Source organism: Lactuca serriola, chromosome 8 (assembly GCF_051521515.1).
Source record: "Lactuca serriola cultivar US96UC23 chromosome 8, Lser_US96UC23_V15, whole genome shotgun sequence".
Lineage (NCBI taxonomy): Eukaryota > Viridiplantae > Streptophyta > Magnoliopsida > Asterales > Asteraceae > Lactuca > Lactuca serriola.
In genome coordinates, this window is record NC_136415.1 from 19629045 (window position 1) to 19701133 (window position 72089).

Sequence of the window (72089 nt, forward strand, 5' to 3'; positions counted from 1 at the left end):
AGAAACAATTTAATTAGAACTCAATATAATTAAATAATAAGATGACAGTTTTTTTGAGCTAACATATATCTTTACCATTAAAGATGTTCTTATTTCTCATACAATAAGATAAAAAACAATACAATAAGATAAAAAAAACAATACCGAGATTCCAAAAGAATGAATAACCTAAATGAATCATGTAACCTTGCATAATTAAACATTGTGATACTTCCATGGGATGCATTGTAGCTTAGAGCAAGATCCTTCCCATATGCTTTTGCACTTTTTATCACTTAATTCTCCATCACAACATCTACATTCCACTCCAAGTGTAGCAAATACCTTTGCATACCCTATACATTACATACACATACATGTATCAATAGCATAATTGAATAGTAAGATTTTCTTGAAAACATCAATACACTCTCTATTCTAGTCCTAAACTACATCACTGTTCTTGACGACTCGAAACATCAACCATTTGGACTCAGAGGCACTATGTCAACATCTCAGGTAATAGTTGCGTTACAACCCCCTTTGATTAGTAGTCAAGTTTAAACATGGATCATATTATGCTTATCAAAGGAAAACATAAATTCAAACACCTTTGTATATTTGAATTTAAACATACATAAATGGAGACAACGTCATTATTTCAACGAAGTCTAATATGTGATTGTTTAACATGTTCGACTATACATAAACAGTAACCATGTTAAAATTTTCTGAGATAGTAGAATTTTGAGACATGAGCTTTGTACGAGTTTAAGTGTTACCTACAATACGAGTCATATCAAGCTTTAAGAACACAAGTGTTTCTTGAGTTCAGTTGTATATAAATACAAACAAATTATAAAGAAAATGATATAAAAATTTCTTACTTTGAGGGTAAAGAGACTGTGGTCGAAAACCAAAATCTCTTGTACATTGTGATGACTCAAAAATCATCAAAAGCAATAGCAAGATTCCTAGATTCCTGAAGCTATGCATACCCATTTCTTTGTGCAAAAATAATTTCACTTTGATAAAAGATTTGCGTTAATTTAAATTTGAGCTTGTGGCTTCTTCTATTTAAATGACACCGGTGTTTCTTCTAGAAAGAAGGGTCAATCATCTGCAACGTGTTCACAGGTCCATCAGAATATGGATACTACAAAAAGGAAAGTCGATACAATATGTCTCTTTTATTGTATTTAACTAAATATTTAAGTGTTAATTATGCATATAAATTATTTATTAATAAGGATGAGATAAAGAAACCTATAATTGAATCAATCATATGATTGTAATTTAGAATCATGGTCAATATGGTTATGGAAAAAAAAAACACTAACTTATGGTGAGTGTTGTGTGTATGATAAAAAAAAATGGTGTATATAAAAAATAGTGTTAATAAAAAGTTGTATTAATTTGATAAAAAAATTGTTAAAGTTATTATTTAGTTGTTAGTATATTTAAATAATCATTTTATCTAAAAACCAAACTTGAAAAAACGGTATACAACGATAGTTACTATATATGTTTAACTTTATTATTGAACTATTTTTTAGATTATATTGTATTCTATTTTCAATACTATATTATATTTTTTCGTAAGGTAGAAATATGGTAGGTTTCATCGGTACTCATTTTTATTTTTTAAATATCTTTTAAATAAATTTATTTGTCTATTTTTATTTAATTATCATATTATATTAATCTTGCACGGATATAAAGTATAATTCTAGAACAATTAATTAAACTGAAATTCATGACTTTCCCATTTATTTCATGATCCCGTTCACATTATTTGACGATTTTGTGACTAATTCATAAACCCCGCGGGATTTAAGAAACCTATTCGTAAAAATTGGGTTGAAAGACAAAAATTAACGTGGATTTCAACAATTCTTTATATAGTAGATATGGAATTTCTTCATTCAAAGAAAGGAAAAAAATTAATTTTGAATTAACTACAAACCGGAAAAAGAATAGACTATGATGCATATTTTATTAAATTTATTCTTTTTTTACTTTGGCTCTTCATCTCCTTTAGTCACCACCAATCCACTAGAAAAAAAGGTTCCCAATTCAACGTCACGTAGGCTCCACTACATGTTCATTATCAAACTATTAATCTACGTCAACTCTACTACATGTTCACTATCAAATCATTAGCCTTTGGAAATGATTATCATTCCACATTAGTTATCTTTTTTTTTTTTTTGACATTATATTAAATGAAAAACATAATTATTAAACATAAAAAAATATTTTATTAATAAAAAAGTACACTAAATTGAAAAAAAAACATAATTTATAAAATTAAATAACATTTATAAATAGTATGGTTACCACTCCAATTATTTATACCTATTTTTTACTTAAATTAAATAAACAAAACATAATTTTTAAAATTAAATAAATATTTTATTAGTTTTTAAAATTATATAAACACACACATATATATATACTCTAGGGATGAGCAAAATGACCGAACCGGCCCCGGAACCGGTTTCGGCCAAAATCAAGAACCGAACCGGCCTGACGGTTCTATCGGTGCCCGGTTCCTACCGGTTCTTGTCGTGTCTTCAAATGTTGGAACCGGTCTTTGAAAAATAGCATCATATGGTTCCGGTTTTTGCCGGTTCTACCGGTTTCGGTTATATCGGTTTCGGTTCCTACCGGTTCCAAAAATCCTTAAAAATAACGTCCCGGTCTCGGCCCGACCGGTTCCGGTATCGGTTTCAGCCGGTTCCCCGGTCCATATGCTCATCCCTAATATACTCCATATTATTCTATATTACCAAATCAATTAAACCCTCAAAAAATTACTTCATATTATCAAACCAAGTTTAATCGACAAAAATGTTAGTCCACTAAAAATATATTTAGCCCACTTAAATTTAATTAATCTCAATCTTTTTAATTTAAACCCTATTTCCTAATTGCCTCTTTTTTTCTTCTTCAGCTATCGCCTCTTTTCTTCTTCTTCTTCTTCTTCAGCCATCGCCTATTTTCTTCATCTTCTTCTTTATGGTTTTTGCAACACCCTTTATTCATGTAATTCTTTTTCCGACGAGCCTCATTCAAGAATTTTTGGCGCCTTCCTTCGTGAACAACGACCATTTGACCGTTTGGAATAAACGAATCCCATTGGTCGTTTGCAAAGTTATTCCATCATTGGTTGTCTTCCCGCGTGGAACCGGTCACGCCACAACACACTCACGCTCCTTGGGGGCGGTGTTCGCGCGTGGACAGAGTTGCCACATCAGCCTTGACACATGGTTTCCTCTCCCATGTCGAATGGCCTTAAGTAACATGTCCAAAATTTCGATCCCTGCGGATGGATTTTAGGTATTAAAGAATCACAAAAACAACATATTTATATATTAAAAAATGTTAATATATGTATATATTAAAAATAAATGTTTTAACAAATATTATTTTATTCGAAATTACTAACATTGTACTTATACTTCTTGTAAAAAATGAATGAAGGAAAATATTTTATTTTTAAATATCCATAGGAACTCTCTCTCTCTCTCTCTCTCTCTCTATATATATATATATATAATGCATTGATCTTGAGGTACTTTATTTATAATTAGAATTATCATTTTGAGGATTGCCACGATGTGGTGGAGGCACCACCACGATACGGCGAGGCGAAAAGGGTTCGTGTGTTTTATTTAAGCCCCCACGACGTGTCAGTATTGGCCACTGTGTGGTGGATGGCTGACATGAAAACCCTATTTTCCCCGGTTTGCTCCCTATTTAAAGGAATAAGGAGGCTAGGGTTTGTTCATCCTCAACTTCCCTCAGCCCCCTTAAACCCTATTGAAAAACCTAAACCATTTCCTCCATTATTTAGCTAGTTTTGGTGTTCCTTGAAGCTAAAGAAGGAAGAATGAGGAAAAAGGAAGCAAAGATCAAGCAAGCAAATCTCCATTCTTCACCTTAGCACTCTTCTAGACCTTTGTAAGTGTGCAAGACTCGATTTTTATCATGCTAGGTTGCTAGATCTTAAGTTTTGTCTCATTAACTTCTTGTTCTTGTTTGTTGGGGTGGTGAGATCTCTTAAAGTTTGCAACTTTATGAATCTTTGGGGCATTTCGTGTATTTTGTGATTTGGATCTGGAGTTTGGTTGGATTTTCAGTCCATGCATGTGATTTAGGTCATAACCCCTCATTTTGACCTAATATGGGTTCAAGACATGCATTAGACATGCATGTCTATAAAACAATAACTTTTAGGTTAGTTTTGTTGTTAGAATCACTTTTGAAAAGGACGGACTTTAGAGCTTATGGAATAAGTGCTTATTGGTTAAGTTCTTGCATTATTAAGACTTTTGGGACTTAGGGATTTGGGTTTTGGACCTTTTGGGTGGTCCTAATGGATAAAGTTAGAAACTATATCCTTCTAGATCACATTTTGGACCAGATCTGAGATTTAGATTTTAGAGCTCTTGGAATCGAAGAAAACAAATTAATGCGTTAAGCTGTTGGAACCCCCGGTTACCACAACGTGGCGACTGATATTTTCCTGACTGTTTGGTCGTATGCGGGCCACGAAGTACCCAAGGAAGACCACATCGTGGTGGTCGGCTGGAGTCAACATTGATTAATGACTTTGACCATTGACCTTGAGGGTTGACTTTTGACTTGTGGACTTTTGTTCAGCTGTTAATAGGTAGATTAAGGTCTTGTCTTGTGTGATTAGGTGGTGTTTAGCACCTATTGTGGGATTTTGAGGGCATATTGACTTTTGAGATGTTTTGCGAGCTGAGTCTTCTCACAATACTTGCGGGTCGAAGGCACCAATGCGAGTCCGTTGGATGATGTTATAGTATGCTAGCTTTCTTTGCGACTCCTACATGTATTGTATGTGTTTGTATGTATACCAGGCGGGGCTCGATGTCAGACGGGGTCTAATGAGTGTGTTAGGTAGGGCCTATCGCATTTTACTGACAGATCTGTTCCGAGCGGGGCCTGATGGTTGTGGGGCACAACCCATTATATTTATGGTATGTGGTGTTTTGGGAACTTACTAAACTTCATGCTAACGGTTTTCAGTTTATGTTTCAGGTACCTCCAGTTTGAAAAGGAATGGCTCGAGATGATAGCATTGCACACACACCATGTCTTTCCGTTTTATTCACTCTAATGGATTTTGAATGATTATTGATACACTATGATTTCCTTATGGGTTTGATAAACACGTTTGGTTGATTTTTTTATTATTTATGAAAACAATTTTTTGTTTTTGGTTCGGGGTTTTATGACGTTACTATATATATATATATATATATATATATATATATATATATATATATATATATATATATATATATATATATATATCAGTGTTGTAAATATCGGCCTAGGCGGTGCGCAACTGATTACGATTAGGTATGTTTGGCGGAAATTGATCAATATCGGTCAAACTCAAACTAGACGGTCCTTGGCAGGAAGATTTTAAAATTTTCAAAATTTCAAAATTTCAAATATTACACCAAAATTTTCAAAACTTCAAAATTTTAAATTTTTAAATATTCAAATTTTCAAATATTATACCAAATATTTCAAATTTTCAAAATTTTAAATTTTCAAATACTATTTTTTCTTAGGATATATTAAGTTTTTAAATAGTTTTATTAGTACTTTATGGTCCCAATTAATCCTCCGATTAATCCCCGTCAAACCGATTAATCGCTTGACCCCAGTCGACCGCCGAACAATTTTTACGACTTTGATATATATATATATATATATATATATATATATATATATATATATATATATATATATATATATATATATATATATACACACACACACACATAAAAGTTAAACAATGAACCATTTTAAACCATATAACCAAGAAAATATTTTTTTTTCAAGTGTTTTATAGTTTATTCTTTATAGAAAAAAAAATCTAAAAATATTTAATTCATAACTTCCCATTGTGAATGTTAAAAAATAAATCATATATTATTCAGAATTTAGATTGTAGATTCACACTGTGAATCTGCACAAATTCATAGTGGAAATTTGAACAACACAAAAAAGTAATATATATATATATATATATATATATATATATATATATATATATATATATATATATATATATATATATATATATATATATATAAAAGACCGGAGGGTGTGGGAGGGACTCTTCCCTCACTTTTGGTGGGCCATACCCCTCTTTCCTCACTTTCCTTTCCCTCACCTAAAAGCCAAGGAATGGGTGAGAAGCTTTTCCCTCACTTTTTTTCTAATATATTTCATACATATATTATACTCATTTTATAGGGAATTAAAAACCATGAATTTTGATATATTTTTTATATTTTTATAGTAGGTATATAATTTTATAAATATTAAAAAAAAATAAAAAGAAAAAAAAAATTGGCCAATAGCATGAGGAAAGAGAGAGTGCGGCACCCCCTCCCCCACCTCTTTTCCCACGGTTCTTTCCCTCACCCACGGAGTGGTGTGCAGGAGTGAGGGAAGCTTCTCTCACCTCTTTCCCGCACCTACTTCGTCTAGCCTAATAGGGACCAAGCACGTAACAAAAACAAACAGTAAAGACCTCCAAGATCAAAAGAATTAGTTATGGATCAAACGTACAAATTACACTAAACCATAGGGATCATTCGTGTAATTTACTCCTACACAAAAACTTTAACTGCAAGTCAAATTTAAAACGTATCCATGGGTTTTTTGTTATTCATTTCACTTTTTTCTCGCAATTGGAAAAATCGTAGCACATCGTACACTCAAGTTATGAAATACAGAAAAATACAAATTTATTTTGGCAATTTCTATATATACCTTCCAATCCCCCTCCATATGTATCTGATAGTATTTGTATATCTTGTGTGACTATTTATGTGAGTGAAAAGGAGATATTTATAAAAAGCCTGTAATTTTATATACATTTTGAAAGAGCCTTTCAATTAACTTTTTGGCAATCAAAATATCTATATTGATTTTTATAGGATGATTATATCCACATAATGATCGGTTAATTCCAAAAACAAAGCCCTTACATTACGAAATGTTTTCTAAGCATCCCTAATTATTTCATTTATTTTTTGTGATAATTTTCAAAGTAACTTTTTTTTTTTTTCTAATAACTTTTTTACCTATTAAATCAATTATTCGGATCACATACAAATTTATGAAAGTGTTAATTTCTTATCGGGTCTAGTAGTAAAAGATTGTGTATGAATTAGTTATAATTGATTTGATACTTCTAACTTGGTCATATAATTTTTCATATGTTTTTTATTGGATGTGATAAAAAGCTTATTTCAGATCTTATCAAATAGTTTAAATAAACCATAAAAAATAAGAAAATAAAGTTTTGCTTTTTTATTAAAAATTATTTTAAGAAAACTAATTTATGAATGAAATCATTGTTTTGCGATGAACATGCATAAATTTCTTTGTTAAAATTTTAATTTATACACATGCAAACGTATCATAAAAAACCGATTTATAAATAATTTTAAGTTAATTAGTTCATGTCTTTCTCTTAAAAAATGTAAGAATTTTTGGAAAATTACGCTTTTATGAAATTTCAAGTTAGCCAAATAACCGGTTCCATGAACAAAAACAATATCTTTGCATAGAGCATTGACAAAACGTTCCGTTTTGAAGAAAAAGTTTCGTTTAACATTATAAGCTTTTAACATTTAGTTTAAACAAAATGTTTTAAATCTAAAAATTATCTCACGTAATGTTTAATAAAACGTTACTAGTTAATTTTGTCAAACACGTAATAAAACAAAAAACCATTATGAGAATTATGAGGTTTATCGCAAATAATAATAATAATAATTATTATTATTATTATTATTATTATTATTATTATTATTATTATTATTATTATTATTATTATTATTATTATTAAATCGTCTCTAAAAAATTGGATAAGAAAACCTAAACCCAATAGAGCTTGTGTCGTCTTTGTGACATGTTCTCTTTGTGAGAACACTCTTTCTAAGTGAAATCATCTTTTTGATCATACTGTTCTTTTTTATTTGTTTGTTCCTTATTGTTTATACGTGAGTGTATTCGATTGATACAAACCCTCATATATCAAATTAAAGACTCCAACATTAATATTTCTAATCACTGAAAGTATACTAAAAAAGGTACATACTACAAATATACAGAAAAAATATATAGGATATTTTTTTAGAAGTCAAACAAATAATACATTTATTTTGTTATCCTTCTCAGTAAAACAAACGTAAACCAAACACAGGACAAAGACTTTTCATCAATAGATATCCTCATATAGATTCTACAATTAGCCAATATCTAACCATTCTTCTTGCATAATCTAGCTCTAGTAACATGTAATATATATGAATTCGAGCAACCTATTGTTTCCAAAGGTAGTTAGTGGCTTCTTCAAGAGCTGAATCCGGATTGGCGAAGACAAATTCATAAAGAAAATTTTCATTTGTTTTAGGACAAGCCCTCTTAAGTGTATTTGGCAAGAAAATATTATAACTTGGTGGTTCCGATCAATGAACATGTAAACTATATTATTTCAATACTCATGGAAAATCCTTCTCTTAAAAATTTGAATGTTAGACTCAGTGTGTAGTGGTATGAGACCGTAATCCAATGTCTGACCACATATGAGTGAGCACCAGTTTACCATTGTTTTAATCTCAAGTTCATGTGCAATGCCTTGTAGTGTTTGAGGATTCAACTTATGAATGTAGAATAACTCCATATAAGTCACTCGTTCTCTTTCATACTTCCTCTCAAACCGGCCTATGAAAAACCCATGATGATGCACCCTCATCGTGATATACATGACATTATAATATCCATAAATATCAGAAGGAGCCCCTGTAGATCACGATCCTATGATCACCCAAGGGACATTGTAGTTGGCCATTCTTATAAAATGGGATTTTAGAAAAAGGATATCAAATAGCATAATAAAAATAGGTTAAAATGTTGAGACTAATTTAAAACATTTATAAGAGCTACACACTAAATGAAAGGTCAATAAGCTTAAAGGGGAAGTTATGTTGGAATAGTGTCTAAGTCCATAACTATAATTGGTATGACTTGACCCGACTCGGCATGGTCCATTTAGGTTACTTCACCGGAACAATTTGTATGGATAGACTTATGAGAAAAGGATATTTATGATTATTAATATATTATAAGTTATAATATATTAATATGAAATCATATTATTTAATTAGTATTGATCAAGAATTAATTTGGAATTAATTTAGTGATCAAAAGAGGCTAATTAAATATGGACTTGTATATATATATATATATATATATATATATATATATATATATATATATATATGGAATGGGCCAAGGTTTATTTAGGATGGGCTAAGAGTGTATGGAAGTCCATGGAGCTTTTAACCCTGGATCATATGTAAATGAAAGGTCATGGGTATTAGGGTTTACATGGATGTAACCCTAATTCTCCATAATATATAAAGGGGTCCTTGGCTCACAAAATTGGCACTAGTGTGTGTGAAAGAAAAGGTGGCCGATTTTAGTGAGCTCCATATTCTCTCAAAGTTCTTCCAAGTTGTTTTGGTGATTTGTGATTCCACTTGAGGCATTCACATTATTGGTGCTAGGCTCTTAAAGCTCCAATGAATCAACCACAAGAAAAAAAGGTATGTAATTATATCTAGTTTTATTATGCAAGTAACATATGATTATATGCTAGTTATACGGTAATACCTTGGAATATTCAAGTTTGCATGTATAATAGAGAAAACATAGATCCAAGGTATTTAGGGTTGCATGTACACCTTAGGAGTGTTAGAATGCTTAAAACCCAACAGTGGTATTAAAGCCTAGGGCTGTTTTCAATTATACTTGATGCTACTTGCTGTTTAAAGTTGAAAAAATTTAGTTTTCTGTGTTCTGGGTGATGAACTCGCCGAGTCCACTGATGGACTCGACGAGTCCATGTACAAAATGTGCTACTCAATGAGTCATGTTCATGGACTCGCCGAGTTGGCTGGATAGAGTGCAGAAAAACGTTTTTCCCCTAAATGGATAGGATCATTATTCCAAACTGTTTTGAATCATAATTTTTTTTAAGATATGATAATGATCATAATAATCCATTTGAAAGGCGATTGTCAAAATTTCATGTTTTCTATTAGTTTATATTATTAAGTCTAATTGCATGGAATTTGTTTGACTTGAATTACCTAGTTCATTTGCGTTTAATCTAGAACTTGTAACATTCTTGGTTGAATTGTTGTTTTTGATGATTTTAATAGACTCCGTAACTTGTCCTCAAGTTATGGAATTCCAAAGGTTTTTTTTAAATGGATCATTAAAAGTCATAAGTTATAAAACTTGAAGAATCTCTTTTCCATAAATTGTTTTATGATCTCCATAATTTGTCCTCAAGCTATGGATTTTCAAGAGTCTTGCCATTAAAGAGACATTAAACTCATATGTTATGAATATGAAAGGTTTTGAATAGTTTCAAAACTTGCTCTCAAGTTTTGGAATTTGTAAAGTCTCACACACATTAATGCTTTAATTCCAAACCCTATAATTTTAAAAGTTAAAATTCAAACTTTATGGACTTCATTAAATTAATTAAAGTGTTTAATGAAACGAGTTAGTAGTTCTATAATGACATGGTTTAAGTTTAATTAAATTAAGAGTATAATTTAATTAATAAGATAAAACCACCAAGTATTTTAAAAGTGTAAAATACACACTTATACTATTATAATATTAAAAGTTAATACTTATATATATGTATAAGGACAAAGTCAGTCTTACCGTTAGTAGGCCTCATTCACGAAGCCAGTCTATAAGGGGGGGGGGGGGGGTATAAGGTTACTGCCTATAAAATGGCAGTTTAATGGGTGTCCACTCTCACCCACTGCTTCCTTGACTGGTGGAGGGTCGTTAGTCGAACGGGTAGGAAAGGACTATAATTCTCCCTTCATTAAAAGTATAATGATAAATACTAAGTAACTAAACACATATAAATTCCCAAGCTTAGTTACTTAGGAAAATGTGAAATGGGGCTAACCCATGAAATTACACTTTGCACCCTTATTAAGTCGTTAGTGGAGCGTGTGTGCTTAACCAACACATTAACATGGGGATGACATTGTGTGGCAAAGGGTGACTTAAGTTTTATCATAGATCGGTGGAGCGCGTGTGGTGAACCGGCACATCGATTGGGTGATAAAATTAAGGGTACCAAGTCTATTTGTATGGTTATTCACACCTTGTTTGTGATCCTTGGCATCCCAGTCACAAACTTGAGAGGGCACAATCGAGATTTAAACATGTCATTGAAAGTTCAATGAATCTCAAAAGATATAGGAGTTTCAAATCCAATTAAAACTTAATAATTTATTTTGTTTTTCATGGTGGAAGTTGGTAAATCGTCATTTACATACCTTCAAATATTTTGTAGCTTGGATTACGGCATCCCTCTTCCAAGTTATAAAATAGTTTGTTGGGTTCTAGCCTTAATATTTCATATTAGGTGTTATGTTAAGGACTTAAATCAATTGAAACTTGAATTTCTCCCTCATAGATGTCTAAGTTCAGACAACTATGGTCTTCCTCATCCTTTTGGATAGAGATTTCCTAAAGAAGATGATATCCTAAATGGAAATCAAGGTGAAAGATCAATCCCTTTGTTGTGCATTAATAGGACTAGACATCATACTTCACTTCCTCCACCTCATCCAATAATTCTCCTTGACCCACCAGTTCAAGGTCACTCAATCCCTATTTGGCAAGCAAAGTCTGTATGTGCTTACATCTTGGAGATTAAGTCACATATTGGCAAGCCGGGAGAGTTGGGTGTCAAAGTCTTATGGAAGTTGACTGTTAACTGGGTTCTTCAATTACTTCCCAAGTCATATAGTGAGTTCTTTAAGGACCGCTATGTGACAGACCATGACATGACCCTTAATAATCTTACATATTTGCTTGATGCTATTGAATCAACAATGATTTGGAGCAATGATAAAGCAAATTTGATTGGAAGATCTACTTCCCATGCTTCCATGGACATTGGTAATGGTAACACTGAAAGTCTAGAAAAGCTTTCTCTTCCCAATGGAAAGGGATCGGCCATGGTCAAGTCATTTGACCTAATGGTAAAGAGAAAGGCTAATTCTGAGATAGTCTCATGCCCCATTTCCAAAGAGTCCATATGTTTCTATTTCCAAGAGAAGGGACATTGGTTGCGAAGCTGCCCATTTCACCTAAAAGATCATAAGGATGGTAAAGTCAAAAAAGATTTTACTCTACTTCAGGTAAAGTCCACTATCTAACTCTATTAAGTTCTTATTTGGAGATTCTTAATACATGATGTAATGTAATTACATTTTGATGTTTTGTAGAAACAAAGAAAATTAAGGAAGCTTAAAGAAAGAGTAAGCTGATTCTGATCGCGAATAGATGGATTTCGATCGCATGGTTCGATGATCAGAATTTTGAGTTGCTGCTTAAGAGTTATGATATATTGCTTAGGAATAGATAACAACATGTTTTCATATGTATTTGCATTGTAAGGATAAGTTTATCCGCAAGTTTTAAAATAAAATAAAAGTTGTGATTTTATTTATTTTAAGTATCCTTACAATGACATTTGTGAAAAAAAACGTCGTATATTTGATTTCGTTGATAGCAATATTGGAAAATGGATTTAATTCTTTCATTTGTGGTAGTGTTATAATTTACCAAATAAGGAAAGATTCTCATCATCCAAGTTTCAATTGGATAGAAACTTGAAATCATGCAACTTGTATTGTATGATGAATAAGAAATTTTCATCTTTGGGAAATTAAGACTAACTCCTTGCTCACATGCATGTGTGAGTCAAGTGAGGGACTAAAGGATTGGGTACACTTGGTTGTACGTTGGTCAGGTCCACCACAAAGATCAATAAGATTATTCATTATGATTTACTAAAGTTTAGTAAATATGGTTATACTTACAAGTTTAAGTATAATTCTGAAACATTGGAAAAGTTTCAATGTATGGCAGGACGGATAAGAAGAATCAAATAAGGCGGAAAGATAAAAGTTTCTCCAATCTGAAGAGATGGGAGAGTACTTGAGTATCTTATTTTATGATTTTCTTAGTGATTATGGAACCATATCACAATTGATCCTCTAAGAAAACCTTAGTACGTTTGTTTGGCTAAGGAGAGGAATCGTGAAATGTGGAAATGGTCAAATCAAAAGATAAATCATACTTTGTTCTAAAACAAGTCTTAGAGTCATACTCTACGATTGTAACTTGAGTGACACAATTTTAAGAAAGGTTTATAACACTTATCAAATGTAGAGTAACATGTTTCTTACTCTTGTACATTTGAGTTTGGTAAGTTGTGATGTTTTGGATAAGACAAAAACCAACTAAGACCAATTATGAGAAGTGTTTATCTTGATAAGAATCCACACTAATTCTTGAAAATTTGTTTTGTCAAGGAATGGTTCTTGACAAGAGAATCTTATATGTCAAGAGGTCAGTGGGAGTCTTAAAAGATCTTGAGATAGTTTCAAGAACTGATCAAGATTATTGTTAATCACTAGCCCACGACTTGAGGTTTGTAACCTATCGTGTTGACATATTCTTATTTATGTGTCTATTCCAGTTAAAAATTGACTATGCTTGTGAGTTTTATGAGTTCTCAGTTGTTTTCATAACAACCTGAAAGCAATGGTAGGCCCCGTGCTGTCAGGTGGCAAGAAATTAAGATTAAAACAAGTTCAGTCCATATGAGTTTGGTTTTGTCACTAACCTTGTCTTATGATTATGGTTATGACAAATTCACATGGATAGGAACATATACACCAGAAAATCTAAGTGTCTTAAGGTTTCTCTTCGATTCATGAAAATGATGGTGAGGAAACGCTTTCACTAGGTAGATTTTAAGTAGACAGTAATTGTGATATTTGCATTCTCAAAGGCGTTAGTGGGTAACTGACACACTAACATAGACTTGTGAGAAATGACAAATGTCTAAACAATTGAGACTATGATTACGGCATCCCTCTTCATAGTTTTCTAAGATTGTTTAGACACACGTGTAAGCTATCTAAGGAAAGGTGTATGATTTTCATAAAGTCTTATCAAAGCATCTCGTATCAGAAAACTAAACTTTGGTAAGAAAGTCAATAAAGTATTGATTTCTAGAAGTCTAACTGATTTCTGGGTACATGTCAAAGCTAGCGGGAGCATAAAGTGTTATGCTAGTTAAATTATAATTATCATGTTAGTAAGAGAATGATTATTATGTTACATGTTTCAGGTTAGCAATGTTAATTATAGAAAACAAAAGTTTCAATTCGCTTTGAAAAGTTGTTTTGCTATAATTAAGGGAGAGGATTTTATACTTCATTCCAATTCTACAAGCTTAGATTGAGATTTTAATCAACTTTAGTCAAAGATATATATATATATATATATATATATATATATATATATATATATATATATATATATATATATATATATATATATATATATATATGAATGTTATGTTGGAATGGTTCAACATAAGGAAATTCTACATATGTTGCGTTTCAAAATTCGATTATGATTACGACATCTCTCTTCATAGTTCAAATTATGAGAACATGGCAAATAAAATATTTTATAGCATGAATCGTGTCCTATATGCTTCGGGTATAGGATCGATTACATCCATTCTAAATTTTCCAAATGCTTAGGGCATTAAGAGGGAAAAAGGAATAGAACCGGATATGAATAAAATGATTAAGCAATTGCTGAGGACAATCTGAGGTTCACCAAAGATTGGTAGCTCATGGAAAATTGGAAGTATAGTGTAAACTTTAGAAAAGACCATATTGACATATTCTGAAAAGAGGCAACTCTTATTCAAAAGTGATAGTCAAAATGGTAATATGGAATTGTTTTCATAGGTGGAAGTTATTCTCTGAATCTGTGTAAAATTAGAAAATTGAATGCTAAGAATGATGTTAAAATGAATGTACTTTGAATATGAGACTTTGTTTCCATGGAATTGATCTCCATTGGAATACTTTGTAATGTCTGTTGCCAAGTCTTTGTAACTTTTGTGCATAGTCATTACAAGAAAATCATTGCATATAAGTTTAGAATCTAACAGATTACAGTAAATGGCAAGAGTTTGGTATTCTTACATTTACAAAAGGGATTGGGATTGTGACATGAGCATCATTGGAGTCGTGTTCAATTGATCTATTTCACAAAAGAAAGGACCATAGGTAAACATAGTGTGCATGCTTGGAGCATGGCATGACTATTGTTTTAATTTAAGTATTAAGTTGATAAATCGAAACATTATACAATGAATAATGAGTAATCAATATGGTGCTTAGATAAAAGGGTTTTTTATTTACACTCAAGAGTTTGGGGCCATATAGGATTAGTATTATTCTTGTGTTTCACTTTGCATGTTTTGACTTCCCGAATAACTAGGTTATTCAAACCATCCACAGTCGATCATACTTTGGAAGTAGGTATTGAGGCAAGATTGTCATGAATTGGTCTATAGTCTGTCTAGGTGGCTAGACTTAGCTGCAGTATTCATGAGTGCTTTTGGAATAAGACTCGAGTATTGGATTCAACCCACGCTCATTTGAATCACATCATCGATTTTATCACGAGTGACTCATGAGACGATAATATCTTATATTCTTCAAGTTGAGAGATATGAGTTGTAGTCTACAAGTCGGTTGCATATTGATTATGTGAAAACGCACCAGTAACTTGGTGTTATAAAACGCATCTTTGTGTGTGATTTGATGAGTAGATAGATCAAGCATATGAGTCGAAGTTTATCCATTCCTTTTACCCTTAAAGGGATAAAAGCGATATCTGTGGTCCAGTCGATGATTTAGTGATGACACCTTAAGTGCTTGGCCAAGCCTGGACTGATTTGATTTGTTCAATTAGTCAATCATCATAAATCGGAAATCGGGAAACAACAAACGGACAGAGAGAATGATTATAATCCATTTCTCAGTCCATATGATATCTAGAATGGAGGAATATATGATCACTTATCTAATGGACGCGTCATTTGATTTGTTCAGAGTTCGACAACGGCTTTAAGAGCTACGATTGCTAGTCAGGTTATGAAGTCGTACTTGCAATAATAGTTATTAAACTTATCCAAGTGGGAGACTGTTGGATTAGTGTCTAAGTCCATAACTATAATTGGTATGACTTGACTCGACCTGACATGGTCCATTTGGGTTGCACTTCACCGGACCAATTTGTATGGATAGACTTATGAGAAAAGGATATTTATGATTATTAATATATTATAAGTTATAATATATTAATATGAAATCATATTATTTAATTAGTATTGATCAAGAATTAATTTGGAATTAATTTAGTGATCAAAAGAGGCTAATTAAATATGGACTTATATATATATATATATATATATATATATATATATATATATATATATATAATGGGCCAAGGTTTATTTAGGATGGGCTAAGAGTGTATGGAAGTCCATGGATAGTCCATGGAGCTTTTAATCCATGGATCCTATGTAAATGAAAGGTCATGGGTATTAGGGTTTACATGGATGTAACCCTAATCCTCCATAATATATAAAGGGGTCCTTGGCTCACAAAATTGGCACTAGTGTGTGTGAAAGAAAAGGTGGCCGATTTTAGTGAGCTCCATATTCTCTCAAAGTTCTTCCAAGTTGTTTTGGTGATTTGTGGTTCCACTTGAGGCATTCACATTATTGGTGCTAGGCTCTTAAAGCTCCAAGGAATCAACCACAAGAAAAAAAGGTATGTAATTCTATCTAGTTTTATTATGCAAGTAACATATGATTATATGCTAGTTATACGGTAATACCTTGGAATATTCAAGTTTGCATGTATAATAGAGAAAATATAGATCCAAGATATTTAGGGTTGCATGTACACCTTAGGAGTGTTAGAATGCTCAAAACCCAACAAGTTAAAGGTCATGTAATTGAAGGATATTTTATGACTTTGCAGATTTGTTTGTTTAAATTGATATTTGATGTCATCAAGCCCCAATCTTCTTCAAATTACCTCATAGCTGCAACAACAAATCAAACCAAATTAGGAACAACAGAAGAAGAAAGAAAATAAAAAATAATGACAAGGGGGTTAGAGGCCTTTCTTATATTCCTTCATGAAAAAAACTTTCAGGCTTGTATCAAGCAATCATGGGAAAGTAAGAATATGGGGGAAGGGTAACAGAATTCTATAACTGATAGAAGGTAGGAAAGGAGTTACCGTTCGTGATGGAGGCTGAAGGAGGTTAAAGGAAGGATGTAGGGAAGGAGTTGAACTTCGAATGAGGAAGATACCTGACTTCTCTCAACGATCGCTTATATGGATCTAATTGATTTCCTCCTTACTACTCTAGAAGTGGTGTATGTCCTGAGAATCCCCCTTCCTGAATACACTGAGGATGAAACCTTGGAAGTGTGAAAGAGGAGATCGAAGTGATAGAAAGATGAAAACATATGTGGTGGCCACATCTTAAATGATATGTCTACAAATGAATTAGTTACAGGTACACCAAAATCCACACCAGTGTTGAAACAAAATAGAAAAAAACAGTAATGAATAAAATATACATCACAAAAAAGCCCTCGGTACACAATAACAAATTTAATTACCACTTATCGACGTACTTATCAACATTCCATAAACTTTTATAGGTACACATGATGTTGGTGATAAATCACTATGAACCATCTGCCATTGAAGTCCTATTTAAGAATTTATTTTGAATAAATCATGTTTAAGTCAAATTACGAAAGCACCAAAATCATCAGTCGATCTATACACAAAATGACATTAACAAAACCATTGTCTCAAGAAAACAATTAGAATTAGTATAAAATTGTGTAGGTCAAGAATCTTACCACGAGGAAGACGATGTGGAACTAATAAACGAAGGACAAAAAGCACCAAAATCATCAGCCGATCTAACACAAAATGAAATTGACAAAACCATCGACTCAACACAACGATTAGAGTCAATATAGAATTGTGTAGGTGAAAAATGTTACCGCAAGGAAGATGATGCAGAACCGAGAACAAATGACATTTTACGACCTTGCAGATTTGTTTATTTAAGTGGATATTTGATGTCATTGAGCAATAAACTTCTTTAAATTACCTGCGACATGCAACGACAAATCAAATCAAATTAGGAACAGTAAAAGAAGAAAGAAATAAAAACATAATGAAACGGGGGCTAAAGGCCTTTTCTTATACTCCTTCACTAAAAAACTTCCGGTCACAATCAAGTAATCATGGGAAAGTAAGAACGTGGGGGGAGGAGTAAGAAGTTTGTAACATTGATAGAAGGTAGGGAAGGAGTTACCAATCTAATTGATTTTAACCGGGTTTTATGCATAAAAAATGTAACATCCGGATTCCTTGAGGTATTCTTATTATATTTATTTAATATAAAATGTTAAGTCTGAGTTGCATCCCGAGAACATACTCTACAATTTTGTTACGACATTTCTCACTAACTTAATATGGGTCTTAATCTATTAAGTCACAAATTTTGCCCAAAAAACATAAAACACTCATTTTACTCTTTGGCAAAAATACATCTTCTTTTGCATTCTTTCTCTTAAACTTACTCATCTAACCTCATCTTAGGGACTTAAACTCATTTTGGCCATTTTCATAAAGTCACAAATTCGTAATCTCATCTTTTTCTTATAAATGATCATTTTGCCATTTTGGTCAATAGTTGACTCAAAATCAACTCTCTCTAAATTTAAGGTGCTTAGAATTTATCCTCATTAAAGAGATTGCGTCCTCAAAATCTTTTCTTACTCTCTTTGTCATTTTCGCACTTAATGAGCCATTTCTAAGGTTATTCTTTTTTTAAAAAAAACCTTTTAACCCGAATACTTTCTATTTCTTTGCATTTTCAATGCAATGGACAAACTCTACTAATCTATCTACTCACAATGGCTGTTAAGGGACATCTACTAGTGTATCCACCCTTATGCAATCATATTGCATACTTAACACCCTTTCTCATCTTTTTGTCCCACTTTTCACAACCTTATGCATAAACTTACCATTTTTCATTCTTTTTCTACTAGTGTATCCACCCTTATGCAATCGTATTGCATACTTAGCACCCTTTCTCATCTTTTTGTCCCACTTTTCACAACCTTATGCATAAACTTACCATTTTTCATTCTTTTTCTCACAAATGATGAGTAATCACCTGTTGTAGAGTGATATATATATATATATATATATATATATATATATATATATATATATATATATATATAATACGAATATTTCATGCTAGTATAAATTGAAATGATTTACAGAAGTTAAATTATAGCAACAAAAAGAAATACATATTCAATACTCTTTAGTCTATTCTCTATACCCTATCAAAACTCAAAAGAAATAAAAGGAAAAAACATATATATAACACCAATCTCCTACCATTTCCTTCTCATTTTCTTTTTCTTTGACCTTTTACCGAAATAAGTATCCTACATTCATAGGTCCTTCACTTCACTTGTAAGTCTTGAACAAACATGTACAAGTACAATCTTTTTTCCTCTTTTATGTCCCCTCTAATTAGAACAACATCCTTTCCTTTGGTTATTATTCCCATAATCACCAACATTTATGGTTGTTCCTTGTGTAGGAACAACCGCTTTGGCTGCTTCTTGAGCAGCCAAAGCTTTCTTACTAACTATCTGATATATATCCAACAAAATCATCTGAAAGGCTTTTTCAACATTTTGTGCTTCGAGTGCAGAAGTCTCCAAAAACGACAACCCTTCTTGTTCTGCTAACTTTTGACCATTGGTTTCTTGAACAGCTCTAAGATGGCTCAAATCCGACTTGTTTCCAGCCAACATGATCACAATGTTGGAGTCTGCATGGTCCCTTAGCTCCCTTAGCCACCTTGTCACGTTTTCAAATGATTGTGCTTTTGTTATGTCGTACACCAACAGAGCACCTACAGCTCCTCTGTAATAAGCACTTGTGATTGCTCGATACCTTTCTTGACCAGCTGTGTCCCATATTTGTGCCTTCACTGTCTTCCCCTCCACCTGCATTACAATTTACAATTTACACCCACCTAGTACAAGTTATGACAGACTAATCTCTGTGGGTAATTTCAACAAACACCTTATGGGCATTACTAAGTCTCCGTCGATATGTTGCTATTTTCAAGAAACAAACTATTATATATGGATATGATTGACGTAAAAAGTGATATCTATAGAAAATTGTAGGCATAACCCACAAAAAAACTGCCAGAGGTTACTCAACCTGAAGAGTTCTTGTCGCGAATTCGACACCGATGGTGGATTTAGACTCCAGACAGAACTCATTCCGGGTAAACCGAGAAAGAATGTTAGATTTACCGACTCCAGAATCCCCAATTAATACAATCTTGAATAAGTAATCATACTCGTGATCCACCTTATATGCCATTCCTTCTCTCAGACCTATAGAAAATGGAAGAAAAACACGATTAGAAAAACGAAATAAAGTTTTGATAAACGACTATTCATAACGACCAATTTGGGATCTTTTCTTTTCTTCTAATCAATTTCGATGAACAAACTCTTTTTTTCGATAGAGTTTCACCCACTTTTATTGTTTCAAACCACCATTTTCTTATCTTCAGACGTCTACACAAAACTAGAAAGTGAAAACGAATCCCAAATGTGATTCTTTTATGTAATGGAAAATGATAGAAGATTAAGAATCTAACCATGCAGAAATGGCTGATGAAGAACAAGACTGTAATGGAAAGATTAGACGGAAGGAGTTGCAGAGGATTGTAGAGAGAGAAAGGGGAGGAGGGAGAGAGGACCAATCGGAAGAAACAGAAATTTCGAATAAACAGGAACTTTCATCGGTAATTCCGAAGGAGAATCAGAAAAACCTGGAATTGTTTCAAGTTCACCAAGTTTTCATTACTATCCCTATACTATATTTTAATGACACTAAACACCCCATACTTTGCGTCGCCTACCACTTAGAGTCTTAGACTATCTTCATTACTAACAAAATATAACCTAATTGTCAATTAAAAAAAATAATTTATCTCTCCTACATCAATTCTACACAATCCAACCCTATCCAAAATTTTCATCATCCTTATCAACCCTACCAAATCTAACTTTCAATTAAAAAAACACACTTAAAAGAGTATCCATATATTTATTTAGATAATTTATTTTATTTTTTTTATGTATAAAATAGGATTATTTGTATAATTAGTTTTTGATTATAAATAATAATATAATACCATCATTAAATGGTGGAGACGTGTAAAGAAATGGGTCATGAAGTATATGGACATACATTCTTTGATGCCCCAATGATATATTTAGGGCGTGTTTGGTAAAAATATCTGTTAGCTGGAAGCGGATAGCGGTTAGTTGGTAGCAAGTAGCTGGTAGCGGGAAGATGTAACTTTTATTTGTTATATGAATGTTTGGAAAAAGTAGCTGGAAGCTTTTGAAATATATAAAATTATATAAAAGGACAACTAATTAAAAATAAAAAATATATATAAATATATTTTTAAGGGTAATTATGGAAATTGATTTCAAAAGCTCCGGAGCATTTTGTTAAAAGCTACATGAAGTAGCTTTTAGAATCGGAGCGTTTTGTTAAAACTAAAAGCTAAACGCTCGTGCTGTCAAACGAAGCTTTTTGTTTAAACTAGAGCGTTTTGTCAAAAGCTAAAAGCTAGAAGCTCCCAAACGCTTCCAAAAGCTCCGTGCCAAACACGCCCTTATCCGAATTACGTCAAATGAAAATTTTTCAAGACAACATAATAATCAGGAAAAAAGAAGTGGAACAGGCTTTTGGCATCCTAAAAAGTTGGTGTATACTTGAACTTCCTGCACGAGCAATGAGAATATTAGAAAAATAATATACACTTGCATTATTTTACACAATATAATTTAAAAATGAAGATACGGCCATATGTCCTAGTTATGTTGTCGATGCTCCAAACAATCGAGAAGTAAATGAATGTATTCTTAAGGAATGGCATTACCAAGAAGCCTACCACAAGTTTTTGTTTATTTTAATAGAAAGAATAAAAAAGATGTGACCATATCGTGGAACATATTGCAAACACCAACATACCAAACCTGTACAACAATTTTTTTTCTTTATGTTATTTACCCTTCTATTTATATAATCAAATACTATTTAATTTCTTATTTTATATTTTTGGATTAGTTTTTATTTGTTTGAATTAATTTTTGTTTATTTTAATAATAAAATGGTTTAGGGAATAGATGTATGTTAGGAATGATCATTTCTATATGTTTTAGAGAAGTTACGTATGAAATGAGAAGATAGAGGAAAAGAAAGAAAAACTGATATGAGGCTTATGTTATTTATGTATAGGATGGGTACCCATTACTAGGATAAGGAATGGACATCACCTTATCACCTTATGTGTTTGAATTTTTAAAATTTTAGGTAGTTATGTGAAGATGGGTCACTTAACCCACCTAAAAATTAAAAAAATTTAACAAGTTATATATAAAATATATTTAGGACCTACCTTAAGTAATTATTAATGACCTACCTTATTGTGTTTGTAAAAGAAAAAAGGTATAAATTAATGATAATAGAAGACATATCATATTTTGTGGTATGAAGAAGTCTCACATCGACTCTAAGAAGAAAATGACAAGGGGTTTTCATTATACATTGATGTTCCATCTTTCATATTTCTACATCATAAAATAGCCTTTGGTGCCACATCACCAACCCAAAAAGCTTTTCAAACAACCACTACAGCAAGTTTCTTCACATAGTATTATTATGATCCCACAATAACAATTATATAAGTATATGTAATAGATAAATGAATAAAATAATATTAATTTGTGAAAGAACTCCATGTAAAGAACTTTGGGGTGTAACACTATGTTGTGTCATGATATTGTCTCTCTTAATCACCATTCATCGTAGAAATCTCAAGTGAAACAGAACCATTGAATTAAAAGGGAACAAAGAATAGCATATTCAATTAAAGAATTCAAAGAACTTCAAAAGAAAAAAAAAAATTGATCCTAATAAATCACAAAAGTTCACAAACAATTTCAAAACAGAAACCCACAATACCAATTACAGAAATAAATCCTTTTAAGGTTTATAAAAAAAAAGTAATCAAGACCAACTTTCCTCATATTCTTCCACATTTATCTCCAAAATGACCCCATAAATAGTTAAAAACTTGGTGTCATTCGATCACTTTGATCCTCAAGAGCTACTTGTGCAAAGAAAAAAAAAGCAGATTAAAAATAAATAATAATTTATTTATAAAACAAAACTCAGAGAGGGAAGTTTCCAGTAAGGCGAATATGATCCAGTGTTCTTCGTAAGCCATATGTATTAACAGCTGCATTTGCAGCTCTAAACCCTCCTCCATATGCTGGTGATGCATCATGAGCTATTTGATGCATGAAAAATTCACCTAATTTGTTCTCGTTTCTTGATTTCCCACCTTTCTTTGATGTTGATGATGATGATGATGATGATGATGATGGCATGTTTTTTAATCCAGGCATGATCTCTGATTCGAGCCACATATATGAAAGCACTTGACAAATACCTTCTTCAACCTCAGGATTTAGGTTCCTGTAACCTGTCAAATTTTCAAAAACTTTTAACACAACTTTACTATTACCAAAAAAAACATAATCTTAAAAAAGATTAAATTTAAGATTCAAGAAACTTCATGTAAGTTGTTACCTTTAAGACGTAACCAGCCATGCATCAACTCATGAGCAAGAATGGCTCCAGTTAGTAATCTGCATACAATATACTCAAGTGTTACATACAAAATTCGGGTCATAGTTTTTTATTTTTTATTTTCTTAACTTAAATTATTTATAGAAGAATGGAGGAAAAAAAATGTGACCTTGGAAGACCATACAAAGCAAGAATGGCAGTAACTTCACATCTTCGAGTCAGCTTCTGATGATGAGTTCTCATTCCCACCAATCGATGACCACCAACTCTCGGCCTTTTTAATATCTGCAACAAAATAATTAATATCAAGTAAATTACATTTTTGGAACCTAAATTGAAAAAAAACAGTTATACTCAGGGACCAAAACTGTAATTTACTCAGAAAAAATATATTAAGTATTTGCAAAATTACAAGTATCATATTCTTTTAAGGCATACATACACTTGGAACAGTCTGTTCTTCAGAAAGACACACACCCCTTGTCTCAGGCAAATGATGGAACCCCTGAAAGATAAAAGAATTGTAAAAATCACAAGAATTTAAGTAGCAAAAACTTTATAAAAAAAGGGAAGATTGATAAATTACGTTTTTCTCCCCTACGATAGCATCATTAAGGGCGTGTCTTTCAACAAGAAGCATTGGAATTTGTTGATCAAGTCTCATGTTCATTCCTTCATAATAGTCTCTAATGGAATGATAAAGTGGTTGACAATCTCCTGTATCCATTATTGCAGATTCCATGCACTCCAAACATAAACTCCTTCCATCTCCCAATGAGATGTATCTTACATTCACACACTTCAATATATATATACATCCAAACAACATGATTATAAAAAATGTTATAAAAAAGGTATAAAGATTGAAACTTTATGTCCATACCTCAAGTCTTTCACAACTACAACATCGAGCTGTATTATCATGTTCATGTGCTGGACAATATTTCTGTGACCAAAATGGGTGGCATCGATACTCGATTAATCCAGCTCCATTTGTGGGAATCTAAAAAGTAAAAAAGATGATATTACACTTTTTGTAAAGGAATATATCATCGTATATGCAATTCTTTTGTATCTTTTAGCATCCAAAATCAAATCTTGTTTTAAGAATCAATACAACTAAGCAGGTTTTTCTTTTTGACTGACGGGCTTAATGGGTTAGAACTTAATGTGGACAGATATATATAAGTTGTTTCTTTTTGCCTTGATCCATACAACATGTCTTAATACATTACGCCCAAAATGCTGGCTTAATACATTCAGACCCAAATCATCACATAAATGTTGGATTTTATTAGGGTAATTTCGAGTCTGATGTGGGTATGGTGAAAATTGTTTGTGGAGTGTAAGGGTAAAATGGTCATTTACTTATGTTCATGCGGTTTATTCGGACCAAATAGAAACAGACGTTGTGTATACAGCACTTTATCCATACATACATCTTTACCCATTTGGCCACTTTATCAGGACTTAAAAAAAGAAACACATTTAAGGTAAAGTTTCCCTTACAAATTGAAAGCAGACTTCACACTTGGGATGAGTCAACTCTTTGAAGCAGGACTTATGGTATGCATCTTTCCCTGATAAAGAGAACTTGAATCAACAGAAAAAAAAACTAATAAGGTCTTGAAAAAACAAAATGCATTGTAATAATGATTAAAAAAAAGAACAAATTACCTCGTGTTCAGTGATTGGGTAACTACAAGCACGACAACAAAAGCACTCTGGATGAAAAAATGTCCCCATGCAACCCAGGTAATTGCTGTAACCAATATCACGGTTGCATCCACCACATACCCTGAAATTAAGAGATGAATACAAAGATTAAATCAAGGTTATATCATGTTTTTAGTAATAAAAAGATATAATAAGTACCTATATCCCATGGGTACATATGGAGGGTATGATGGATGAAAGTCATCTTGATGTGATTTTGCAAGATCATTATTATCATTGCCTGGTTGCCACCCATATCCTAAAGTAATTCAAACACACAAAATGTTCATCTGTGATCTTGATAAAGATTTAAAATGAGGGTGATGAGTTGATGACTTTTGATTTAGTTAAAGTTTACCATTTGGTTTCCTTAAACCTTCAGCCAAAGAAAGTGCAATTGCTCGATCTAATTCTTCCTTTTCTTTATCACTTCTTGTGCGGTTGTCCTATATGAATTTCTTGCATTAATAGCTATAATAAATACATATATATATAGAATGTAAAATGAAAAAAAAAAAAAAAGGAAATATGGTTTTACCAAGGATCTAACAGGAGCACGTAATACCATACTTTCATCTCCAATAAACTGAGGAGGATTTCCACCACTGACTGAACCACGACTTGATCCACCTTTAAGAAGCTTATTCAGCCATTTCATGAAACCGGACTTCCTCTCTGCGTGTGGAGAAACAAAGTCCCCTGTTTCAGAAAAGTTTCATAAGTATAGTTCGTTCAAGCATTTCATCAAACAGTTTCCTGATGCACTCACAAAACCCATAAATCAAACAATAGTCAATGATGAAAAGTGTTCTTGTTTGTTCGTACCATAGATACAAGGCTGAGAGAGGTGAGTGACGTTCCCTGAAGAAGACATGACTGGTGGGTTGTGGGATGTATGTATAGTTTGGCCACCGGGATTTCAAGAAGGAGAAAAGACGAATGGTGAAACTGGAAAAGGAGTAAGATGGCGATAGAGACCGAAAGGGTGGTTTGAAAAAGAAAAAAAAAGAAGATTAGCAGAGCGAGATGGGGAGAAGAACAATGGCATCATTGTAGATAAAAAGCTAATTTGTTTGAGGAAGAAAAGAAAGGGGGAATCTCTGAAAGGGTAACGAAAGGTACAGTTTTTCTGATAGAGAAATAGATAGATTCTTGGCTTGTGTAAAGCAAAGAAGAGAAAGTGGGATAGATCGAAGAAAGAAAGATAAGCAGAGAATCTTAGATGAAGATAAAATAAACGGTTTCTGGACAGCCCATAAAAGAAGATCAACAATTGAAATATAGAAAGCTAGGGTTGAAGATAAGCGTCTAGAAGAACAAAATTTGATCGGACTTTGTATAAGGAAACCAACTTTTGAAAGAGAATTTTGCCGGCAAAAAGGAACGGCATACAGATCACAACGGCCCCTTCATATTTGACAAACGCCATAGGTTTAGTTTGAAATCTGTTTCTCCATTGGAAACAAAATTAATCAAACGGGTGGGTCCAACCGGGTACCAACTAAAACGGGCGGGTCGGATAGACTCGAACGTTTTTTATTTATAAAGGGTTTGGGAATATGATAAATATTTTTTTAACTTATTAGTTTTTATTAGTTTATATGGTGTTAAAGTTGATAAATATTTTACATGACCAAAGAAAAAGAAGTTTCTTAAAGATTTAGGTGTTGTTTGTTTTTTTGGAAACACATCTTCAAACCTTTTATTGCTGCACGGCGTAGCACGCGCGCAACACTTTTCATCTTACAGTTGTTTGTTTTATAGAAGTTTTCGGATTAAAAAACATTTGTGCGTGTTCTTCTTGGCGCAACACTTGTTTGACCTCTTCCGACCTTTTTTTTTTTTTTTTTTTTGCTAAAATATTGATTATATATTTCTGAAATCTTATTTCATGTTTTATTGTTTATTCTTGTTGATTTTTTTTTAATATTGAATAATAATAATCTGTTGATGAAATATCATTATTTTATGCTAAAATATTATTATTTTTTTTGTTAAAATATCATTATTTTTTTTGAAATATCATAAATTTTTACCGAAATGTTATACATTATTAAATTTTCGGTATTAAAAAACTATTTTCAAATTATAAAATCAATCTATTTTAATTTTTTTTAATATCTGCAACAGCATGCATATATTAAAAAAACAAACACGCTTTTTATTACAGTTTGCAGCTGTTTGGTCCACCTCTTCTACTGCAGAGGTGATCTGCAGACTTTATGGATTTTTGCTTCAAAAAAACAAACAACATCTTAGACGAACTATAAGTTATAATGAATTTTTAGTAAGTTGTCGGGAACTAATTCATTAAAAATTACTTATTATAAATATGGGACAACTATAATATATATATATATATATATATATATATATATATATATATATATATATATATATATATATATATATATATTCAAATATTTTTATTATCTTCTACTGATGTGAAATTGTAATAAAACTAAAAACTTTTTTTAAGCTCTCCCAAACACCCAATACTTTTAAATATATGAATATTTACAAAGAGAGAATAACTTTGGTAATTATATATAAATAAAAATGATTAAAGTTGTGTTTGGCGCACCACAGCTAACTAATAAGCTAGCTTATTTTTCGAGCTTTTGTATGTTGTCGTGTTTGGTAAACCAAAAAGTAGCTTATAAGCTAGCTTTTTGAAAAACTACTTAGACTAGTTTTCTAGGAGCTTCTATAAAAAAAATTTCAAATACACCCCTTAATTAATTATAGAAACACATACTCTTACATGTTCTTTTATGTAATTTTATATATTTCAGCTAGCTTTTCAGCTAGTTTTGCCAAATGTTATTTTTTCTCAGCTAGCTTTTTATTTAACAGCTAGCTTTCCAGCCATCAGCTAGCTTTTCAGCTAATCCGTCAAACATAGCCTAACTTTAGTGACTTTAAATATAATGACACCATATATTTGTTGGTTTAGTAGGTTATATACATACCTCATGGTATATGTCCCATATGACAACTTTTCAGAAGGATAACTAGTGCATGTGGTTGAGCCTTGAAGATTTACTTTAAATTGTGGTGTTGTGGATTGTATCATTCAATATTGTTAGTGGAGAGCTAACCACACCTGACCAAAGAACTTGATGGTTCAAACATCAAGATGCTCGTAAGGAATGAAGTTACATCATCTCGTTAATCCTTATTACTTTTTCACTATTGCATAAAGAGAATGAACAGTAACCTAATTAAGTTTAATACGATTGGCCGGAAGCCAACCACATCGGACTAATTAAGGGGAATTGATGACTTTACCACCTCTTACAAAGAGATAGTCACCTTTTGTCCCCATCCACTAAGAGAGAATGTAGTAAGAGCGTGTTGTATCTCCCTTCTCTCTTATTGTCCTCTCATTTAGTCATATTCCATCTGCCATTTGAAAAGGATCCCAAAAACATCCACCTGACTCTCTCCTCCAACACATATATTATCATATCTACACATAGATATGGTTGATCCTTATCAAGAGAAACCATCTCCAATAATATCGTAAGATGCCTCTTCCAGGGCACATGCTCTAGGACGATCCTAAATATTTTTTTATGTGATGGTAGATAGGAACCAAGTCAAAAATCCATTAACCACTTATAAATCCAAGACACTCGTTCCACATCCAACCCCTAAATTAGTTGCACTGATTTTATTATGTTGCATCATTACCATGTGGGTAAATGAAATGTTATTTTAGAAAATTGGAAGTTATTTTAGGGTGTACATATAATGACATGTAAGTTAATGAGAATCCATGTCAGGTTTTAGTTTTTAGAAAATGTTAAATCATAAATATGTAATCGTGGTGGAAATTTCTTTCAAAAATCAGTTGTTTTCATCAATTGAAATACAATATATTGGTTTAACAGCAAAAACAAAACAAAGTATCTAATTTGTATAGAAAGATCCCAGAATAGATGACGAATGCGGAATAGTAATGATCAATGTGAATCAAACATAATGAAGAACACACAATGTAAATAATTCTTTGTTTAAACTCAATTACTCTAGAACGATGATTACAAGGTGGGTCACGTAAAAATTTTCTCATTAAACCAAATCTCTTATGCTACACAAATAGGAGCATATCACTTCTTATTTATAAGAAAGTTAAACTAATTACACATCTAAAAAAGGTCTAAAATAGATAAGCCTACAAAAACATTTAAAAAAAACTTTGCACCTCAACAAAACTATATTGATATTTAGGTATATTTCCTTAGAATTAATATAAAGGATCTAATTTTATGTATTTTTTGGAATAACCAATATCGAATGAGACCACTTTTGGATTTTGGGATTTTTTTATATATTTTATAAAACAATTCAAAATAAATAATATGTCTACCACCTCAGATTTCAGGATTTTTTTATATATATTTCATGGACTATTCTCATATGTTTGAAAATAAATATTTATTTTGGGTCATATTAATTTGATTTTATTATATATTAAATTTCTATTATTTCAACGTTAATAGTAAATTTCAAATTCTAACATAATATACATAATTTATTTTTTTTGAACGGCGGAGATTTTATTTAAATTAGCAAGACGCTAGAAATGAAACATTACAAAAAAATACAAGCAGAAGCAAAGTTGTGTAACCACATTGTCCAACCTAACTTAGCTTTGCTACACCTATTAAAAATCCAAAAAATAAGACCTAGGAACAACATCATCTAAAAGTAAGGATTTCCTAGGGACGACTGTTCCAAAAACTATGGAATTATGAAAATTCCATAAGCACCAAAAAAGTAGTCGTAATCCCTGTATCAAAAACCTTCTTTTGGCCACGTCTCAAGTTAACCGAGTATGGCCACTCGATAAAAGAACAAATTGAAAACTGAGTCGGGCACTGAACATTCCACCACATAGCAATTCACAACCACACTTCAAGTAACTCGGTGCACCCAACAAAATTATGATCAACAGACTTAACAAATAGAGAATAAACAACACACAAAATGAAATCAACCATAATGCCTCTATGAGACAGTCTCTCCCTAGTGGGTATGTTGAAAACTGTAATCCTCCATATAAGAATATTAATCTTAAAAGGGACTAGATTATTCCACAGAGTCTTCACACCTCCTAAGAAAAGTGTACCACCATCAAGAAAACCATGAGAAGACGGAACTGAAAAGACATATGAAGTGTCAAGAATCCATCCCATTCTAGTAAGAGGCTGAGCTAGCTAGAAATCCTGCAACAAAAGAGTGAAACCAACCCACTAGGTGTGTTTAATACCTCCTTTAGGGTTGCACCTAAAATTCTCCAAATCCCACCCAGTTTAAATTTGTTCTATGATAGTAACATATCTAAAGGCATCCAACGTATAAATATGATGAAAAGACATAGCCAGGGGCAAGTCTCCCATCCATACGTCATGCCAAAAAGAAGTAAGGCTCTCATCTCCCACCCTGATTGGGCATAAAGACCAAAGATCATAGCCCTTACCATGAAGCTGACCCAACATACGTGTAACACCAATAAAAATCATGATAATTTTAAAATTTTTAAATCCAACCCAAAACCATAAAGTGTTTACAAAAATAGTTTTCAAACATTTCCAACATCAGGGTTTTCCCAAAATAATAAATCATAACAATAGGATGTGTACGGTCATGCCTTCGCCTTCCCGTGGTCATCTGAAGTACCTGAAACATAACTCAAAACTGTAAGCCAAGGCTTAGTGAGTTCCCTCAAAGTACCAACACATAACCAACTAACATATACAATAACATCATGCAATAGGTCCACAACTAGAAGACTGGATTACCCCTGAGCCCTCATCATAAGTATGGCTTGCCCTCGGGGCCCACAACTTATCTTTGGCTTGCTCACTGACCAAATCGGTCATCAGACTAAAATACCATCAAGCCCTCGGTACAAGTCTAGCATATCGCCCGGTCCTTAACTTGTATCAGGAAATGCTCATGAGCCCTCAATATGAATCTAGCTTGCCCTACCCGACCCTCAGCTCATATCTGGAATGCTCCAGGGTTTGTTGGCTACCGCACGGAGCAGTACAACCTCAATCTAACACAATACGTCGACATACACTAGACAATAAACACATACTAGATAATCATGCAAACAGAATCACAAGTAGTCCTATAGATCTACCAGAATAGCATATTAGTAACTAGCATAATCATGCATAAATATTCCACACTCAATATATGAGTGAATATCAACTAATGGGTCGGCCTTGGTGCCTTCGACCCGCATGTACAGTAAGGAAAGCTCACCTCACAGACTGAACAGTAGCTGATGAGGTCCCGACTCCGAATCTCAGCTTAAACTGTCACCTATTCCAACTAAATGACCAATCTCAATCAAAATCCCAAAATACCCTTAAGGTCAAACTTGGTTAAACTCAAAGTCAAACTGGTCAAACCAACTAAGTCAACTGAGTTAACCCAATCGAGTTAACTAAGCCAAATTGACTCAGAGTGAGTAAGCGGGGAGTACATCGAAGGTACGTTGTCGTACTCGAGTCCTTTCATGTTGACCATCATCGGGGTGGTTGACTTCGTAGGCAAGGCGTAATCCGAGTATGCGGGGTGTACTCCCAGGAACTTCAAAACTCATTAAGTGCTTAATGGCTTAAGCACTTCCGTCCATATGTCAGATCCATGGCTAAAATACACTCAAGAGTCATAAAGTTTCCAACTTTATGACTTTGCATTCCCATTAAGTTCTTAACACAACTTCTTAATCCATTAAGGCATTCTACAAGATGCATGGAGCAAAACCAATCATTTAAAACCCATTTTTATGACTCAAGAACCTCCCAAGGGTCTGAAAGGACAACCTAATGGGTCAAGAACATGCTTTGTTCATGAAACACCACATTTGGGACAAAAAGAACCTAAAACTAACCTAAAACAAGATCTATAAGAAATTACACCAAGTTCAGAACTTGATACCTCAAAATGGTGCCAAAAGGTGGTGTGATCATGGATCTAGAGAGCTTTAATCCTTCAAGGTGGTTACCTCTTCCTTCCTTCTTCTTCAAGAGCACCAAAACACACACACAAGCTTATAAATGCATCCTCAAGATGATACTAGGGTCGCAAACATGTATGAGAGGGTTGGAGTCAGTTGATGTGAAGGAAATGAAGCTATAAGAGTGCTTATATGCGATCCAAACCCTAAAGATCAGGGTTTCCTCACTTGGCACGTACGCCTCGCGTACACTGATGTATGCCCAGTATACTGGGGCGTGCCCTAGTATGCTAAGAGTACACACTTATGCACGGGGTAGTCCCCCAAGGCCAATATTGAGAAAATGTCATTAAGGCCCTTTTGCATACATTTCTTGAACTTTGGGACCAAAATGCAATATAAATGAATTAAAGGGGTTACAATTAGAAGTACCTGACATCGAGATGTTATAATTATCCCCCACTTGATCTAGACTCCGTCCTTGAAGTCGGCTGCGACAAATAACTCAGGATAATGCTCCCGTATCTCGGCCTCCGGCTCCCAGGTCCACTCGGAGCCTCTCCGATGCTGCCACTGTACCTTTACCAAAGGTATCTCCTTGTTGCGCAGGACCTTCATCGTCCTTTCTAGAATAGCCATCGGTCCCTCAACATAGTTCATGTGCTCATCCACTTGAATATTGTCCAATGGAACCACTGCCTCATAATCTAATATTCACTTTCTCAACTGCGAAACATGGAAAGTGTTGTGAATCTGACTGAGCTCCTCAGGTAGATCCAACATGTAAGTTACCTTGCCAAACCTGGAAATCACCCAAAAATGTCGAATATACCGGGGACCAATTTCCCACTCTTCTTGCAGTGTATCACACCCTTCCATGGTGAGACCTTCAAAAGCACCATATCACTGACCTGAAATTCCAACTCTGATCGGCATCGGTCGACATAGCTCTTTTTTCCGACTCTGAGCGGCCTGCAGTCTCTTCCTAATCTTTTGGATAAGCTCCGTCGTCTGAAGGACTACTTTATTCCTTCCCTCAACCTTGTGACCAACCTCTCCCCAATAAACAGGGGTGCGACACCTCCGACCATACAAAAGCTCAAATGGCGGAGGACCAATGCTGGAGTGATAATTGTCGTTGTAGGAGAACTTTGCAAGAGGTAGGTAGGAATCCTAACTTCCACCAAAAATCAATAACATAGGCCAGCAACATATCCTCAAGGGTCTATATAGTCCGCTCGTTCTAGCCTTCGATCTGCGGATGATATGCGGTGTTGAAATGTAGCCTTGTACCCAGTTCCTCCTGGAACTTCTACCAGAAACGGGAAGTGGACCGAACATCACGGTCTGGAACAATGAATACCGGAACCCCATGAAGAGAAACGATCTCTCGAACATAAATATCGACCAACTTTTCGGCCGAAGAGCTCTCCCAGATAGCCAAAAAGTGGGCACTCTTGGTCAATCGATCCACGATGACCCATATAGCATCAAAACCCTTTGTCTTCTTCGGCAACTTGGTGATAAATTCCATGGTGATCTGTTCCCACTTCCACATGGGAACCTCCAGAGGTTGCAGCCTGGCATATGGCCTTTGATGCTCAGCCTTGACCATCCTATAGGTCAAGCATTTCTCGTCAGACCAGGCTATCTCCTTCTTCATACACGGCCACCAGTAGTTCAATCTCAAATCCCGATACATCTTGGTGGCTCTCGGGTGTATAGAAAAGTGAGAGTTATGAGCCTCCTCTAACAGAATCTATCTGATCCTACCAGAAACTGGAACCTAGACCCGACCACATCGAGTAAATAACCATCGACTATCCGTGACAAATTTGTCAATCTCACTTCTAATCCTTTCTTATTTCCAGTTCTCTTTCTGAACTCCCTCAACCTGAGCCTCTCTGATCAATCCCAAAAGTGGATAATCAACAGATATCCTCATACACATCTCCCTGACCGAAGACCCAGCCGACTTGCGGCTCAAATCATCTACTACCACATTTGATTTACCCGGATGGTAAAGGATCTCGCAGTCATAATCCTTAACCATGTCCAACCACCTACGCTGCCTCATGTTCAGGTTCGGCTGGTCCATCATGTATCTCGAACTCTTGTGATCCGTGTAGACAGTACAACGGATCCCATAAAGATAATGCCTCCAAATCTTGAGGGCAAAACCACTGCCCCAACTCTAGGTCATGTGTAGGATATCGCGTCTCATGCGGCTTCAGTTGCTGCGAAGCATAAGCAATCAATCATCCTCTCTACATGAGGAATGACCCTAAATAGTTGATGGATACATCAGAGAATACCACAAAATCCTCAACTCCCTCCAGGAGGGTCAATATCGGGGCCTCACATAACCTATGTTGAAGAGTCTCAAACGTCGAATGTTGCTCAGGGACCCATCAGAAATCCACCCTTTCTTAGTCAGATGAGTGATGGATACCACAATCTTAGAGAATTCCTGAATTAATCTCCGATAGTACCCTGCCAAACACAAGAAGCTTCTGATCTCTGAGGGAGATTTCGGAACCTCCCACTTCATCACAAGTTCAATCTTGGACAGATTGACCAAAATCCCATCCTAGTTAACGAGATGCCCCAAGAACTCGACCTCTTGTAACCTAAACTCACACTTTGAGTACTTGGCATATAACCGTTCCCTCCTCAAAACCCCGAAAATCTCTCGAAGGTGCTCGCCATGCCATTCTCTGGTCTTGGAATACACCAAGATATCATAAATTAACACGATAATAGATCGGTCGAGCATCAGCCTGCATACCCGATTCATGAGATCTATAAATACAGAAGGCGCATTAGTGAGCCCAAATGGCATCACCACAAACTCGTAATGCCTATAATGAGTCTGGAATGTGGTCTTCTCCACGTCCTCCTCTCTCACTCTCACCTGATGATACCCAAACCTCATATCAATCTTGGAGAACCAAGATGTAGCCTGCAACTGATCAAAGAGTTCATCAATCTACGGAAGGAGATATTAACTTGTTTAACTCCCGGTAATCAATGCACATCCGGTGTGAACCGTCCTTCTTGTCGAACAATATCGGCGCTCCCCACGGAGAACTGTTCGGTCTGATGAACTGCTTGCTTAGCAACTCCAGAAGCTAAGATGACAACTCCTGCATCTCAGGTGGTGCCAATCAGTATGGCACCTTGGCAATCAGAGCCGCACCTATCACAAGATCAATCCTGAAATCAACTTGCCTCTCAGGAGGTACACCGGGTAACTCTTCTAGGAACACATCCACAAACTCCCTAACAACTGGAACCTCTAAAACTGAAATCTGATCCCCAACCTGAGTATCAACCATATATGCCAAATAACCTATACACCCATGCTGAATATACTGACGAGCCCTGGCTGCCGACCAAAACCCGGAACCAACCCTGGTTCCCTCTCCATAGATAACCAGTTCTCCCCCACTTGGGATTTGAACTACCACTTGATGACCCTCTTAATCAATCATGGCACCAAATCCGCTCAACCAATCCATATCCACTATCACGCATACATCCACCATGGGGATAGGGATCAATCAATTAGATAAAGCACCCTGAAGATCTATAATATACGACCCTGATACACTGTGGAAAACCCATGTTCGTTGGTAATGGAAACTCGTAATGGACACTCTAACTCTCTAATAGGTATATCAAACTCCTTACTGAATGATCGAGATACAAAGGACCAACTTGCACCCGAGTCAAATAACACAAGAGTATGAAAAATTTCACTAAGAACGTACCGGTCACGACGTCTGGTACCGACCTGGCCTCCTTTATTGTGAGCTGGAAAGCACGACCTCGAGCTCTCGGGGGATCCGCCCTACCCTGACTCCCATCCGTGATCCTTAGAGTAGCCATAGCTGGAGCCTGCGATGTCCTAGCAGCAAGCGAGGGATAGTTGGCCTTCACATGGCTAACCTAGTCACAGTGGTAACAAATCTTGGAGACGAGTGTTGGGGCCTGCTGGCAGCAATCCCTCGCCATATGGCCCTGCCGACCAAATTTATGGCACCTAGAAGATGATCAGGAAGCACCCAAATGAACCTTGCCTCACTTCCCACAAGTGCGGCCTTTCCAACCCTAAGATCTGACATCAATGGCCTTAAACCGCTTTGGCACAGGCTGCGACTGCTCTGAGCCCGGTCTCTGCTCCCTCATCTGGAGTTTTATTTCAATCTTACGCCGCCTGGTGCCCTCCTGCAACTCCAAAAATGAACCGTAACATTGAATGGATACAAACTGCCTGATGTCTGTCTTAAGCATGCTCAAGTAATGGGTCATCTGAGCTTGCTTAGAAGTAGCAAACTCAAGACAAAACATGGCCCTTTCCGTGAACATCTTGGTGATCTGCATCACCGACTCCGTCCCCTGTCTCAAATCCAAGTACTCATGAGCCAACCTCTAACGTTCCACCAGCATAACATATCTCGAACGAAACATCTCCAAGGACTGCTCCCAACTCACTACAATCCTCTGCTCAGGAGAATGTGAGTTAGTAACAAGTCTCCACTCATCCTTCGCTCCAGACCTCAGTAGATTCAGAACGCACCTGACCTTCTGATCAGCTGGGCAAGACCAAGTGAAGAAGCACCCCCTCAATGTCATACATCCACCTCATGGCTATGATCAGATCTTGAATTCCGTCAAAAGTGTAACGCCCGGGTTTCAGGGCTAAGCATTTTTGTCATTTTAATAGTCTAGGTCAACTCTTGTAACTCTTTTTGAAGTAATAAAGATGATATATTTGAGTATTATGTGAATTATGTGTGTTTATGTGTATATTATTTAATTATAAGTGTATAATTAATAAATAATAAAAATAAGCGTCAAAATTAAAGTATGAGATAATCCCGATATCTCTGCATAAAGTTGTAGAATATGTCTCAAGGTTTCCGTACATATAAAGAATGCCGAAATCCGAGTTATAACGAAGAAGTTATGACCCGTCGAAGTTTTACGGTAAAACCGACACGGCACCGGGAAGCGTAAATAGTGAATTTACGATAGAGCGAGATTTAGCCTTAGCGATCTAAACGAAAGTCGTAGAATATGTTAAAATAAGAACATCGATAAAAAGAACGCCCAAATCTGACTTCGTATGAAGAAGTTATGATTTTTCGAAGTTTCGGAATAGCAGTGTACAGCCCGAAATTCGAATATTAGATCGAGCGGTTTTTAGCCGACACGACCTGAACGAGAATCGAAGATCTCGTTAAGGGTAGCGTAACGAGAAAAAGATGGGTGAAAACGGATGTCGGATGAAGAAGTTATGAGGATTTAACGGACCAATCGTGTCCCGGCCCGTTAATAATATAAAATTTAAAATCGAGCCAAAATTAGCCGACGGAGTCTAAACGAAAGTTGTAGAGTACGTTCCCACCTTCGCGTGGATATAAAGAACGTCGAAAACGGAGTTCGTATGAGAAAGTTACGAATTTTTGAAGTTGTAACTCGAAATTGCGAAATCTGATGCTAGAACGATGACGTGGCAAGATCCTGACCGTCGCTTGCTGAACACGGTCCTCGCTTCGGATTGCGACACGCCACCCCTCGCTTACACCCCGCGTCCGAGGCCTGTACGCCCAGCGTATCTTCGCTCCTATCCTTCCGAGTCCGAGTGCGAGCCAGCTGGTGCGAGCTGGCAACCTTATCCGAGCTACGCCCAGCGTAGCGCTGCTGGACGCCCCGCGTAGACCGAGGCTTCGCGCCTATAAAAGGGGTCCGAAGGCAGCACCATTTTTCACACATTTTCACTTCTCTCTCTAAACTACTTTCTCTCTCTAACCCTTTTGGAGTCCCCTAAGCCCTAGTTAAACCCTTAGCACCCTAGGGAAGCCCCGAGGCTCCCGGAGTCCCGAGAAAAAGGAGTTTTTCGGTTTCGAAATGCTGCTCCAATTAAGTCCCGGTTTTCGATAAAATTCGCTGTAAGTATGCTACGCTTACGCAATTTTTAATATAGCTTTCAAATAATTATAGGAATGTCATTAGGTCCTTAAAATAATTATTTGGGCTATAATTATGAGTTATATCGAGTATTATTAACGCTTAGTAATACTCGGACTAATTAATTTGTCGCGGTTATCGTTAAACTAAACCCTAGTGGTATCGGTACTAGGTTTTATCGAAGGAATATCGTTTTGAGAGTATCGAAGCGCTGTCCGAGTGCTGAGTCACCACCTACTCAGGTGAGTGCATAGTTACTTTCAACTTACACATAGATATGAAGTATTTTATATAAATTACGTGCTATGTGTGCATATTATCTGAATACTTGCTATCTATGCTAGATGAACGTTGTTATACATGTTTTCAATGATTTAAACTGTATATGTATTTTATATCTACGAAAATGTTGGGGTAAAACATGGGTAGATGCAATAGGTGATGTGTGATAAAATGATGAGAGGCCTCGATGTTGATGTTGTTGTTGTTTCTGTCATCTAGCGGAGTATGGATGACGACCACGGACTCTTCTAGACAGTCCAGTGGAACGCTAGCAGGCTCGCAACCTGTAGGTGTTTGTGAACGACGTGTTCACCGGTGTACTCCATCCCCCACATGGTTGCCTTTAGGACATTTATTGCTGAGGAATCCCCTTAGCAGTAGTGTCCGTCCCGATGATGATCCTTAGGCTAGGTCCCTTATGATAGGTGTTTAGGGACGTAAAGTGAGGATAACGGGAACGGGTAATCGGGTTATTGTTGATTGATGAAATTAATAAACTTATTTATTGTGGGTTGAAAACCCTATGTGCTCACCAGGCTCCCAAGCCTGACCCACTCAGTTTTATGTATTACAGGTAGTGGCGCATGAGCATAGATGTGATGTTTTGGACGAGGGATTACGGATATAGGCCTGTAGATATGAAATAATGTAATAAGGCTTATATTGTACTGTTTATGCTTTTGATCTGTACGAACATGACATCCCAAATCTTTTAATGAAATACATTTCTATGGAAATGCTTTTGATAAATCCTTATCATATTTTGTTTTGGGACAAATTCCGCAACACTTTCATTTAAAATGTAACTCTGATTTTTAAACAAAGCATAAACAAACCGGTCTTTTCTGGCCGTGATTTTGGGGATGTCACAGTTGGTATCAGAGCATTAGTTTAAGCGAACTAGGAATTTGTAGGATTTCTAGACTTAAACTTAGAATGCTAAGCGATGATTGTGAGGTGTGAGCACTAGCTTATTTTAGGAATTGTGCCTAAAATGCTTTTATGTGCTAAATGCTTTGTGCATAATATGCTGTTAATTGTTCGGATCTATGGTCTGTTGCCGACCGGATCTGGAAACCTTATGTGTTTAGGATTCTAAACGTACGACTACGATATTAGAACTAGCATGTAAACGTTTCGGAGTGATAAGGACGATTTAAAACGTCTATCCTAAATAAAGATCTAAAGTCACCTTATTCGGTGTATAGATCAAGATGGCAAGGACCCGTAGCGGAAACGTGAACGCAAATGGAGGTAGGAACCAACCCACAGTGGTTCAGCAAATACCTGTTGTTGAAGAAGTTGCACCTGAGCCAGTCACCATGGCTGGAGTTCAAGCCATGATTCAGGCTATGCTAGCTGAACAAAGGGAAGAAATGAGACGGATGCTCCACGAAAATAGGGACGAACCTACCATACATGTTGAACCGACGGAGCCAGTTCCCGAGCCATCTGAGGAAGGGAACTATAGCCGCCAAGTGAGTCAAGTAGGGACTCAAGGTGAGAAAAAGGATGGCCCAGAAGGGAGAAACCACAAGGATGGGCGAATGTACAAAAATTTCTTGGGTGCGAAACCACCAAGTCTCTCAGGAAGCCCAAAGCCTGTTGAGATTATGGACTGGATCTCCGAGATGGAGATGGTGTTTGAGAGCTGCGACTGCAGCGAGAAGCAGAAGACTGTCTTCGCTGTGAGACAATTGAAAACTGGAGTCTTGAGCTGGTGGAAGCTATTGGCAGATACAATGCCACGGGGAGAAGCTCTGAAAATGTCATGGGATGAGTTCTTGGAACAACTGAAGGCGCAGTACTCTTCAGAGATAGACCTGATTGATCTGAACAATGAGTTCCAAAATTTGAAGAAGGGGAGAATGAGCATCGATGACTATGCTGCTGCATTTACGGAAAAGATGAAGTTGTTTCCATACCTAGTGCCAACCGAACTTTCCAAAATTGAGAAATTCGCAAACGGACTGCCGGCTGACTTTGGCCCAACAGTCAAGATGGCAACCACTCTGAAATCAGCTGTTCGAGCAGCTAAGAACGTGGAGACCCAACAAAAGGAAAGAGGTATGGAGAGGGCTGAGGTTGGTGAGAAACGGAAGTTCAATGGATCCTCGAAGTCCAACAAGAAGAGTAGATTCTCGAAGTCTGGTTCGAGGGGAGGAGGATCAGAAGCGAAGTGGTGTGACAAGTGCAAGAAGAAGCACTCTGGGAAGTGTGACGGAGGGGTCACTTGTTACAAGTGCGGAAAGCCTGGGCACTACGCCAATGAATGCACCCTCAACGAGAAAGCCTGTTATGGGTGCAATGAAGAAGGGCACATTTTGAAGGACTGCCCGAAGAAGAAGGAGACAGGAAGACCCAACATACCACCGAAGCCGAAGGCGAGAGCCTTCCAGATGACGCTCGAGGCTGCAAAGGAGGCAGCAGACGTCGCTTCAGGTACCTTTCTTGTAAATGGTTTGCCTGCAAATATACTATTTGATTCCGGAGCCAACTACTCCTTTGTATCACATAAATTTGGTGGGAAATTAGCATTGCCTGTAGAAAAACTAGATAATGCCCTGATTGTAGAAGTTGCCAGTGGCAAATTCGTACCTGTTAGTAATCGTATTAGGAACATCGTCATTGACCTAAACGGAAACGAATTCCACGAAGAGCTATTACCCATAGAGTTAAACGGTTTCGACATTGTTTTGGGTATGGATTGGCTTAGCGCTAACGATGCTGAGATTCAATGCCGAAAGAAGATAGTAAAGGTGAACCCACCCGGAAAGGAATCATTTATGGTGTACGGGGACAAACGCAGAGTGAATTCTGGAATCATCTCCCTGATGAAAGCCAGGAAATGTTTGTCCAAAGGGTGCGCATCGTACTTGGCATTCGTAATCGATGCCAAGAAGGAGAAGAAAGAGGTGCAGAATATACCGGTTGTGTGTGATTATCCGGAAGTCTTTCCCGAAGACCTTCCCGGATTACCACCTGATAGACAAGTGGAGTTTCGTATAGACTTGTTACCAGGAACAACACCGATAGCAAAGGCACCTTACCGATTAGCACCGACGGAGATGAAGGAGCTCATGACGCAACTTCAGGAGCTGTTGGACAACGGTTTTATTCGACCTAGTTCATCACCCTGGGGAGCTTCGGTGTTATTCGTAAAGAAGAAGGACGGAAGCATGAGGATGTGTATAGACTACCGAGAGCTGAATAAGGCAACGGTGAAGAACAACTATCCATTGCTAAGGATTGATGACCTATTCGATCAGCTGCAAGGTTCGAGCTACTTCTCAAAGATCGATCTTAGGTCAGGATATCATCAGCTGAAGGTGAGAGAGCAGGATATTGAAAAGACTGCATTCAGAACAAGATATGGACACTACGAGTTCTTGGTTATGTCATTTGGACTAACCAATGCTCCTGCAGCATTCATGGATTTGATGAATAGGGTTTGTAAACCATTCCTCGATAAATCTGTGATAGTGTTCATCGACGACATTCTCATCTACTCGAAAAGCCAAGAGGAGCATGGCAAGCATCTACGGGAAGTATTAGAAGTGTTGAAGAAGGAGAAGCTTTTTGCAAAGTTCTCCAAATGCGACTTTTGGATACGGGAAGTCCAATTCTTGAGTCATGTTGTTAACCAGGAGGGAATAATGGTTGACCCCGCAAAGATCGAGGCTGTAATGAAGTGGGAACGTCCAAAGAGTCCCACGGAGATTCGAAGCTTTCTAGGATTAGCCGGATATTATCGACGATTTATCCAAGGCTTTTCTTCGATAGCTGCTCCATTAACAGCTTTGACTCATAAAGGAGCTACGTATACGTGGAGTGAGAAACACGATGAGGCATTCGAGAAGCTAAAGAAGAAGTTATGTGAAGCACCGATACTTTCTCTACCCGATGGAGTCGAAGATTTCGCGGTTTATAGTGATGCTTCTGGAGTCGGGTTGGGTTGTGTTTTGACCCAAAGAGAAAAGGTGATAGCATAAGCATCTCGACAATTGAAAGAACACGAAAAGAACTACCCCACTCATGATCTGGAGTTGGCAGCGGTAGTTTTTGCCTTAAAGATATGGAGGCATTACCTCTACGGCACAAAGTGCAAGCTCTTCACTGATCATAAGAGTCTCCAGTATCTCTTTAATCAGAAGGAGTTGAACATGAGGCAACGACGCTGGCTAGAACTTCTCAAGGACTACGACTGTGAGATACTTTACCACCCAGGTAAAGCAAATATTGTTGCTGATGCTCTCAGTCGGAAAGTCAATCTGGAAAGGAAAAGGCCAAGAGCGTTAAGAATTGAAGTCGTTTCAACGATTGTCGAAAGTATCAGGAAAGCTCAAGAAGAAGCTTTAGAGAAAAATGACCGAAAGGAAGAACGTTTGGGAAGAACGTTAGTGTTCGGTACAAACAGTCGAGGACTGAAGGTATTCCAAGATCGAATTTGGGTACCTAAGATGGGAGGAATAAGAGATCTTCTGATGGAAGAAGCACACAAGACCATGTACTCGATTCATCCCGGTAGCACTAAAATGTATAGGGACCTAAAACCCTACTACTGGTGGCCGACGATGAAGCTCGATGTTGCAAAGTATGTGGCTGAGTGCGTAACATGTGCGAGGGTTAAGGCACAACATCAGAAACCGTATGGGAGTTTAGAACCTTTACCTGTACCCATGGGTAAATGGGAAGACATCACCATGGATTTTGTGACTAAACTGCCCAGGACGAAGAACGGTCACGACATGATTTGGGTAGTCGTGGATCGTTTCACCAAGAGTGCACACTTCATACCAGCCAACGAGAAGTGGTCTATGGATAAGCTCGCAAATGCTTACGTGAAGGAAATTGTAAGACTTCACGGTGTTCCTCTTACGATTGTATCAGATCGTGATAGTCGTTTCACGTCAAGGTTTTGGAGGAGTCTACAAGAGGAGTTGGGTACAAAGTTATGTTTGAGTACTGCTTACCATCCGCAAACTGATGGTCAGAGCAAAAGAACGATTCAGACGCTGGAAGATATGCTGAGAGCATGTACCCTCAAATTCCAAGGGAATTGGGACGAGCACTTACCTCTGGTAGAATTCTCCTACAACAATAGTTTTCACTCAAGCATCAAGATGGCACCTTACCAAGCCCTGTACGGACAAAAGTGTCGTACGCCGTCTTGTTGGCTTGAAGCCGGAGAGAAGCAGTTTATGGGCCCCGAGATAGTCCATGAGACTGCCGAGAAGTTGAAGGTGATTAGGGAAAGAATGTTAGCAGCTCAGGATCGTCAGAAGAGCTATGCTGACAAGAAAAGACGACCGATAACCTTCGAGGTTGGGGATTCCGTTCTGCTTAAAGTCTCACCATGGAAGGGACTTATACGATTTGGGAAACGAGGAAAGTTGAGTCCAAGGTTTATTGGACCGTTCAAAGTTCTTCAGAAGATTGGGAACCAAGCTTACAAGCTGGAATTGCCCGAAGAACTCAATGGTATTCATAACACTTTCCATGTGTGTTATTTGAGGAAATTCACGGGAGATGTTCCCGACATAATTCCAATCTCAGAGTTAAGGATGGATGAGAATAAAAGGCTGATCGAAGAGCCTGAGGCAATTGTTGACCGTAAGACTAAGAAGTTACGACGCAAGATGGTCGACTTGGTGCTAGTCCGATGGAAACATTCGAATGGGCCGAATCTCACTTGGGAAACAGAGGATGACATGATGAGTCGCTATCCACATCTGTTTGCTGATGCATGATTCCGGGACGGAATCATCCTAAGGGGGAGAGAATTGTAACGCCCGGGTTTCAGGGCTAAGCATTTTTGTCATTGTAATAGTCTAGGTCAACTCTTGTAACTCTTTTTGAAGTAATAAAGATGATATATTTGAGTATTATGTGAATTATGTGTGTTTATGTGTATATTATTTAATTATAAGTGTATAATTAATAAATAATAAAAATAAGCGTCAAAATTAAAGTATGAGATAATCCCGATATCTCTGCATAAAGTTGTAGAATATGTCTCAAGGTTTCCGTACATATAAAGAATGCCGAAATCCTAGTTATAACGAAGAAGTTATGACCCGTCGAAGTTTTACGGTAAAACCGACACGGCACCGGGAAGCGTAAATAGTGAATTTACGATAGAGCGAGATTTAGCCTTAGCGATCTAAACGAAAGTCGTAGAATGTGTTAAAATAAGAACATCGATAAAAAGAACGCCCAAATCTGACTTCGTATGAAGAAGTTATGATTTTTCGAAGTTTCGGAATAGCAGTGTACAGCCCGAAATTCGAATATTAGATCGAGCGGTTTTTAGCCGACACGACCTGAACGAGAATCGAAGATCTCGTTAAGGGTAGCGTAACGAGAAAAAGATGGGTGAAAACGGATGTCGGATGAAGAAGTTATGAGGATTTAACGGACCAATCGTGTCCCGGCCCGTTAATAATATAAAATTTAAAATCGAGCCAAAATTAGCCGACGGAGTCTAAACGAAAGTTGTAGAGTACGTTCCCACCTTCGCGTGGATATAAAGAACGTCGAAAACGGAGTTCGTATGAGAAAGTTACGAATTTTTGAAGTTGTAACTCGAAATTGCGAAATCTGATGCTAGAACGATGACGTGGCAAGATCCTGACCGTCGCTTGCTGAACACGGTCCTCGCTTCGGATTGCGACACGCCACCCCTCGCTTACGCCCCGCGTCCGAGGCCTGTACGCCCAGCGTATCTTCGCTCCTATCCTTCCGAGTCCGAGTGCGAGCCAGCTGGTGCGAGCTGGCAACCTTATCCGAGCTACGCCCAGCGTAGCGCTGCTGGACGCCCCGCGTAGACCGAGGCTTCGCGCCTATAAAAGGGGTCCGAAGGCAGCACCATTTTTCACACATTTTCACTTCTCTCTCTAAACTACTTTCTCTCTCTAACCCTTTTGGAGTCCCCTAAGCCCTAGTTAAACCCTTAGCACCCTAGGGAAGCCCCGAGGCTCCCGGAGTCCCGAGAAAAAGGAGTTTTTCGGTTTCGAAACGCTGCTCCAATTAAGTCCCGGTTTTCGATAAAATTCGCTGTAAGTATGCTACGCTTACGCAATTTTTAATATAGCTTTCAAATAATTATAGGAATATCATTAGGTCCTTAAAATAATTATTTGGGCTATAATTATGAGTTATATCGAGTATTATTAACGCTTAGTAATACTCGGACTAATTAATTTGTCGCGGTTATCGTTAAACTAAACCCTAGTGGTATCGGTACTAGGTTTTATCGAAGGAATATCGTTTTGAGAGTATCGAAGCGCTGTCCGAGTGCTGAGTCACCACCTACTCAGGTGAGTGCATAGTTACTTTCAACTTACACATAGATATGAAGTATTTTATATAAATTACGTGCTATGTGTGCATATTATCTGAATACTTGCTATCTATGCTAGATGAACGTTGTTATACATGTTTTCAATGATTTAAACTGTATATGTATTTTATATCTACGAAAATGTTGGGGTAAAACATGGGTAGATGCAATAGGTGATGTGTGATAAAATGATGAGAGGCCTCGATGTTGATGTTGTTGTTGTTTCTGTCATCTAGCGGAGTATGGATGACGACCACGGACTCTTCTAGACAGTCCAGTGGAACGCTAGCAGGCTCGCAACCTGTAGGTGTTTGTGAACGACGTGTTCACCGGTGTACTCCATCCCCCACATGGTTGCCTTTAGGACATTTATTGCTGAGGAATCCCCTTAGCAGTAGTGTCCGTCCCGATGATGATCCTTAGGCTAGGTCCCTTATGATAGGTGTTTAGGGACGTAAAGTGAGGATAACGGGAACGGGTAATCGGGTTATTGTTGATTGATGAAATTAATAAACTTATTTATTGTGGGTTGAAAACCCTATGTGCTCACCAGGCTCCCAAGCCTGACCCACTCAGTTTTATGTATTACAGGTAGTGGCGCATGAGCATAGATGTGATGTTTTGGACGAGGGATTACGGATATAGGCCTGTAGATATGAAATAATGTAATAAGGCTTATATTGTACTGTTTATGCTTTTGATCTGTACGAACATGACATCCCAAATCTTTTAATGAAATACATTTCTATGGAAATGCTTTTGATAAATCCTTATCATATTTTGTTTTGGGACAAATTCCGCAACACTTTCATTTAAAATGTAACTCTGATTTTTAAACAAAGCATAAACAAACCGGTCTTTTCTGGCCGTGATTTTGGGGATGTCACAGTTGGTATCAGAGCATTAGTTTAAGCGAACTAGGAATTTGTAGGATTTCTAGACTTAAACTTAGAATGCTAAGCGATGATTGTGAGGTGTGAGCACTAGCTTATTTTAGGAATTGTGCCTAAAATGCTTTTATGTGCTAAATGCTTTGTGCATAATATGCTGTTAATTGTTCGGATCTATGGTCTGTTGCCGACCGGATCTGGAAACCTTATGTGTTTAGGATTCTAAACGTACGACTACGATATTAGAACTAGCATGTAAACGTTTCGGAGTGATAAGGACGATTTAAAACGTCTATCCTAAATAAAGATCTAAAGTCACCTTATTCGGTGTATAGATCAAGATGGCAAGGACCCGTAGCGGAAACGTGAACGCAAATGGAGGTAGGAACCAACCCACAGTGGTTCAGCAAATACCTGTTGTTGAAGAAGTTGCACCTGAGCCAGTCACCATGGCTGGAGTTCAAGCCATGATTCAGGCTATGCTAGCTGAACAAAGGGAAGAAATGAGACGGATGCTCCACGAAAATAGGGACGAACCTACCATACATGTTGAACCGACGGAGCCAGTTCCCGAGCCATCTGAGGAAGGGAACTATAGCCGCCAAGTGAGTCAAGTAGGGACTCAAGGTGAGAAAAAGGATGGCCCAGAAGGGAGAAACCACAAGGATGGGCGAATGTACAAAAATTTCTTGGGTGCGAAACCACCAAGTCTCTCAGGAAGCCCAAAGCCTGTTGAGATTATGGACTGGATCTCCGAGATGGAGATGGTGTTTGAGAGCTGCGACTGCAGCGAGAAGCAGAAGACTGTCTTCGCTGTGAGACAATTGAAAACTGGAGTCTTGAGCTGGTGGAAGCTATTGGCAGATACAATGCCACGGGGAGAAGCTCTGAAAATGTCATGGGATGAGTTCTTGGAACAACTGAAGGCGCAGTACTCTTCAGAGATAGACCTGATTGATCTGAACAATGAGTTCCAAAATTTGAAGAAGGGGAGAATGAGCATCGATGACTATGCTGCTGCATTTACGGAAAAGATGAAGTTGTTTCCATACCTAGTGCCAACCGAACTTTCCAAAATTGAGAAATTCGCAAACGGACTGCCGGCTGACTTTGGCCCAACAGTCAAGATGGCAACCACTCTGAAATCAGCTGTTCGAGCAGCTAAGAACGTGGAGACCCAACAAAAGGAAAGAGGTATGGAGAGGGCTGAGGTTGGTGAGAAACGGAAGTTCAATGGATCCTCGAAGTCCAACAAGAAGAGTAGATTCTCGAAGTCTGGTTCGAGGGGAGGAGGATCAGAAGCGAAGTGGTGTGACAAGTGCAAGAAGAAGCACTCTGGGAAGTGTGACGGAGGGGTCACTTGTTACAAGTGCGGAAAGCCTGGGCACTACGCCAATGAATGCACCCTCAACGAGAAAGCCTGTTATGGGTGCAATGAAGAAGGGCACATTTTGAAGGACTGCCCGAAGAAGAAGGAGACAGGAAGACCCAACATACCACCGAAGCCGAAGGCGAGAGCCTTCCAGATGACGCTCGAGGCTGCAAAGGAGGCAGCAGACGTCGCTTCAGGTACCTTTCTTGTAAATGGTTTGCCTGCAAATATACTATTTGATTCCGGAGCCAACTACTCCTTTGTATCACATAAATTTGGTGGGAAATTAGCATTGCCTGTAGAAAAACTAGATAATGCCCTGATTGTAGAAGTTGCCAGTGGCAAATTCGTACCTGTTAGTAATCGTATTAGGAACATCGTCATTGACCTAAACGGAAACGAATTCCACGAAGAGCTATTACCCATAGAGTTAAACGGTTTCGACATTGTTTTGGGTATGGATTGGCTTAGCGCTAACGATGCTGAGATTCAATGCCGAAAGAAGATAGTAAAGGTGAACCCACCCGGAAAGGAATCATTTATGGTGTACGGGGACAAACGCAGAGTGAATTCTGGAATCATCTCCCTGATGAAAGCCAGGAAATGTTTGTCCAAAGGGTGCGCATCGTACTTGGCATTCGTAATCGATGCCAAGAAGGAGAAGAAAGAGGTGCAGAATATACCGGTTGTGTGTGATTATCCGGAAGTCTTTCCCGAAGACCTTCCCGGATTACCACCTGATAGACAAGTGGAGTTTCGTATAGACTTGTTACCAGGAACAACACCGATAGCAAAGGCACCTTACCGATTAGCACCGACGGAGATGAAGGAGCTCATGACGCAACTTCAGGAGCTGTTGGACAACGGTTTTATTCGACCTAGTTCATCACCCTGGGGAGCTTCGGTGTTATTCGTAAAGAAGAAGGACGGAAGCATGAGGATGTGTATAGACTACCGAGAGCTGAATAAGGCAACGGTGAAGAACAACTATCCATTGCTAAGGATTGATGACCTATTCGATCAGCTGCAAGGTTCGAGCTACTTCTCAAAGATCGATCTTAGGTCAGGATATCATCAGCTGAAGGTGAGAGAGCAGGATATTGAAAAGACTGCATTCAGAACAAGATATGGACACTACGAGTTCTTGGTTATGTCATTTGGACTAACCAATGCTCCTGCAGCATTCATGGATTTGATGAATAGGGTTTGTAAACCATTCCTCGATAAATCTGTGATAGTGTTCATCGACGACATTCTCATCTACTCGAAAAGCCAAGAGGAGCATGGCAAGCATCTACGGGAAGTATTAGAAGTGTTGAAGAAGGAGAAGCTTTTTGCAAAGTTCTCCAAATGCGACTTTTGGATACGGGAAGTCCAATTCTTGAGTCATGTTGTTAACCAGGAGGGAATAATGGTTGACCCCGCAAAGATCGAGGCTGTAATGAAGTGGGAACGTCCAAAGAGTCCCACGGAGATTCGAAGCTTTCTAGGATTAGCCGGATATTATCGACGATTTATCCAAGGCTTTTCTTCGATAGCTGCTCCATTAACAGCTTTGACTCATAAAGGAGCTACGTATACGTGGAGTGAGAAACACGATGAGGCATTCGAGAAGCTAAAGAAGAAGTTATGTGAAGCACCGATACTTTCTCTACCCGATGGAGTCGAAGATTTCGCGGTTTATAGTGATGCTTCTGGAGTCGGGTTGGGTTGTGTTTTGACCCAAAGAGAAAAGGTGATAGCATAAGCATCTCGACAATTGAAAGAACACGAAAAGAACTACCCCACTCATGATCTGGAGTTGGCAGCGGTAGTTTTTGCCTTAAAGATATGGAGGCATTACCTCTACGGCACAAAGTGCAAGCTCTTCACTGATCATAAGAGTCTCCAGTATCTCTTTAATCAGAAGGAGTTGAACATGAGGCAACGACGCTGGCTAGAACTTCTCAAGGACTACGACTGTGAGATACTTTACCACCCAGGTAAAGCAAATATTGTTGCTGATGCTCTCAGTCGGAAAGTCAATCTGGAAAGGAAAAGGCCAAGAGCGTTAAGAATTGAAGTCGTTTCAACGATTGTCGAAAGTATCAGGAAAGCTCAAGAAGAAGCTTTAGAGAAAAATGACCGAAAGGAAGAACGTTTGGGAAGAACGTTAGTGTTCGGTACAAACAGTCGAGGACTGAAGGTATTCCAAGATCGAATTTGGGTACCTAAGATGGGAGGAATAAGAGATCTTCTGATGGAAGAAGCACACAAGACCATGTACTCGATTCATCCCGGTAGCACTAAAATGTATAGGGACCTAAAACCCTACTACTGGTGGCCGACGATGAAGCTCGATGTTGCAAAGTATGTGGCTGAGTGCGTAACATGTGCGAGGGTTAAGGCACAACATCAGAAACCGTATGGGAGTTTAGAACCTTTACCTGTACCCATGGGTAAATGGGAAGACATCACCATGGATTTTGTGACTAAACTGCCCAGGACGAAGAACGGTCACGACATGATTTGGGTAGTCGTGGATCGTTTCACCAAGAGTGCACACTTCATACCAGCCAACGAGAAGTGGTCTATGGATAAGCTCGCAAATGCTTACGTGAAGGAAATTGTAAGACTTCACGGTGTTCCTCTTACGATTGTATCAGATCGTGATAGTCGTTTCACGTCAAGGTTTTGGAGGAGTCTACAAGAGGAGTTGGGTACAAAGTTATGTTTGAGTACTGCTTACCATCCGCAAACTGATGGTCAGAGCAAAAGAACGATTCAGACGCTGGAAGATATGCTGAGAGCATGTACCCTCAAATTCCAAGGGAATTGGGACGAGCACTTACCTCTGGTAGAATTCTCCTACAACAATAGTTTTCACTCAAGCATCAAGATGGCACCTTACCAAGCCCTGTACGGACAAAAGTGTCGTACGCCGTCTTGTTGGCTTGAAGCCGGAGAGAAGCAGTTTATGGGCCCCGAGATAGTCCATGAGACTGCCGAGAAGTTGAAGGTGATTAGGGAAAGAATGTTAGCAGCTCAGGATCGTCAGAAGAGCTATGCTGACAAGAAAAGACGACCGATAACCTTCGAGGTTGGGGATTCCGTTCTGCTTAAAGTCTCACCATGGAAGGGACTTATACGATTTGGGAAACGAGGAAAGTTGAGTCCAAGGTTTATTGGACCGTTCAAAGTTCTTCAGAAGATTGGGAACCAAGCTTACAAGCTGGAATTGCCCGAAGAACTCAATGGTATTCATAACACTTTCCATGTGTGTTATTTGAGGAAATTCACGGGAGATGTTCCCGACATAATTCCAATCTCAGAGTTAAGGATGGATGAGAATAAAAGGCTGATCGAAGAGCCTGAGGCAATTGTTGACCGTAAGACTAAGAAGTTACGACGCAAGATGGTCGACTTGGTGCTAGTCCGATGGAAACATTCGAATGGGCCGAATCTCACTTGGGAAACAGAGGATGACATGATGAGTCGCTATCCACATCTGTTTGCTGATGCATGATTCCGGGACGGAATCATCCTAAGGGGGAGAGAATTGTAACGCCCGGGTTTCAGGGCTAAGCATTTTTGTCATTGTAATAGTCTAGGTCAACTCTTGTAACTCTTTTTGAAGTAATAAAGATGATATATTTGAGTATTATGTGAATTATGTGTGTTTATGTGTATATTATTTAATTATAAGTGTATAATTAATAAATAATAAAAATAAGCGTCAAAATTAAAGTATGAGATAATCCCGATATCTCTGCATAAAGTTGTAGAATATGTCTCAAGGTTTCCGTACATATAAAGAATGCCGAAATCCTAGTTATAACGAAGAAGTTATGACCCGTCGAAGTTTTACGGTAAAACCGACACGGCACCGGGAAGCGTAAATAGTGAATTTACGATAGAGCGAGATTTAGCCTTAGCGATCTAAACGAAAGTCGTAGAATGTGTTAAAATAAGAACATCGATAAAAAGAACGCCCAAATCTGACTTCGTATGAAGAAGTTATGATTTTTCGAAGTTTCGGAATAGCAGTGTACAGCCCGAAATTCGAATATTAGATCGAGCGGTTTTTAGCCGACACGACCTGAACGAGAATCGAAGATCTCGTTAAGGGTAGCGTAACGAGAAAAAGATGGGTGAAAACGGATGTCGGATGAAGAAGTTATGAGGATTTAACGGACCAATCGTGTCCCGGCCCGTTAATAATATAAAATTTAAAATCGAGCCAAAATTAGCCGACGGAGTCTAAACGAAAGTTGTAGAGTACGTTCCCACCTTCGCGTGGATATAAAGAACGTCGAAAACGGAGTTCGTATGAGAAAGTTACGAATTTTTGAAGTTGTAACTCGAAATTGCGAAATCTGATGCTAGAACGATGACGTGGCAAGATCCTGACCGTCGCTTGCTGAACACGGTCCTCGCTTCGGATTGCGACACGCCACCCCTCGCTTACGCCCCGCGTCCGAGGCCTGTACGCCCAGCGTATCTTCGCTCCTATCCTTCCGAGTCCGAGTGCGAGCCAGCTGGTGCGAGCTGGCAACCTTATCCGAGCTACGCCCAGCGTAGCGCTGCTGGACGCCCCGCGTAGACCGAGGCTTCGCGCCTATAAAAGGGGTCCGAAGGCAGCACCATTTTTCACACATTTTCACTTCTCTCTCTAAACTACTTTCTCTCTCTAACCCTTTTGGAGTCCCCTAAGCCCTAGTTAAACCCTTAGCACCCTAGGGAAGCCCCGAGGCTCCCGGAGTCCCGAGAAAAAGGAGTTTTTCGGTTTCGAAACGCTGCTCCAATTAAGTCCCGGTTTTCGATAAAATTCGCTGTAAGTATGCTACGCTTACGCAATTTTTAATATAGCTTTCAAATAATTATAGGAATATCATTAGGTCCTTAAAATAATTATTTGGGCTATAATTATGAGTTATATCGAGTATTATTAACGCTTAGTAATACTCGGACTAATTAATTTGTCGCGGTTATCGTTAAACTAAACCCTAGTGGTATCGGTACTAGGTTTTATCGAAGGAATATCGTTTTGAGAGTATCGAAGCACTGTCCGAGTGCTGAGTCACCACCTACTCAGGTGAGTGCATAGTTACTTTCAACTTACACATAGATATGAAGTATTTTATATAAATTACGTGCTATGTGTGCATATTATCTGAATACTTGCTATCTATGCTAGATGAACGTTGTTATACATGTTTTCAATGATTTAAACTGTATATGTATTTTATATCTACGAAAATGTTGGGGTAAAACATGGGTAGATGCAATAGGTGATGTGTGATAAAATGATGAGAGGCCTCGATGTTGATGTTGTTGTTGTTTCTGTCATCTAGCGGAGTATGGATGACGACCACGGACTCTTCTAGACAGTCCAGTGGAACGCTAGCAGGCTCGCAACCTGTAGGTGTTTGTGAACGACGTGTTCACCGGTGTACTCCATCCCCCACATGGTTGCCTTTAGGACATTTATTGCTGAGGAATCCCCTTAGCAGTAGTGTCCGTCCCGATGATGATCCTTAGGCTAGGTCCCTTATGATAGGTGTTTAGGGACGTAAAGTGAGGATAACGGGAACGGGTAATCGGGTTATTGTTGATTGATGAAATTAATAAACTTATTTATTGTGGGTTGAAAACCCTATGTGCTCACCAGGCTCCCAAGCCTGACCCACTCAGTTTTATGTATTACAGGTAGTGGCGCATGAGCATAGATGTGATGTTTTGGACGAGGGATTACGGATATAGGCCTGTAGATATGAAATAATGTAATAAGGCTTATATTGTACTGTTTATGCTTTTGATCTGTACGAACATGACATCCCAAATCTTTTAATGAAATACATTTCTATGGAAATGCTTTTGATAAATCCTTATCATATTTTGTTTTGGGACAAATTCCGCAACACTTTCATTTAAAATGTAACTCTGATTTTTAAACAAAGCATAAACAAACCGGTCTTTTCTGGCCGTGATTTTGGGGATGTCACAGTTGGTATCAGAGCATTAGTTTAAGCGAACTAGGAATTTGTAGGATTTCTAGACTTAAACTTAGAATGCTAAGCGATGATTGTGAGGTGTGAGCACTAGCTTATTTTAGGAATTGTGCCTAAAATGCTTTTATGTGCTAAATGCTTTGTGCATAATATGCTGTTAATTGTTCGGATCTATGGTCTGTTGCCGACCGGATCTGGAAACCTTATGTGTTTAGGATTCTAAACGTACGACTACGATATTAGAACTAGCATGTAAACGTTTCGGAGTGATAAGGACGATTTAAAACGTCTATCCTAAATAAAGATCTAAAGTCACCTTATTCGGTGTATAGATCAAGATGGCAAGGACCCGTAGCGGAAACGTGAACGCAAATGGAGGTAGGAACCAACCCACAGTGGTTCAGCAAATACCTGTTGTTGAAGAAGTTGCACCTGAGCCAGTCACCATGGCTGGAGTTCAAGCCATGATTCAGGCTATGCTAGCTGAACAAAGGGAAGAAATGAGACGGATGCTCCACGAAAATAGGGACGAACCTACCATACATGTTGAACCGACGGAGCCAGTTCCCGAGCCATCTGAGGAAGGGAACTATAGCCGCCAAGTGAGTCAAGTAGGGACTCAAGGTGAGAAAAAGGATGGCCCAGAAGGGAGAAACCACAAGGATGGGCGAATGTACAAAAATTTCTTGGGTGCGAAACCACCAAGTCTCTCAGGAAGCCCAAAGCCTGTTGAGATTATGGACTGGATCTCCGAGATGGAGATGGTGTTTGAGAGCTGCGACTGCAGCGAGAAGCAGAAGACTGTCTTCGCTGTGAGACAATTGAAAACTGGAGTCTTGAGCTGGTGGAAGCTATTGGCAGATACAATGCCACGGGGAGAAGCTCTGAAAATGTCATGGGATGAGTTCTTGGAACAACTGAAGGCGCAGTACTCTTCAGAGATAGACCTGATTGATCTGAACAATGAGTTCCAAAATTTGAAGAAGGGGAGAATGAGCATCGATGACTATGCTGCTGCATTTACGGAAAAGATGAAGTTGTTTCCATACCTAGTGCCAACCGAACTTTCCAAAATTGAGAAATTCGCAAACGGACTGCCGGCTGACTTTGGCCCAACAGTCAAGATGGCAACCACTCTGAAATCAGCTGTTCGAGCAGCTAAGAACGTGGAGACCCAACAAAAGGAAAGAGGTATGGAGAGGGCTGAGGTTGGTGAGAAACGGAAGTTCAATGGATCCTCGAAGTCCAACAAGAAGAGTAGATTCTCGAAGTCTGGTTCGAGGGGAGGAGGATCAGAAGCGAAGTGGTGTGACAAGTGCAAGAAGAAGCACTCTGGGAAGTGTGACGGAGGGGTCACTTGTTACAAGTGCGGAAAGCCTGGGCACTACGCCAATGAATGCACCCTCAACGAGAAAGCCTGTTATGGGTGCAATGAAGAAGGGCACATTTTGAAGGACTGCCCGAAGAAGAAGGAGACAGGAAGACCCAACATACCACCGAAGCCGAAGGCGAGAGCCTTCCAGATGACGCTCGAGGCTGCAAAGGAGGCAGCAGACGTCGCTTCAGGTACCTTTCTTGTAAATGGTTTGCCTGCAAATATACTATTTGATTCCGGAGCCAACTACTCCTTTGTATCACATAAATTTGGTGGGAAATTAGCATTGCCTGTAGAAAAACTAGATAATGCCCTGATTGTAGAAGTTGCCAGTGGCAAATTCGTACCTGTTAGTAATCGTATTAGGAACATCGTCATTGACCTAAACGGAAACGAATTCCACGAAGAGCTATTACCCATAGAGTTAAACGGTTTCGACATTGTTTTGGGTATGGATTGGCTTAGCGCTAACGATGCTGAGATTCAATGCCGAAAGAAGATAGTAAAGGTGAACCCACCCGGAAAGGAATCATTTATGGTGTACGGGGACAAACGCAGAGTGAATTCTGGAATCATCTCCCTGATGAAAGCCAGGAAATGTTTGTCCAAAGGGTGCGCATCGTACTTGGCATTCGTAATCGATGCCAAGAAGGAGAAGAAAGAGGTGCAGAATATACCGGTTGTGTGTGATTATCCGGAAGTCTTTCCCGAAGACCTTCCCGGATTACCACCTGATAGACAAGTGGAGTTTCGTATAGACTTGTTACCAGGAACAACACCGATAGCAAAGGCACCTTACCGATTAGCACCGACGGAGATGAAGGAGCTCATGACGCAACTTCAGGAGCTGTTGGACAACGGTTTTATTCGACCTAGTTCATCACCCTGGGGAGCTTCGGTGTTATTCGTAAAGAAGAAGGACGGAAGCATGAGGATGTGTATAGACTACCGAGAGCTGAATAAGGCAACGGTGAAGAACAACTATCCATTGCTAAGGATTGATGACCTATTCGATCAGCTGCAAGGTTCGAGCTACTTCTCAAAGATCGATCTTAGGTCAGGATATCATCAGCTGAAGGTGAGAGAGCAGGATATTGAAAAGACTGCATTCAGAACAAGATATGGACACTACGAGTTCTTGGTTATGTCATTTGGACTAACCAATGCTCCTGCAGCATTCATGGATTTGATGAATAGGGTTTGTAAACCATTCCTCGATAAATCTGTGATAGTGTTCATCGACGACATTCTCATCTACTCGAAAAGCCAAGAGGAGCATGGCAAGCATCTACGGGAAGTATTAGAAGTGTTGAAGAAGGAGAAGCTTTTTGCAAAGTTCTCCAAATGCGACTTTTGGATACGGGAAGTCCAATTCTTGAGTCATGTTGTTAACCAGGAGGGAATAATGGTTGACCCCGCAAAGATCGAGGCTGTAATGAAGTGGGAACGTCCAAAGAGTCCCACGGAGATTCGAAGCTTTCTAGGATTAGCCGGATATTATCGACGATTTATCCAAGGCTTTTCTTCGATAGCTGCTCCATTAACAGCTTTGACTCATAAAGGAGCTACGTATACGTGGAGTGAGAAACACGATGAGGCATTCGAGAAGCTAAAGAAGAAGTTATGTGAAGCACCGATACTTTCTCTACCCGATGGAGTCGAAGATTTCGCGGTTTATAGTGATGCTTCTGGAGTCGGGTTGGGTTGTGTTTTGACCCAAAGAGAAAAGGTGATAGCATAAGCATCTCGACAATTGAAAGAACACGAAAAGAACTACCCCACTCATGATCTGGAGTTGGCAGCGGTAGTTTTTGCCTTAAAGATATGGAGGCATTACCTCTACGGCACAAAGTGCAAGCTCTTCACTGATCATAAGAGTCTCCAGTATCTCTTTAATCAGAAGGAGTTGAACATGAGGCAACGACGCTGGCTAGAACTTCTCAAGGACTACGACTGTGAGATACTTTACCACCCAGGTAAAGCAAATATTGTTGCTGATGCTCTCAGTCGGAAAGTCAATCTGGAAAGGAAAAGGCCAAGAGCGTTAAGAATTGAAGTCGTTTCAACGATTGTCGAAAGTATCAGGAAAGCTCAAGAAGAAGCTTTAGAGAAAAATGACCGAAAGGAAGAACGTTTGGGAAGAACGTTAGTGTTCGGTACAAACAGTCGAGGACTGAAGGTATTCCAAGATCGAATTTGGGTACCTAAGATGGGAGGAATAAGAGATCTTCTGATGGAAGAAGCACACAAGACCATGTACTCGATTCATCCCGGTAGCACTAAAATGTATAGGGACCTAAAACCCTACTACTGGTGGCCGACGATGAAGCTCGATGTTGCAAAGTATGTGGCTGAGTGCGTAACATGTGCGAGGGTTAAGGCACAACATCAGAAACCGTATGGGAGTTTAGAACCTTTACCTGTACCCATGGGTAAATGGGAAGACATCACCATGGATTTTGTGACTAAACTGCCCAGGACGAAGAACGGTCACGACATGATTTGGGTAGTCGTGGATCGTTTCACCAAGAGTGCACACTTCATACCAGCCAACGAGAAGTGGTCTATGGATAAGCTCGCAAATGCTTACGTGAAGGAAATTGTAAGACTTCACGGTGTTCCTCTTACGATTGTATCAGATCGTGATAGTCGTTTCACGTCAAGGTTTTGGAGGAGTCTACAAGAGGAGTTGGGTACAAAGTTATGTTTGAGTACTGCTTACCATCCGCAAACTGATGGTCAGAGCAAAAGAACGATTCAGACGCTGGAAGATATGCTGAGAGCATGTACCCTCAAATTCCAAGGGAATTGGGACGAGCACTTACCTCTGGTAGAATTCTCCTACAACAATAGTTTTCACTCAAGCATCAAGATGGCACCTTACCAAGCCCTGTACGGACAAAAGTGTCGTACGCCGTCTTGTTGGCTTGAAGCCGGAGAGAAGCAGTTTATGGGCCCCGAGATAGTCCATGAGACTGCCGAGAAGTTGAAGGTGATTAGGGAAAGAATGTTAGCAGCTCAGGATCGTCAGAAGAGCTATGCTGACAAGAAAAGACGACCGATAACCTTCGAGGTTGGGGATTCCGTTCTGCTTAAAGTCTCACCATGGAAGGGACTTATACGATTTGGGAAACGAGGAAAGTTGAGTCCAAGGTTTATTGGACCGTTCAAAGTTCTTCAGAAGATTGGGAACCAAGCTTACAAGCTGGAATTGCCCGAAGAACTCAATGGTATTCATAACACTTTCCATGTGTGTTATTTGAGGAAATTCACGGGAGATGTTCCCGACATAATTCCAATCTCAGAGTTAAGGATGGATGAGAATAAAAGGCTGATCGAAGAGCCTGAGGCAATTGTTGACCGTAAGACTAAGAAGTTACGACGCAAGATGGTCGACTTGGTGCTAGTCCGATGGAAACATTCGAATGGGCCGAATCTCACTTGGGAAACAGAGGATGACATGATGAGTCGCTATCCACATCTGTTTGCTGATGCATGATTCCGGGACGGAATCATCCTAAGGGGGAGAGAATTGTAACGCCCGGGTTTCAGGGCTAAGCATTTTTGTCATTGTAATAGTCTAGGTCAACTCTTGTAACTCTTTTTGAAGTAATAAAGATGATATATTTGAGTATTATGTGAATTATGTGTGTTTATGTGTATATTATTTAATTATAAGTGTATAATTAATAAATAATAAAAATAAGCGTCAAAATTAAAGTATGAGATAATCCCGATATCTCTGCATAAAGTTGTAGAATATGTCTCAAGGTTTCCGTACATATAAAGAATGCCGAAATCCTAGTTATAACGAAGAAGTTATGACCCGTCGAAGTTTTACGGTAAAACCGACACGGCACCGGGAAGCGTAAATAGTGAATTTACGATAGAGCGAGATTTAGCCTTAGCGATCTAAACGAAAGTCGTAGAATATGTTAAAATAAGAACATCGATAAAAAGAACGCCCAAATCTGACTTCGTATGAAGAAGTTATGATTTTTCGAAGTTTCGGAATAGCAGTGTACAGCCCGAAATTCGAATATTAGATCGAGCGGTTTTTAGCCGACACGACCTGAACGAGAATCGAAGATCTCGTTAAGGGTAGCGTAACGAGAAAAAGATGGGTGAAAACGGATGTCGGATGAAGAAGTTATGAGGATTTAACGGACCAATCGTGTCCCGGCCCGTTAATAATATAAAATTTAAAATCGAGCCAAAATTAGCCGACGGAGTCTAAACGAAAGTTGTAGAGTACGTTCCCACCTTCGCGTGGATATAAAGAACGTCGAAAACGGAGTTCGTATGAGAAAGTTACGAATTTTTGAAGTTGTAACTCGAAATTGCGAAATCTGATGCTAGAACGATGACGTGGCAAGATCCTGACCGTCGCTTGCTGAACACGGTCCTCGCTTCGGATTGCGACACGCCACCCCTCGCTTACGCCCCGCGTCCGAGGCCTGTACGCCCAACGTATCTTCGCTCCTATCCTTCCGAGTCCGAGTGCGAGCCAGCTGGTGCGAGCTGGCAACCTTATCCGAGCTACGCCCAGCGTAGCGCTGCTGGACGCCCCGCGTAGACCGAGGCTTCGCGCCTATAAAAGGGGTCCGAAGGCAGCACCATTTTTCACACATTTTCACTTCTCTCTCTAAACTACTTTCTCTCTCTAACCCTTTTGGAGTCCCCTAAGCCCTAGTTAAACCCTTAGCACCCTAGGGAAGCCCCGAGGCTCCCGGAGTCCCGAGAAAAAGGAGTTTTTCGGTTTCGAAACGCTGCTCCAATTAAGTCCCGGTTTTCGATAAAATTCGCTGTAAGTATGCTACGCTTACGCAATTTTTAATATAGCTTTCAAATAATTATAGGAATATCATTAGGTCCTTAAAATAATTATTTGGGCTATAATTATGAGTTATATCGAGTATTATTAACGCTTAGTAATACTCGGACTAATTAATTTGTCGCGGTTATCGTTAAACTAAACCCTAGTGGTATCGGTACTAGGTTTTATCGAAGGAATATCGTTTTGAGAGTATCGAAGCGCTGTCCGAGTGCTGAGTCACCACCTACTCAGGTGAGTGCATAGTTACTTTCAACTTACACATAGATATGAAGTATTTTATATAAATTACGTGCTATATGTGCATATTATCTGAATACTTGCTATCTATGCTAGATGAACGTTGTTATACATGTTTTCAATGATTTAAACTGTATATGTATTTTATATCTACGAAAATGTTGGGGTAAAACATGGGTAGATGCAATAGGTGATGTGTGATAAAATGATGAGAGGCCTCGATGTTGATGTTGTTGTTGTTTCTGTCATCTAGCGGAGTATGGATGACGACCACGGACTCTTCTAGACAGTCCAGTGGAACGTTAGCAGGCTCGCAACCTGTAGGTGTTTGTGAACGACGTGTTCACCGGTGTACTCCATCCCCCACATGGTTGCCTTTAGGACATTTATTGCTGAGGAATCCCCTTAGCAGTAGTGTCCGTCCCGATGATGATCCTTAGGCTAGGTCCCTTATGATAGGTGTTTAGGGACGTAAAGTGAGGATAACGGGAACGGGTAATCGGGTTATTGTTGATTGATGAAATTAATAAACTTATTTATTGTGGGTTGAAAACCCTATGTGCTCACCAGGCTCCCAAGCCTGACCCACTCAGTTTTATGTATTACAGGTAGTGGCGCATGAGCATAGATGTGATGTTTTGGACGAGGGATTACGGATATAGGCCTGTAGATATGAAATAATGTAATAAGGCTTATATTGTACTGTTTATGCTTTTGATCTGTACGAACATGACATCCCAAATCTTTTAATGAAATACATTTCTATGGAAATGCTTTTGATAAATCCTTATCATATTTTGTTTTGGGACAAATTCCGCAACACTTTCATTTAAAATGTAACTCTGATTTTTAAACAAAGCATAAACAAACCGGTCTTTTCTGGCCGTGATTTTGGGGATGTCACAAAAAGTCAGGGGCTTTGTATTGTCGAAGTCCTGATATTGGAAGACCCTCCCAACAATGACAACAACTGCGGTGGCTGCAGCAGCAGCAGCCTCAGAGAGAGCAGCGTATCACTCATCAAAATAATCCATCATGGCAGTCTTGATAGACCTAAGCATCTTTGGCAACTGTTCTCGAAAGTGAGCAATAACCTCCTCCAGGAGGATCTCCCTAACCCTGTCCTAAAACACAGTCAACCCATTCTGTTCACCTATCCCTGATACTGATCCAGATCCTGCCTCGAAACGTCATGTCATCAGTATACTAAAAATAAACCAGAGAGATATTGGATAACACACAAATCATACCCATGGAACCAACTCCCAACAAAGATCTAGGGGTTGTAACTTCCTTATTACGTGTACAGGTCCTGTGCTTCCAGTAGTACGGGCCCATACTACCTTCCACACCTACCCGTATTTTGTTGGATTTTGAGCATTCTAACACTCCTAAGTGTACATGCAACCCTAAATACCTTGGATCTATGTTTTCTCTATTATACATGCAAATATGAATATCCAAGGTATTATCCTAACTAGCATACCAAAACATTGATACATAGTAATTAACAAGTTAGAATACATACCGCTTTGATGTAGCTTGATTTCATGGAGCTTAAGATCCTAGTGCCCCAAGTGTGACACCTTAAATGGTTCACACAACACCAAATGCACATGGAATAAACTTGAGAGAAAATTCACACTTCTTGAAATCGGCTTTCCTTCTACCTACACACATAGTGGCTGATTTTGCACAAGAATAAGATGCTTATATAGTTGTTACAATTAGGGTAAACCCTAATTGTCATGGATTTCCATTTCCTTGGATCCATGGGTTCAAATACACCATGGAGTATCCTATGGGTTTTAGCCCAACTTGATAATCCATGGAGTCTTGGCCCACTATACAAGTATGGATGATTTACACAATCAACCCATATATATTTAATTAGTCTTCTTTTGATCACTTAATTAATTCTAGATTAATTCTTGATCAATACTAATTAAATAATCTTATTAATATATTAGAACTTACAATATATTAATAAACCTTAAGTGTTATTTCTCTCATTTTAGTCTATCCAAATGCATGATGCCATGCAACCCAAATGGACCATGTCGGGTCGGGTCAAGTATATACCAATTATAGTTATGGACTTAGACACTAATCCAACAATCTCCCACTTGGACAAGTCTAATAAATATTATTGCAAGTACGCCTTCACAACCCGGCCAGCAATCGTAGCTCTTAAAAGATGATGTTGAACTCTGAACAAATTAATGATGCGTCCATTAGATAAGTGATCATATATTCTTCCATTTTGGATATCATGTGGACCGATACATGGATTATAATCATTCTCTCTGTCCATTTGTTATTTCCCGATTTCCGATTTATGACGACCAACTAAGTGAACAAATCAAATCAGTCCAGGCTTGGCCGAGCACTTAGGGGTGCCGTCACTAAATCATCGAGGGGCCCACATATATCGCTTTTATCCCATTAAGGGTAAAAGGAATGGATAAACCTCGACTCATATGCTTGTACTGACTACTTTTTGAATCATACACAAAGGCACGTTTTATAAAATCGAGTTACCAATGTGTTTTCGTGCAATCAATAACCAACTCATAGTCAACAACTCATATCTCTAGGTTTGAAGAATATAAGATATTATCGTCTCACGATTCACTCATGATAAAATCCATGAAGTGAATCCAAATGAGCGTGGGTTGAATCCAATACTCAGAACTTATGAGCACTCATGAATGTTGTAGCAACCATTTCTATGTCTAATGCACATTAGACAAATCTTACAAGCCAGATTCATGACAGTCTTGATTCATATCTACTTCTAACATATGTCCGACTGTGGATGGTTTTAATAACTTAGTCATTCGGGAAGAATGACCTAGTTATTTTGGAAGTCAAAACATGCAAAGTGAAACACAAAAATAATACTAATCTTGTATGGCCTCAACACTTTGAGTGTAAATAAAACATCTTTTATCTAAGCACCATATGGATTACTCATTATTCATGTTTCGATTAATCAACTTAATACTTGAATTTAAACAGTAGTGATGCCATGCTCCAAGCATGCACACTATGTTTGTCTAAACAATAGCTTTGACATACTCTAAGTACGCACACTATGTTTACATATGGTCCTCTCTTTGTGAAACAGATCGATTGACAACATTTCAATGATGTTTATTTCACAATTCCAATCCTTATTGTAAATGGAAGAATACCAAACTCTTGCCATTTACTATAATCTGTTAGATTCTAAACTTATATGCAATGATCCCCTTGTAATGACTATGCACAAAGTCAGAAAGACTTGGCAACAGACATTACAGAGTATTCCAATGGAAAGCAATCCCATGGAAATGAAATCTCAAATTCAAAGCACATTCCTTTGAACATCCTTCTTTGCATTAAGTTTTCTAATCTTACACAGATTCAAAGAATAACTTCCACCTATGGAAACAATTCTACATTACCATTTTGACTATCACTTCTAAACAAGAGTTGCCTCTTTTCAGAATATGCCAATATGGTCCTAACCATATACTTCCAATTGTCCATGAGCAACCAATCTTTGGTAAACCTCAGATTGTCCTCGACAATTGCTTAATCATTTTATTCATATCCAGTTCTATTCCATTTTTCCTCCTAATGTCCTAGGCATTTGGAAAATTTAGATTGGATAAATATTATAGCACATGTAAAAAAACCTATACCGAAAGCATATGGGACATGATTCATGCTATAAAATTTTTATTTGCCATGTTCTCACAATTCGAACTTTGAAGAGGTATGCCGTAATCATAATCGAATTTTGAGAACGCAACATATATAGAATTTCCTTATGTTGAACCATTCCAACATAACATTCATATATATCCTTGACTAAAAGTTGATTAAAATCTCAATCTAAGCTTGTAGAATTGGAATGAAGTATAAAATCCTCTCCCTTAATTATAGGAAAACAACTTTTCAAAGTGAATTGAAACTTTTGTTTTCTATAATTAACATTGCTAACTTGCAACATAATCATCATGCTACCACTAGCATAATGATTATTATCTTACTAGCATAACACTTATGCTCCCACTAGCTTTGACATGTACTCAGAAATCAGTTGGACTTCTAGAAAAAAAAAACAATACTTTATTGACTTTCTTACCAAAGTTTAGATTTCTGATACGAGATGCTTTGATAAGACTTTATCAAAATCGTACACCTTTCCTTAGATAGCTCACATGTTTGTCTAAACAATTATGAAGAGGGATGCCGTAATCATAATGTTTAGGCCTTCTGCCATTCTCACAAGTCCATGCTAGTGTGCCGGTTAACCACATGCGCTCCACTAATGACTTTGAGAATGCAAATATCATAATTGCTATCTACTTAAAATCTTCTTAGTGAAGGAGTTTCCTCACCATCATTTTCATGAATCGGAGAGAAACCTTATGACACTTAGATTTTATGTGGTGTAAGTGTTCCTATCCATGTGAATTTGTCATAACCATAATCACAAGACAAGGTCAGTGGCAAATCCAAACACATATGGACTAAAGGTCATGGGCTAGTGATTAACAATACTCTTGATTAGTTCTTGAAATTATTTTAGGATCTTTTAGACTCCCACTGTCCTCTTGACATATAAGACTCTCTTGTCAATAACCATTCCTTGACTAAACAAATATTCGAGAGTTAGTGTGGATTATTATCAAGACAAACACTTCACACAATTGGCCTTAGTTGGTCTTTATTTTATCCAAAACATCACAACTTACCAATTTCAAATGTACCAAAGTAAGAAAACATTTTACTCTACATTTGACAAGTGTTTTAAACATTTCTTAAGATTATGTCACTCAAGGCTCAATCTTGGAGTATGACTCTAAGATTTGATTTGGAACGAAGTATGATTTATCTTTTGATTTAACCATTTCACAATTCATGATTCCTCTCCTTATTCAAACAAATGCACTAAGGTGTCCTTAGAGAATCAATTGTGATATGGTTTCATATCACTAAAATAGTCATAAAACAAGATACTCAAGTACTCTCCTATCTCTTCAGATTGGATAAACTTTTATCTTTCTGCCTTATTTGATTCTTCTTATCTGTTCTGCCATACATTGAAACTTTTCCAATGTTTCAGAATTACACTTAAAGTAGTAAGCATAACCATTTTTAATAAACTTTAGTAAATCATAATGAATAATCTTATCAACCTTTGTGGTGAAACTGATCAGCGCACAACCAAGTGTACCCAATCCTTCAGTCCTTCACTTTGACTCACACAAGCATGTGAGCAAGGACTTAGTCTTAATTTCCCAAAGATGAAAAATCTCATTCATCATACAATACAAGTTGCATGATTCCAAGTTTCTATCCAACTGAAACTTGGGTGATGAGAATCTTTCCTTATTTGGGAAATTATGACACTACCACAAATGAAAGAATCAAACCCTTTTACCAAAAGATCAATGGAAACATATAAACAACAATTTTTTCACAAATTCCATTGTAAGGATACTTAAAATAAATAAAACAATTTTTTTTATTTTAAAAACTTGCGGAAAAACATATCCTTACAATGCAAATACATATGAAAAACATTTTGTTGTCTATTTCTAAGCGATATATATATATATATATATATATATATATATATATATATATATCATAACTCTTATGCAGCAGCTCAAAATTCTGATCATCAGACCATGCGATCGAAATCCATCTTCGCGAATAGAATCAGCATAATCATACTATAAGCTTCCTTTGATTCTTCCAAAACATCAAAATGTAATTAGATTAAATAATGTATTAAGAATCTCAAAAAGAGACTTAATAGAGTTAGATAATGGAGTTTACCCGAAGCAAAGTCATACCTTTTGACTTTACCTTCCTTATGAAATTTCAGGTAAATTGGGCAGCTTCGCAACCAATGTCCCTTTATTGGCAAAAGAAATATATGGACTCTTTGGAAATGGTATACGGGACTATCACAGACTTAGACTTTCTCCATACCATTAGGTCAAATGACTTGACCATGGCCGATCCCTTTCAATTGGGAAGAGAAAGTTTTCTGGACTTCCAATGTCACCATTGTCAATGTCCAAATAGATTTGGGAAGTAGATCTTCCAATCTAATTTGCTTTACCAATGCTCCAAATCATTGCTGATTCAACATCATTAAGCAAATAGGTAAGATCATTAAGGGTCATGTGGTGATCTGTCATCAGGGAGTGACTGAATAACCAAGTCTACCGCCAGCTACCTTGAGACTTCGACACCCGACTCTCCCGGCTTGTCAATATGTGAATTAACCTCTAAGATGTAAACACATATAGACTTTGCTTTCCAATAGGGATTGAGTGACTTAGAACTTATCAAGTCTTGAAACTTGTGGGATATGGAGAATAATTGGAGGAGGTGGAGGAAGTGAAGTATGATTCCAGTCCCATCAATGCATAACAAAGGGATTAATATTTCACCTTGATTATCATGTGGGATATCATCTTCATCAGGAAAGCTAGTTCCTAAAGATTTGGGAAGACCATAGTTGTCTTAACTAGACATCTATAATGGGAGAAATTCAAGTTTAGTTGATATAAAGTTCTTAATATAACACCCAATATGAAATATTAAGACTAGGATCCAACAACCTATTTATAACCGGAAGAGGGATGTCGTAATCCAAGCTATAAAATAGTTGAAGGTAGGTAAATGACGATTTACCAATTTCCACCATAAAAATGAAATATAATTAAGTTTTAATTGGATTTGAAACTCCTAGATCTTTTGAGATACATTTAACTTTCAATGGCATGTTTGAATCTTGATTGTGCCTTCTCAAGTTTGTGACTGGGATGCCGAGGATCACAAACAAGGTGTGAATAACCATGAAAATTGACTTGGTACCCTTAATTTTATCACCTAATCGATATGCCGGTTAACCACACACGCTCCATCGATCTATGATAAAACTTAATTCACCCTTTGCCACACATTGTCAGTCCCATGTTAGTGTGACGGTTAACCACACACGCTCCACTAACGACTTAACAAAGGTGCAAAGTGTAATTTCATGGGTTAGCACCATTTCACATTTTCCTAAGTAACTAAGATTGGGAATTTATAAGTGTTTATTTACTTAGTATTTATCATTATACTTTCAATGAAGGGAGAATTATAGTCCTTTTCTACCCGTTCGGCTAACGACCCTCCACCACTCAAGGAAGCGATAGGTGAGAGTGGACACCCATTAAACTGTCATTTTATAGGCAGTAACCTTATACCCCTTTATAGACCGGCTTCGTGAATGAGGCCTACTAACGGTAAGATTGACTTTGTCTTATACATATCTATATAATTAAAATTATAATAATAGTATAAGGGTGTATTTTAAACATTTAAAATACTTAGTGGTTTAATCTATTAATTAAATTATACTCTTAATTTAATTAAACTTAAATCATCTCTTTATGGAATTATTAACTCTTTTAATGAAAAAACTTTAATTAATTTAATGAAGTCCATAAAGTTTGAATTTTAACTTTTAAAAATTCTAAGGGTTGGAATTAAAGTATACATGGGGGGTTAAGTTTACAAATTCCAAAACTTGAGGGAAAATTTTGAAACTATTCAAAACTCTTGGATTTTCATAACTTATGAGTTTAATAAAGTTTTAAAAAACTTTTAATGAAGAGACTCTTAGACATCCATAACTTGAGGACAAGTTATGGAGTCTAAAAAAACTATTTATAAGAAAAGGACTCTTCATTTTTTTGTAACCTAAGGCAATTTTATGAGTTTTTAAAAATTCATAAATGTGACTTTTCATATAACTTGAGGACAAGTTACAAGAACACATTTTATGATCAACTTTTAGATCAATTTGGGTTGAAAAACAACTAACACATAATTTTTTTTATTGATCTAAAATAACTCATAACACAAGGTAACACAAAAAAACTTTTGGTAATCCATAATTTGAAGACAAATTATGGACTCCACTAAAATACATTTAGATCAAGAATTAACTAACAAACACCTTTTGTAAATAATTCTTATGATCTACCAAAACTCATAAGCATGAACAATCCATATCAACAGTTTCATATGAGTTTTCTATTAATCTAAAACAACTCATAAGAACAAGCTAATTGATATCAACAATTTCAAGAACTTAGCTAATCACATAAACTAAAAAAAGGGGGAAGTCTTGAAACTTTGACAATTATCATTTATTTGGATGAGAATGAACATTACCATAACACCAAAATCAAGTTTTATGAACAAAAACACTTTGTGGTAATGATTCTAATCCAAGACAGGCCAAAAAAATGTTTTCTTTCACTGAACAGTCACCACCTCGTGTTAAATTTTACCACCTCGTGGTGAACTGGCAGATTCCAAAAAATGATTTTTCTTGCAAATAGCATCAAGTATAATTGAAAACAAGCCTAGGCTTTGATACCACTGTTGGGTTTTGAGCATTCTAGCACTCCTAACTGTACATGCAACCCTAAATACCTTGGATCTATGTTTTCTCTATTATACATGCAAATATGAATATCCAAGGTATTATCCTAACTAGCATACCGAAACATTGATACATAGTAATATAACAAGTTAGAATACATACCTCTTTCATGTAGCTTGATTTCATGGAGCTTAAGAACCTAGTGCCCTAAGTGTGACACCTCAAATGGTTCACACAACACCAAATGCACATGGAATAACTTGAGAGAAAATGCACACTTCATGAAATCGGCTTGCCTTCTACCTACACACACAGTGGCCGATTTTGCACAAGAATAAGATGCTTATATAGTTGTTACAATTAGGGTAAACCCTAATTGTCATGGATTTCCATTTCCTTGGATCCATGGGTTCAAATACACCATGGAGTATCCTATGGGTTTTAGCCCAACTTGATAATCCATGGAGTCTTAGCCCACTATACAAGTATGAATGATTTACACAATCAACCCATATATTTAATTAGTCTTCTTTTGATCACTTAATTAATTCTAGAATAATTCTTGATCAATACTAATTAAATAATCTTATTAATATATTAGAACTTATAATATATTAATAAACCTTATGTGTTATTTCTCTCATTTTAGTCTATCCAAATGCATGATGTCATGTAACCCAAATGGACCATGCCGGGTCGGGTCAAATATATACCAATTATAGTTATGGACTTAGACACTAATCCAACATATTTGTCTCAGAAGATCATCACAAAAACCCTAACAATACACAATAGCATACGCATACACTCAATCCTTACTTCCTAGAAAAAGGCTAACATTACGAAATTGGACGACTGACCCCACACAACACATACATGAAACTTCCACCAACCGTGCATCACTCGTGTATGCTAATCATACATAATACGGGATCCTATAGACAGTCAAATACTTGATTCTACCCTAATACCTTCATCAAACAAGAATAACAAATGAGGCCAAACCAAACATGCTCATGCTATAGAATATTCGTTATGTACAACTATGATACATACACTAACGAACTACAGTAACGATGTCAATTTCATATAAGGAAAAACACTAGGCTATCATCATATAATCAGGAAATTCTATCTTGTAATTCCTGAAGATCCCTAGCATATCAATAGCGTGTTGCTCTAACATATCACATAAGTCAAATAACAATATGGTAATTTGGGGTCTACTTATTGGCTCCGGCTGATCGTACACATCGCATGCTTTTTAATTATTTTGAAAAAAATTTGAAAAATCTTTTTTCTTAGGTTGAGACTGGATTTACATGAGTGTTCCTCGAATTCACTCAAACGAAGGATCTGATACCAACTTGTAACACCCATAAAAATCTTGATAAATTTAAACTTTTTAAATACAAACCAAAATGATAAAGTGTTTACAAAAATAGTTTTTCAAACATTTCCAACATCAAAGTTTTTCCAAAATCATAAACATAACAAGAGGATGTGTACAGTCATGCCTTCGCCTTCCCGCGGTCATCCGAAGTACCTGAAACATAAACCAAAACTATAAGCCAACGCTTAGTGAGTTCCCCCAAAGTACCAACACATAACCAAATAATATATACAACAACAACATTAAATGGGTCCACAGCTAGAAGATTGGATTACCCTGAGCCCTCAACATAAGTCTGGCTTTCTCACTGACCAGATCAGTCATTGGACTGAAATACCATCAACCCCTCAATACGGGTATGGCATACGCTCATATATGGAAATCTTCATGAGCCCTCAGTATGAGTCTGGCATGCCCTACCCGACCCTCAGCTCATATCTGGAATGCCCCAAGGTTTGTTGTCTACCACATTGAGCAATACAACCTCAACTCAACACAATATGTCGACATATACCAGATAATAAACATATACAGATATTCATGCAAATAGAATCACAAGTAGTCCTAAAGATCTACCAGATTAGGATATAAGTAACTAGAATTGTCATGCATATCTATTCCATACTTAGCATATCAGTGAATATCAACTAATGGGTTGTCCTTGGTGCCTTTGACCGACATGTACAGTGAGGAAAACTCATCTTACAAACTGAAAAGTAGCTGATGAGGTCCCGACTCCAAATCTCAACTCAAACAATCACCTATTCCAACTAAATGACCAATCTCAATCAAAATCCCGAAATACCCAAAATACCCTTAAGGTCAAACTTGGTTAAACTCAAAGTAAAACTGGTCAAACCAGCTAAGTCAAATGAGTCAACCCAACCAAGTCAACTCAGCCAAATTGACTCAGAGTGAGTATGCGAGGCATGCACCGAAGGTAAGCTGGGCATACTCGAGTCCTCGCATGTTGAACTGCATCGAGGTGGTTGACCTCGTACGCAAGGCATACTCCGAGTATGCGGGGTGTACTCCCAAGACCTTCAAAACTCATTAAGTGCTTAATGGCTTAATCACTTACATCCATATTTCAGATCCATGACTAAAATACACTTTAGAGTCATAAAGTTTCCAACTTTATGACTTTTCATGCCCATTAAGTGCTTAACTAAACTTCTTAACCCATTAAGACATTCTACAAGATGCATGGAGCAAAACCAACCATTTGAAACCCATTTTTATGACTCAAGACCCTCCAAAGGGTCTGAAATGATAGCTTAATGGGCCAAGAACATGCTTTGTTCATGAAACACCACATTTGGGACAAACGAACCAAAAACTAACCCAAAACAAAATCTACAAGAAAGCACACCAAGTTCAGAACTTGATACCTCAAAATGGCGCCAAAAGGTGGTGTGATCCTGTATCTAGAGAGCTTTACTCCTTCAAGGTG

The 72089-nt window shown here is 37.5% G+C and overlaps 2 protein-coding genes across 3 annotated transcripts; both read right to left on the bottom strand.

Moving 5' to 3' along the window:
* Window positions 1–19318: 19318 nt before the first annotated feature.
* Window positions 19319–20943, bottom strand: LOC145068745 (ras-related protein Rab2BV-like). The gene is made up of 3 exons (XM_079015746.1): window positions 20779–20943; window positions 20331–20509; window positions 19319–20107 (listed from the first exon to the last, which is right to left on the bottom strand). The coding sequence occupies exons 2-3, from the start codon at window positions 20493–20495 to the stop codon at window positions 19622–19624; spliced, it is 651 nt and encodes a 216-aa protein (XP_078871872.1). The 5' UTR covers window positions 20496–20509; window positions 20779–20943; the 3' UTR covers window positions 19319–19621.
* Window positions 20944–23085: 2142 nt separating this feature from the next.
* LOC145069446 (protein DA1-related 2-like) lies at window positions 23086–26926 on the bottom strand. 2 transcript variants are annotated; one of them, XM_079016383.1, is made up of 12 exons: window positions 26334–26926; window positions 26047–26183; window positions 25867–25954; window positions 25668–25767; window positions 25470–25590; window positions 25302–25385; window positions 24676–24795; window positions 24379–24591; window positions 24235–24297; window positions 23962–24077; window positions 23793–23851; window positions 23086–23685 (listed from the first exon to the last, which is right to left on the bottom strand). In XM_079016383.1, exons 1-12 carry the CDS (start codon window positions 26380–26382, stop codon window positions 23372–23374), a joined length of 1464 nt encoding a protein of 487 aa, XP_078872509.1. In that variant the 5' UTR covers window positions 26383–26926; the 3' UTR covers window positions 23086–23371. The 2 variants fall into 2 exon arrangements, with proteins under 2 accessions (XP_078872509.1, XP_078872508.1); XM_079016382.1 differs by having other exon boundaries at window positions 26047–26207; window positions 26334–26925.
* Between the last annotated feature and the right edge of the window lie 45163 nt (window positions 26927–72089).

Excerpts from the sequence above, each read along its gene's own strand:
- LOC145068745 (XM_079015746.1), bottom strand. The coding sequence starts at position 20,495 with ATGGCATATAAGGTGGATCACGAGTATGATTACTTATTCAAGATTGTA. Across the intron at positions 20,108-20,330 it reads TCGCGACAAGAACTCTTCAG|GTGGAGGGGAAGACAGTGAA; the intron begins GTTGAGTAACCT and ends ATTGTAATGCAG.
- LOC145069446 (XM_079016382.1), bottom strand. The coding sequence starts at position 26,382 with ATGTCTTCTTCAGGGAACGTCACTCACCTCTCTCAGCCTTGTATCTAT. Across the intron at positions 24,592-24,675 it reads GTAGTTGTGAAAGACTTGAG|TGTGTGAATGTAAGATACAT; the intron begins GTATGGACATAA and ends TATATATTGAAG. Across the intron at positions 23,852-23,961 it reads GCTTTGTATGGTCTTCCAAG|ATTACTAACTGGAGCCATTC; the intron begins GTCACATTTTTT and ends TATTGTATGCAG.